We start from the raw sequence: 70,990 nt of genomic DNA, 5'->3' as shown, positions 1-70,990 counted from the left end.
CACGCCAAGCTCTTGTAAGTTGTGCTTTTTGCATCTGGATGATATCTTCCTTCACAACCACCAGAAACTCTTCGTCTGCAAGAATGTTTTTCTTTTCAGATGAAAGCCATTTGCTGCCAGCGTGCGGTTAGCATGTGGCGATTTCCATCTTCAGCTACGCCTTTTGCAGGAAAGAGTCAGCACAAACTTAACAGAGCTGAATAACGCTTCGTAAGCCAGATCACACTCCGTCAGAAGAAACCCAAACAAACACGAGAAAACCGATGCCGATATTGTCGTTCCTTCGCATCATATATGCCTCCAGCTACGCCAACATTATTCAGCGTCCACCCTGCGTCTGATAATCGGTAGGTTCCGTCAGAAGAGAGCGGAACTGGATCCCCATCCGCAGCGGCCGTCTGAAAATTCTGTAGATGTCGTTTGCAGCTAACCACCATGCCAAAAGAAGACGTACGTTTTTTGCTCCCTTGTTTGCCCACGTCCAAGCTAGAGCTACAAGCTCGCGCCCACCAACATAATTTGAGATTAGCTTTCGTTTTGCACATTCTTAAAGCCGCCCACTCAAGCACTTCATCTTGGTGAGAGAGCTGTTTCCATTTGTCTTCGATCTGATTGGCTTTCTACGTTGCCTTGCGATTGTAAACGTGGCCTATATTCGGTAGCTGTACCTTATTTTCGCTATCGCTCTCGTATTTTCGTGTCTGATAGTCCAGTGCCTCGAGGAGGGGTTTGGCCACTAGCAACCATCAGGTCTAAGTCCTCGTGAAACCATTTAGGAATCCTTCGACTTGCTGGGACTTTCTCGCCCCTCCAAATGGTTTCCGGCGTGTTCACGCAAGAATCCAAGCGAATTGGGTCTGATGCGAACCCTAACGGGGAAAATTTTGTGACTACTGCACTTGTACGTCTTAGATTTACCATGTATGGTTTGAGAATGGCCAGATATGACAAAATGAAACTCCATCTGCTTGCGAAATAGGTTGGCCTCGTCAAATGAGTCGAATATTTTAACCTGTTCCCACACCCGATTTGGGATACTACGACGCGACCGCTTCCGCTGATCGCCTTGCCCCCCCCGCTCATTAACTCCATTGCCGTCATTGACGCTAGCGTCTTGTGACCCCGCTATGCCACTACGACTTTCGTTTAATTAAGCAAGAGCAATATCAGCAATATCGTCGTGTCTTTCTCCTCGCTGGTATTGGTCCATTGGCAGAGAGCGTTTCTGTGCGCCACACAAGACGTCGCCAGCTCCGGCCGCTATGTCACTACGGCTCTCGTGCACTTGAGCAAGGGCAATACCAGCGATATTGGCATGTCTTTCTCCTTGCAGATGCTGCGCCATTGGTGAGGGGTCATTCTGTCCACCACACCATATGCCACTACTATCGCTAGCTTCGTAGTCTTCATGTCCTCGTGCTTTGCTTCGTTAGCAGAGAGTGCAAAACGGGAGCGCTTCCTTCGACGCTCTATTGTGTGCTGTCCTGTCTTCTCGTGAAATGAAAGAACAGCAAAGCCAAAAAAAAAAAGGAGGGCGACACAAATGAAATCACATAATAAACGCGTTGAAGCAGGACGACACTGACAAAATGCGGGCGAGAGCGGTGGTAAGCTAAAGTACGCATTCACTACTACGACCTTTGTGATACATCGCGCTTTCTTGTGTAAGTAAGCACAAACTAAATACCCAAGACTACAGTTCATGAATATGTAGCAATCAGTAGAACACTTTCGCATAGGCTCTCGTCTGCGGGCTTAGAGACGGCGCTGTAGACTACCGTTTATGAATATGTAGCAGCCAGTAGGACACTCTTGCTTGCGTTTCGGGGGGGGGGGGGATACCGCTTCGCGACCTGCCCCATCCCCTTGCGTCTTACGCTAAGTCCACGAGACGGCCAGGCTCGGTGTCTGGATTAGATTGTAAGTTCTTTCTTGGTATAACTGTTGGAATATGTTTCCAGTACGTTGAAGCAGCTGCGGAGCAGCCTTACCTTAATACCAAGTATAGGTCGTTTCATATCTACCAGCTACAGGCACTGGGTGTCTTGAAACCATTCACTAGGAAGAGACGCCGTCAAGAAAACCACCGTAGTACCAGCTAGCTCAAACACATCAGCTCTCTTTTTCCTTTCAACTTGCCAAGTGTCCTTCCTCATCCATATCTGCAGTAAACCACCTTTCAACAGTGTTATGAACCCAAGCGAGCTCGCGCGGGAAGGGTAACAAGATGAATAACGAATCGAAGACTGAAGGGCTTCCATATGGCTGGAATGGCAAGGATTGGAGGCGGTATAAGTGGACGGTGCGGACGATCTTTCGGGAGCACGACCTACTAGATATCGCTGAAGGAAAGCTCAAGCGAGATGGACTGATCAGTGAAAAATCCGAGGCTCGTTTCGACAACCAGCAATTCAAGATTATGCGCATGATCGGTACCACACTACCGCCCGACAGGCTGCAACAAGCTGACCAGTACGAGGCTGGCACAAAAATGTGGGCAGCCCTATGTGAAATCTACAAGAAGAGACACAATGCAACGATTTGTGAGAGCACTATCCTCTGTCTTTCTGAAGAACTGAAGTCGATGAAGTGTTTGGTAACCGAAGATGTACAAGCGCACGTGACGCAGATGTTTCGGTTGAGAACCTACTTGAAAAGATACGGTTAAAAGGTGAATATCATAAATATGAAGTCGATGCTGTTGGATAGTTTACCAGACAAAAATGAATTTGAGCAGCTTCGTGGTGCTGTCAAATATGGCGGAATGGGCGGTACACTAACTTCCGAGGAGCTTCGTGTGCTTATTGAAGAAGCAGCTAAGCGGCAGGCAAGACGTAAAGGAAGCAGCGGAAATAGTGCATCAGGACGCAGGTCAGCCAGTGGAAAGTACAAACACGGAGGAGACCAAAGTAGTAGCCAACAATCCGGGCGCAGGATTGTGGATCGTCGCGGAAATAGTGGGGGGATGCAGCAGAACGAAGGCTCTGGTAGTCGGCCAAACACCAAAGGGTCTTGTATTTGTGGTGATCTAAGGCACTTCACGATAAATTGTCCCGAGCGTGGAGACGAGCAGGCCAATAATACTGGAGGTAACGCTCGACAGGATGGTCGACGTCAAAAAATATCCAACTATATCCAACGAAATGTCGTGGGGCAGCCTCAAATCGTTCCTCAAGAACCTGGAATAATCGCTACTGCGCTCGAGGAAGCGAAACTAGTCAAACCAAGCACGCGGGCAGCCGACGAAGTGCCAAGCGAGATTAAGGGTATGTCGGCATCATTTGGCTCCTCGTGGTGGTGCTTCGATACTGGATCTAACGTTCATATCATTGGTGAACCTGACACATTTGTTCACTTGGAAGAAATTACCTCTGAGAACCTATCAGTAGATGTAACCGGTGTGGCCCAGTCAATGGTTGTGCAGGCATCGGGTATTGTCACTGTGAAAATTGTGTCCATTGTAGGTGGAGAAGAGGTGGAACTTTTCATAGATGGTGTGCTTTACGTCCCTGGAGCCACGCACGGGCTGTTCTCTATGGGCCTTGCGTTGGAGCAAGGTTTCGAAGTGGACTACGATCGGGTGACCAGAGTATACAGCGTCTATAAGGACGACAAGAAAGTTATTTCTGCCCACCCGTCACAAGCTATCTGGATCTCCAACACGAAGTCAGGCAGTGAATACCCTGAACGAGAGCAGCAAGATCGCGCAATTGTAAATTCCACCGTGACGGATGGTGTCGGTAGTCTGCAGGTGCGACTGGCTCACACTTGCGCACAATATCTGAAATCATGGTGGAACGTGGCTTGGTGAAAGGAATGATGTTATCCCAGCGCCAAGCCAAAGTGTGCGATGCATACCACGTCGGAAAGCAGAAGCAGAAGAGGCGCCGGAAGAGCCTTAACCTCGGGATCTCCAAACGAGATAGTGTATGCAGATTTACTGTTTTTTTAGGACAAGGAAACGGTACTCGGTACAGGCCGTCTTAGTGATAATGGATGGATGGAGACGATTTCTGGCGATTCATTTACTTACTGATAAGGCTTTGTCTACAGCGAACGAGCCAATGCAGCAAAATGTTGTATGCGCGGAACGACAAACCGGTAGAGGCGTAAAGAAGATCGTTCAACAGAGCCCGAACCACTAGAGAGCGCACGGTTTCCTGTGAAGCAGATCCTGATCGACAAGGGAGGCGAATTCGTGAACAGAGACATCGAAAATTGGTATTTGTCACGAGGAATCGAACATATTAGGTCGGACCAAAGAGCTCTCATTGGAGTCCTTGCGAACGCGCGCATCAATCGCTAATGGAAATGGTTAAGGCGCAGATGCACACTTCCCCCGTTCATTTTGGCCTTATGCTCTCAAGAATGCAGCCTACATCAAGAACAGAGTATACGCCAAGCCGGTAGAAGGTGTACCTTATGAGCGGATGTTTGGCGTAAAACCGGACATATACCATATACAAAAATTCGGGTCTCTTGCCTACGTCCACGTCCCCTTGTTTACGGACAGCAAGAAGCAAGACGCTTACGCGTATGTGTCGTTCGCGGTCGGCTATGCTGAGGACACCGTAGGATGTCAAGTCTATATTCCGCGTGAAAGGACAGTGAAGTTTGTCGCAGAAGTTTTGCGTCCAAGGAGAGGTAGCCTATCGAGATCGTCACGATGTGGAACCTGTAGACGAAAATGTGGCTGAAGCTTCATTTTTATACCAGAAAAGATAATATCGGGGAGAACGCAAGTTACACAGGCTATTCGGTAGATGAAAGCATTGTGGAAGAGTCGAACTAATCCATGGGTGGTGATTCTAATGCTGGTTGCAGTGAAATCAACGCGTCGGTATCGTACGAGGGAAGCGAGTTTAAATCCACGACACTGTCGATTCTTCTCCAGGAAGGCGAAGACGAAGATAGTTCAGACACCGACTCTGTCGTGGGGACGCTTAGCGAGAAACAAGACACCGGGAGTGAAGTCCCAGACGAAAACAGAATCATTTATGCATTTACCAATCAACACGACAAGCAGCAGGCAGCCCAAAATGACAACAAAGCCGCACTTGCTTCTGGAGACGATGAAATTGACACTGATTCAGTTGGATTAGCTTGCGGGACTGAAGTTGGATCAATTGCAGACGAAAGTGAAGGGTCGGTCGTGTATAACGATAAACCCGAGCCATTAGCAGTGATGGGTGACAACAATAGAGAAAATATCAACTACATCTAGAGCAGAATTCAATCTTCAAACAACGCGAAATAATTGTCCTCCCACCAGGACTAAGCAAGCGCGCCGAACAGGATAATACTCCATCGGAAGTGGAAAACTCAACTGGGAGAGGCTACCAATACTAGACGAACAGGCCTGCGCGATACCACCAAGCGGCGCCCAAACTCCCGCTACAAGGACTACGTTTGCTTCTTAAACTTGGCGATTCGTGTACTTGGAAAATATAGAAAAGCAAATCATTTGAATCAGATGAAAGTTTCTAAGAATCGGAGGGAGGCGCTAAGGTCCAAGCACGCAAATGTGTGGTTGATGGCTGAGCTACAAGAAATGGCTGCGCTAAAATAGAAAGGGGTTCTGGAAGAAGTTAATCAGGGCGAAATGCTAGCGGGAGGACGAGCTATTAAAACGATGTGAGCTTACGCCTTCAAGACTGATCATCATGGTTATATTATGAGTGAAGGCCAGACTTGTCGCTCTTGGGAACTGGCAACGTTCTGGAATCGACTTTGTGGAGACCTTTGCTCGTGCTTATTTGAACGCGTCACTGGAGATCCCTCAGTATATCAAGTCAATAGAAGGTTTCCCGCGTGAAATCGACGGCAACATGTATGCGGTACGCAAGGCACTGTTTAGCCTCCGCCAATCAGGGCGAGAATGGAACAGCGAGCTTAACTCGTGGTTAATGGCTCACGGATTTCAGCGGTGTGCCACGGAACCATGCTTGTATTCAAGTATGAAGGAGATACTATCGCTCTAGTACTCGTGTAAGTCGATGACGTACTTTGTGCGACGAATAGCTTCCACTTTAGGTCTGCACTGTTCGAGGAGTTGAATAAGGCCTATGGGCTAAAGGACCAAGGAGAGCTCGCACAGTATCTCGGTGTTGAAGTGGAGCAAATCGGTGACGAGATCTTCATAACTCAACGAAAATATACAAAGGAAAACCTGGTTAAATACGGGTATGATGCGGCATATAAGTGTGGAAATCCAATGGAAACTAAAGCCCGACTCGCTCCCGCAACTGATGGCGACGAACAAGATTCGAGCTTTGACTACAGAGGTGCACCGGTAAAGCTTTTGTACCTAGCTACATGCACGCGACCTGACCTAGCGTACACGTTGGGTCAACTGAGCCGGTTTATTTCGAAACCTACTGCAAACTACGTTGGTGCTTTGAGCGAGTCTTCCGCTACTTAGTTGGAGCTACTGAGTATGGGATCCGCTTCACAAGGGGAAGCGCACCGGGGTAAGATCGTTTATCACTTACCCTCTGCAGGTTCTGCGACAGTGACTGGGGCAGCGATTCCGAGACCAGGAAGAGCCCAAGTGGACTTGCTTTCACGTTAGCTGAAAGGGCAGTAGCCTGGAAGTCTCGACGCCAGCCCATTATTGCATTATCGACGGCGGAAGCAGAATACGTCGCAGCCTGTAAGGCTAGTATGGAAGCGAGGGCGGAATGCAATATTCTCTCTGAAGTACTTCCGCAGTATAAAAGTATTAAGGGGTACCGGTTTCAGGCGGTAAGCACCCATAAACCGGTAACCAAACCGGTCCAACACGATCCCACGATGACTACGGTACGTTAATTACGCTATCGATGATTAGACGAGTAGGATGATTGGACGAGTGTTGGTGATTGGATGCACCAATTGATTGGATGGCCTAGGTAGTGATACCGGGGAAGCTAAGATAAATCAATCACTTCGGAATCTTCCGTCTTCCCCTCATGTGTCTTCGCTCCGGTCTACTGACTCTTCCCTTCGCTCCGTTCAAGCCTAACGTTGCCTAAAACCCGTGACCTCTATCAAAAAGCAAGCCAATAATTGGGATAGATAGCAGCGCGGCTCACGTTATAGCGACTAGCCCAACATACGGTCGGAGGACGCGCCACATAGAGTTACGCTGGTATTATGGGAGAGAGCAGGTCCAGCGAGGCTCAATCAAGTTGGTGAAGGTGCACGGTCAATCAAATCCTGCCGATGCATTCACCAAACCGCTCGACAAACCTCGGCTACAGAAGCTGTGTGTCATGATGGGAATCATGGCAATGCGTTAGCATTTTCAAGCTTTCAGCTTGAGGGAGACGTGTTGAAATTCGTTTCCAGGACGTTGAAGCAGCTGCTGAGCAGCCTTACCTTAAGACCAAGTATAGGTCGTTTCATATCTATCCGCTACAGGCTCTGTGTGTCTTGAGACCATCCACTAGGAAGAGACGCCGTCAAGGAAACCACCGTAGTACCAGCTAGCTCAAATACATCAGTTCTCTTTTTCCTTTCAACTTGCCATGTGACGGGGTCACACAGTACCTTGCGCTAAAAGGAAGTTGGCTTCCGAGAGTATACAAACTCTCAGTGAACGGCAGTTCACAGGTCCCCTTATATAAAAAGGGCGCGAAGTGACCAATTTAAGGTAGAATGTAAACTGAGTATATTTATAGGTAGATAAAGCTTGAGCTTAATACAAACTATAAGTCACCTTTAGAAAAGCAATGTCATCAGCCAATGAACGACCTTGGTACCTTGTACCAAATATCCCGAAGTATGACGTGTCACACTTCATGTAACTAGGGGTATACTTAAGGCTACGTACCCCGTTACATGCCAAGTGTCCTTCCTCATCCATATCTGCAGTAAATCACCTTTCAACAAGAACTGCTTCAGGCTACGCGCCGACCATTGCAGTAGGTTTTGTAGTCTTTAGTCAACCGTATTGAGGGTGAGGCGAAAAAATGGAGGAGTTTGAGTAGAGGAGAGAAAAAAGAGATGTGATTGAATTTTATAAGTCTGTCTTCAGAGAGTTTCCTGGGCACCATTGATTTACCTATCCTGTAAAAGGTGATGTATCGACGTATGGTACAGAACATATTTTGTATGGTAAGACATTTTGTACAATAACTTGTACGCTGTGTCACCAATTAGGACACATCATTGACAAACCGTAACCGATCAAGCGTATACTGTATTTGGAAATCTTAAATCTATTGCGCAGCGAACCGCGGGGGCGCCGAAGGGGCGCCCGGCCAAGCGAAGCGCGGCTGGTCCCTTTTCTGCTGTGACCTCTAATCGTCGATTATGTCTTATTGCGACACTTAGAAGGTCAAACGTTTACAGAAGTCAAGACAAATGATTTGCTGTGTGCTGAAACAGCATTGCAGCAACCTGTGGGAGAATCTAACGAGGGCCCTCATCCGGAGGGCCCTCGCATAAAAAAGAGCAGTAAGAAAAACTACAGTTTACCGGTATCTGTACTTGTAAATACCAGTATAAATCGTTCCCGTTGCAGAGACCGTTCCCGTTGCAAATCGTTCCCGTCCCAACGACCGTTCCCGTTGCAAAAACAAAAACGTTTTACTTTCAGATTCTAAGCAAACTCATGAACTCGGTCACCGGGCCCTTGCTGCCGAATGGATATCTGGCCGTGGGCCTCGTCCTACCGGATCGCGTTATACCTACACTACTAGCCGAAGCTAAGGCCCGTACGTACACTGGAGTTTTCAATCGTGTCGGAGGTGGCGACGACTCCTACCGCCAACAGTCTCGCGTGGATAGTGCTGCGTTGTCGCCAGCTCTCTTGGAGCTGCGTAAGGCGCTGGCTGTAGTCATTGGAATGCTGCACCTGGGTTGGAAGCCAGGCGTATTCTCGCTCATGCGCTCGAAGCCAGGCGGAACAGAGCAGGAGGCCCACCAGGACTACCAAGGCGACGACATAGTTCGTGCCCGCGCAGCCCATCCCGGCGGAGTTCCAGCAAGCATGGTGCTAGCTTTGCAGCCCAATACGAGGCTTCGAGTCTTCGACGGATGCTTCGCTGCCAGGGACGACAGCAAAGAGCGCATTGTGGAAATTCCCGTGGGATTTTGCCTAATCTTTAGAGGAGATCTCATTCACAGCGGTGTTGCTTTCATCAAAACTAACTACCGTGTACACTGCTATCTAAGCTACGACGACGTGCACTAGACACCTGATGTGGTCCAAAATGTTCTTCCGAGCCATGGTGTGTGTGTTTCTGCGGTGTCAAGATGCTAAAAGGGCCTGGGCTGCGCAAACATCGGTATTTGTGTGAGCAGAATCCCGATGGAGCTTCGAACCGGTTGAAGCGAAAGCGCGAGGGCAAGGAGGGTGTCTTCAAATGCGAGTTGTGCCCCAACGTCGACTACCCCGTGGCGAGTAGTTTGCGTTCGCACAAGAGCAGAGTCCACGGTAGCGGCCAGTAGGTGGAGTAAATCTCATTACATCGCATTTGAAGGTTCATATTGCAAATTTCCTTTTTTTTAATTATTGGAAGTTGAAGTAAAATTTAAAGTTGAAGTTGCAAGAAAACATATATTTAGACGTATAGCTTCTGCCTGGTCTACTGCTTCTCGTTTGGCTGCTGGTCAGTAAAGGGGATACGGCCGGCAAAACCCCATGAACGCGGTGGTAGGAAATCGTCTTCGAAACTCAAAATTACGTCTCCTTCGTGGATGCCGAACTGTTGCATATCAATCGGGGGCAGACCTACCATTGTAGGTGGAGTAGCAGGATGACTCAAATCCATGCGCTCACTGAAAGTTGGCTCGCGTCCAGTTCCTCTTTTGCCTTGATTCGTTCGATGCTGGGCTTGTCGTTTTCCCTTTCGAATCGTGCGGATTGTAGCTGGTTCTTGAATTCTGGGCACAGTGTGCTTATCTTGATCCCTATAAATCCACCAATGCTTGTCGAAACCATGAGGAGCTAAGAGCCGTTGCCCGTTGGACTCGACGATCGAAATTAACTCGTGCAGACATGGTCTGCCGTGTACGACACGGAAAACACCTGAGCACTTGCTACGCTGAACCCCGCTGTTTACTATCTTCTCCGCATGTTTCCACAGCCTCTCTGTTTCTCCAAGAGCTACTTGTTTGTCTTGTAGGTACAGTCAGCTACCAGAACGTCGAAGTGAAACTTGAACAGCGCAGTAGTCGCTGGGTGGGCCCAAAAGAGATGAGTGACTTCGTTTGTCTCGAGGTTAAGGCGAAACTTGTAGAAGAATTTGTGCTTAACGAGTTCCTGAAACAGGGCCTCAGTTGCCGTTCTAGATGCCAAGTCGTGTCGACGGCTTGCATCCTTGGCGTTAGAAATGTCCTTGGCAACGATGAGAAAGCGTGGGTCTGCGCTTAGAACTGTTGCATGAATCGTCGAAGGCGTGGCCCCGGCTGCTGTCTAAAGCTCAACCAAATCCAGAGTGTGTGAGGCCAGTGGTTGTGATGTTGCTTGGATGGCCCGACGCCTATGCTGCGCATGTACGCGAACATCCCGCGAAGGTTGATGGTTATGATGCGTGCTTCGAGCAGTATGAACAATCTTCCACTGGCCGGCAGTGTCATCTTTATCTACAGCCCTAATCCCTATCCGCATCGGGCAAGCCGAGCGCTTCGATCCCCGTAGCGTACGCTTCCGATCATGCTCGGTCAGGTGTTGAGTGTTCTTAGGGGCCCCTGCACGGTCACACTCGTAGTTACGAGCCCAAATTTCACGTTCGGGGCCACCCTTGTACCGAACACGTCGGCGAGAGACGTTGAAGCCGTGATCTAGCGTCCACTGGTGCAGCGCGACTTCAGCGGCATCGTGAGAGCTGTAAGTGGTCTCTGGGGGCGGCTGAATAGCATGAAGGGGGAGGTTGTTGCCGCTCATGGCTAATCAAATTGTTATTTGGTGACCTTTCGTTCGTCTATAATCTTCGTCTACAGCTTACAGCCATTCGTCTACACGAAAGTACCGGTTTATACCGGTAGGTACATCACAATCACACATGGACCTTTTGTGCGAGGGCCCTCCGGATGAGGGCCCTCGTTAGATTCTCCCGCAACCTGTCTGTCCGTCACACTAAATTGTCGTGCCAGTCACGCTTTTCCGGACAAATCATTGGATAAAATAATTTAAATATTCCTACTGGCTGCCGAGCGCAGCGAAGGTGGCCCCGATTGGCCTAAAAGCTGCCGAGCGCAGCGAGGCGGCCCAAATCGGCAGGCGGAACGGAGGCAAAACACAAGGAGCGATATTCATTCTTACCCGCCGCGTAGCGGCGGCATTCGGCTAGTATACATGTATTACCCCAAGTCACCGATCCATAACGATCTCCCCCTGTTCATGATCATTCTACTGCTGAGTATCATCCACAATGTGCGTTCCCGTGTGTCCATACAATTACATGTAGCAGGTACCAGCAGCGCCTGTCTGGTGCCGCACCACTGGTGCAATATTTGGCATCCCTGCGCCAAGTGGTAGCATCAATGGATGATCGTCATCACACATGCAGCGATTGTGCTGCAAAAAGTTGTTCAGGTGACAGCCTCGTGGCACCGCTATTAATAGCGAGCTCGAGCTTGACAAGTGTCCGACAGTCTGAGCTGACCAATACTCACCATTTTGGCGTAAGAACAGCACCATTTCTAATGTAATAGGTTGCAAGCTGTGGCGCTCTTGCCCGTACGTCGTCCTGGTGTCGCTAAAGAACCTCTCAACAAGGTTAGAAGTAGGTGGAATGGACCATAGTAGCTTAGCGAGGGGCTTTGTTCGAGTTGCTCAAATAAAAAAGTGAGGACGTGGGCAAGCTATGTCCTTAGAGAAGTAAGAATTTAAGTACAGTAGTGATAAGTCATGGTTGGTTGTGAGAGGTACATAATGATAAAGAGGTTTTGCTCATAAATTATGTCGGATGATTCCTTAAGTAAAAAAATATTAATAACATCCAGGTAATCGAAGAAATAAATAATTTTATGATTTCATAAGAAATAATTGAAAAGACCATGCCATAATCGGGAGCCCTGCAGACCAATCTCGAAGTCTTTCGCGGCTATCCAGACTCCCCCGCTGTTCTTGTATTGTGATAATAGCCAGCACTAATATGTTAGAGCGTCAACGTCGTTGACATCGACGAACAGATCTAGTGTCATCAGGGAGAATCTGGTACGTACTACTCGTTGGCCCACTGTGTCAAGTGGACACAGGTCACAGTGCGATGAACACGGGCGACAGAGTGGCTCCAGCACTAGCGACATCAATGGGAGCGACGTGGGTATTTCGACGTGAGCGATGAGAAGGCTTGAGCAGGCGGCTCGGTCAAAGGGGACTCCGTCTGCATGTAGTGTCAGTTAGTTTTGCATTTTAAAGACCCACCAGCTCAATCACTTTCCAAAACACCACGACGAGTACAAGCGCCTTTCCGCCTCTCCGCAACCCTCCTTCCTCCAAGTGTCAACTTCCGACAGGTTATGACGTCCGCAACTACGGCCACGGCGTTCGCGACGAAGCTGAAGCAGTTCAACGGTACTGGGTTCCCAGCGTGGGGCGCCCAGGTGAAGCTGGTCCTCGAGATCAAGGGACTCTAAGCTGACGTCGAGAAGGATGCGCCACCGGCTGACGGGCTTGCAGCGGAGGCTGAAGCGCTGAAGGTGTACGATGCGGCTGTCGCCGCTGGAACGTCCGGGACGGTGGCTCCGAGAACACCACTACATGAACAAGTCATGCGGCTGAAGATGGCGTCATCGATCATCCTGTCGGCGCTGACGGAGAAACTGGCAGCGGAGGTGTATCTGTTTGATCACCCGCTGGCCATGCTGCGCCACCTGCGGCTGACCTACAACGTGAAGTGTAGTGCCAGCGTCGGTGCTGCAAAACGAGAGTACATGAGTCTGTACCTCGCTGATGGTGACTCCATGACGGAGCACATCAAGACCACCAAGAGGGGATTGGGGACCTCCAAGAGCAGCGTGTGTACTTGGCGGACGAAGAGAAGCGCCAGAGCTTCATGCAGAGTCTGGGACCTGCGTGGAACGATTTTGTCGGCGTTCTCGAGATGTGCCCGACATTCGAGGCGATGGTGACGCGGTGCCAAGCTGAGGTAATTCGTCGAGACCAGCAGAAGAATCGTCGCTCGACGAATGGCAGTGGTAAGTCGAATGCATCGAATGGAGCCTTCTCTGCTGAACAAGTGGCTGGCAAGAAGGGGAAGAATAAACGTGACATGACCAAGGTCAAGTGTTACAGCTGCCAAGAAATGGGGCACTTCGCGCGAGACTGCTCGAAGGAGCGAGTGCCACCAAAGGGCAAGGGCGGCGAGGCCGCTAGTGTGGCGTTTTCGGTCCACGATGTGACCGACGAGTGCAAGCGAGAGTGGATCGTGGACAGCGGGGCCACGAGCCACATGACAGGACATGCTGACAACTTGGTGGGGGCGCGTGAGCTGGCAGAGCCTCGTGTGCCCACAGTTGCGTCCGGTGACAGCTTGGTGGCAACCGCCATGGGGCAAGCACCACTGTACAAAAACGGGAAAGAGGTATGCGTCCTCCAAGATGTCCTATTTGTGAAGGGACTAGCCCGCAACCTCGTGTCTGTTGAGGCGGCATCGCGTCGCGGGATGACGGTGGAGTTTAAGGGAGTTGGTTGCGCTATTCGCGCGTCGAATGGAGTGACCATACAAGCAGCGTGAGCGCACAACCAAATGTACGTGCTGGATGCTGCCAGCAAGTCCTGGCGTCCATGGCTGCGGCCACAGGCAACGCACCTAGTGTTGCATCATCATCATCTGTATCTTCAGCTTTAACGCCCAGGTGTAAAAAGCGCCCGTCGAAGATGTCGCGATGATGACGAGCGAAGCGCCTCATGTGGAGACGTGGCATCGCCGCTTTGGACACTTAAATGTGAAAAGTGTTCAACAGCTACTGGGAGAGCTGAGGGTACCATGGAAAGGTGCTGTGAAGCAAGCGTGCCCAACGTGCGTGAGTGGCAAGCTGTCACAGAAGCCATTTGCCGCAAAGGACAAGCGCGTCCTCAAGAAAAACCAGATCCTGCTCGCAATCGACTACGTGGGGCCAATGCAGGTGACGTCTCGTGAAGGTTTTACTGGTATGGCGAACGTTGTTGTGGAGCCATTTCATCTAGATATGGTGTATCCACTTCGTGTGAAGAGCTCTCAAGCTCAACTGGATGCTATCAAGGACTGCATCGCGAAGATGAAGGCGTATGCTCCGACGTATCGTGTGGCGTTCGTCAAGTCAGACAACGCTGCAGAGTACACAGGTGGTGTGTTTGCTGCCTATTGTGAGAAGAACGACATTGTACAGGAGTTCTCGACTCCGTACAGTCCACAGCAGAATGGGAAGGTCGAGCGTGGCAATCGCGTAATTGTCGAGATGGCTCGGTCCATGATGCTTGGAGCCAACTTGCCAGCTGTGTACTGGGCTGACGCAGTCGTGGACGCTGGGTACAGTATGTGCGGAATAGCCGCCCAACGAAGGTGCTTGATGGGAAGACGCCGATGGAGGCCTTGTTTGGGAAAGCTCCTGACATCAGCAACTTGAGAGTCTTTGGATGTAAGGCGCAAGCACTGGTTCCGAAGGAGCACCGTAAGAATCTGGACTCCAAGACACGCAACGGCATCTTCATCGGGTATGCTACAGGTGGTGCGTACTTGGTGTACATTCCGCACCATGGGACTGGTGAAGCAATCACGGCGCGCACCGTTGTATTCTACGAATACCAGTTCCTTCCTGCCGAAGATGGAGACGAGATCACGATAAGCTCGCAGCTGGATCTCTTGCAGTTGGATGCGGTTACAGCACGCTTTTATCACGTCTCGAGACAGTAGAAGAAGAAAAGCAAGATGTGTCCATGGCCACACCCGGTGAGGAGGACGTGGCAATGGCGCCGACACCGAGCGCAGTAAGCAGCAATTTGGAAACACCGGGTCAACCAACGAGTGGGAGTTCTCAACCAGTAGGAGCCGCTCGTAGGCAAGCCCGGCTTCGAGGTGATCCACGTCTAGAGAAGGCAAAGAATCCTGTTCGCAAGTCCAGCAGGATCCCGAGGCCAAGTCAGCGCAAGCTGAACTACGACGAGTCGCACTTGTCCATGGAGGAGGTCTGCGCGATGGTTGAAGAGCGTGTTTTTCCTGCAGCAGTTGATGGTAGGAGTGTTCGAGACGGCTACATCTACAGCAAGCTAACACCAAGTGACATTACGAATTGGGCTCTGGGTGTTGAGCCGCTCAACATTGAAGAAGTCGACGCGTCTGATGATCGAAGCGAGTGGGAGCGTGCAATGGACGACGAGATCCAGAGTCTTCTGGACAATGGGACGTTCGAAGAAGTACCATTGCCTCCAGGCCGCACTGCTGTGAAGTCAAAATGGGTGTTCAAAACGAAAACTCTTGCGGATGGCAGCTTGGACAAGAACAAAGCACGTGTCGTCGCTAAGGGGTACAGCCAGCGGTTCGGAGTGGACTACACTGACACGTTCAGCCCGGTCGTGCGCCACAGCACTCTTCGTCTTGTGCTGGTCATTGTGGTGGCGAGACGCATGAAGCGCATGCAGTTGGATGTGAAGGCCGCGTTTCTCAACTCAGCCTTGGACGAAGAGATCTACCTGGAACCAGCTGAAGGCTACAAGAATGCTGATGAACACGTATGGCGTCTGCGCAAGGCACTCTACGGGCTAAAGCAAGCGTCAAGATCCTGGTACGAGAACCTGCGTCTCTTTCTGGAGAGTCAAGGCTTCTATCAAGGAGAAGCCGACTACTGCCTGTTCTCGAAGGGCAGCGCGGATGACGACAATCTGATGATAATACTCGTTTACGTTGACGACATGTTGGTGTTCGCAACGCACGATGAGGACCTGGCCTCGTTCAAGGCTGCTATGGAAACGACATACGACGTGAACGACTTCGAGGATGCCACCTACTTCCTTGGATTGGAGCTGCAGTGGTCACCAAGTGGTGAAGAAGTGACTATCGGGCAGCAGAAGTATGCGAAGTCGATCCTCGAGCGGTTCAACATGGATAAAACGATGCCAGCACGCACTCCGATGGAGGAACGTTTTCGTGATCAACTCGTCAAGGCGCAGGAGGTGATCAACTTTCGTCCCCGTCCTGCCATCGGAGCGCTGCTATATCTGACGGTAAACACGAGACCGGATATGGCTACTGCGGTGCGGATTCTTGCTCAAGAGATCGAGACTCCGACCGACTGCCTCAAGCACGGTGTGGAGCACGTCTTTCGGTACCTGCGCAACACTCAAGATTTTGGGCTGGTATACAAGAGCAGTGCTGTAAAAAGACTCGTTGTATACTGCGACGCTGCATTCGCAGTGGAGCGCAATGCTAAGTCGGCGACGGGGTACGCTATCTTCTACGACGGCTGCCCGATCGAGTGGGGATCGAAGAAGCAGTCGATGGTGACGCTGTCCGCCACCGAGGCTGAGTACATTGCGATGGGGAGCGGTGTCCAGGAGTGTATTGGGATCAACTTGGCCTTAAAGGATTTGGGACTGGAAGTTGACCAGATCACTGTGTTCGAAGACAACCAAGGGGCCCAACACCTGGCGGAGAGCAAGGTCGTGACGCAACGCTCGCGCCACATCGACACGAAGTATCACTGGCTTCGTGAGAAGGTGAAGGAGGACCACATTCGTATCGAGTACTGCCCCACTGCGGAGACCACTTCACCAAGGCTCTGGGAGCAACCAAGTTCCAGTACTTTCGTGACCGTCTCGCCGTTCGTCGAGTGGGAGTGTTGGAGCGTCAACGTCGTTGACATCGACGAACAGATCTAGTGTCATCAGGGAGAATCTGGTACGTACTACTCGTTGGCCCACTGTGTCAAGTGGACACAGGTCACAGTGCGATGAACACGGGCGACAGAGTGGCTCCAGCACTAGCGACATCAATGGGAGCGACGTGGGTATTTCGACGTGAGCGATGAGAAGGCTTGGGCATGCGGCTCGGTCAAAGGGGACTCCGTCTGCATGTAGTGTCAGTTAGTTTTGCATTTTAAAGACCCACCAGCTCAATCACTTTCCAAAACACCACGACGAGTACAAGCGCCTTTCCGCCTCTCCGCAACCCTCCTTCCTCCAAGTGTCAAGTTCCGACATAATAGAAGCGTGAAGTGCTTCCATAGCATTTAATGTCGTGGCCTACGTGTACCTGTACATGTAGTCTAAATACATGTATCGCTGTGTACTTGAAATTTGCGGTGCTGCTTGTTGATGCTACATGTATACAAACACATGGTCCTTTTCGTTAAGCCGTGTTAACGACAGCTGTGGGGCAAGTACAGGTGTACAGAAGTCACCCTCAATAAGCGTAGGGTCCGTCTAATAAATTTTCATGCGTAAATGACAGAGATCTTGTGGTTTGTTTGAGTTTTCTTCTTTCAATGTAATCCGATATAAAGGGGCATATGAGATGCAAGCTACGCGTATTCAGGACAACTTCTGAACGACTTTGGTCCTCAACGTAAACAACCTGACTTGACACCTCTGTCGTCTCATCGAAACATGCTTCGGCCAAATTGCACCATTCCACAATGTAGAACTTACTCAACCTAAAAAAGTATTGGAGACTGAGGACGTGTTTGTATTGTACTTCAGAATTGGGAGCCCCTCTCTCGTCGTACGGCGCTCCTCTACCACACACGGGCAAAGCGGCAATTGCTGCCTGGTTGCTACGGCAAGTCCTGAATACTTTCTTAGGCGTCCAATTTATTTGTTGGCACAGCGCAGGATTATGACGATATAGCGCGAATTACCTACCTGTACAGTCTCATTTTAAATGGCATCGGCTCATTTTAAAACTTCAGCGCATTCTTAGCTATACTGTAGGTAAGCCGATACGACTTGAAGTAGTTACAATACAGTACATGTACCAGAAGTTCTCTGAGTTGTTCTACCTTAGTTATTTTCTGGTTCTCCTCCTACTACAAAATAGCTTCCAGGAAACCAGTATGCATGTGCGTCAATGGCCATTGGTCTATAATAAGGACCTCTCAAGTAAGGGTTTGGTAAACAAGGTCTTAGGCGGTCATATTATTACAAGTACACTACCTACAGTACATGTAATTGAGAGTATTTTGTGTATTGATTGGCTAGGACTATTTATGAGCTCAAACACAGTGTGCAGTGCAACCAAAAAGGAAATTGCCACCTCCAAGGGTCGGGTAGTCCGCAGCTGTTCAGTGAGAACGGTCTCGTTCAGTGGCCGGAGCGGTAGGCAAGAACACCGAATCCATATATAAATTTCTTTATTGGCTTGGCTTCCACTTGAGTAGAAGGTGGGAAATATAACTAAACGGAAGAGAGGACTAACACTTTCCCTTCCTCACATACCTAACACCGCTTCTTTCACACTTAAAGGACGAGTTCGCTTCATCTGACATCCGCCCTGGTAGGACAGCAGGGAGTTCTGGGAAGGGACCAGATTGCACGAGGCACGTCGAACAGGCCCCAGCGTTTCGGGACCACTCTAGAGGGCAGCTCGAACAGTCTCGACAGGGGGTACGCGAGTCGCCGAGTCTAGCGGCTACCAGCCTGACGGGACGGCGTGACGAGGAGTGGTCACAGGTCCTCGGGTTATCCTTGCCTGCTGTATAACGCCTGAAATGATCCCCTCGTTTCCGGGTACGGGACACCCTCCCCGACTAGGCGTTTGCCGACCTCGGCGAACGGGGTCACCATGCTGCCTCATCAGGTTAACCACTGTAGCTTCGCCGCTAGTCAACTCGACAGATCGGCTGGACGGAAATGTTTCAGGATAGACCTAGGTACAGCTGCCCTGTAAGTCGGGTTCGACTGCTTGAAAGTCGTGTAGCACTTCAACGTCGTAGTGACCCGTAGACGTTCTATGTTCCGAGCTTCAGCTCGACGGCACTCAGAAGCATTCCGGCGGGCACAGGAAAGAGCTAGGCCTTTAGGAAAGACAGTCCGTAGCGGACTCCCTTCGTCGTACTGGCGGCGCCAGCGTGTGAAATCACCCCAGTAATTACCACGATAAGTGTGTCGGCGAGGATCCAGCCAATCCACTTGAGACAATAGTTAGAAGCCAACAGGAATAGCATTACGGCGTCGACACCCACAGGTCCCAAGCGAACGAGCTCCACTAGGTTCAACACGTTGATCGGTACGTACAGTAACAGGGAGTCGCACAGTAGTACTAATCAGCAGACAGCTACACCCACGGCGTAAAGACGCATCCAGGTAGCTTTGCAAGCGTCACAGAAAGCGTACCAGTATCGTACGCTCGAATCCCTAGTGCGAAGGAGGGCATCAGGGATGTAGTCGGAGAACGTTACCTTGCCGACGACCACACCTAGTTCACTGTGTGGGGGTCAGGGAGCGCTTGGCTCTCATCCACGTGTCTTGCGAGACACTGGCTTCTCATCCAGAAGTGATGGCGCTGCTGCACCCGGTGGGGGTGATGGAGATGTCGCCACAGCGCCATCATCCGGCCGGGCGCGGTCGCGGAGGGAGAGAAAAAGAAGACGCGTGGCGTCTGTGACGTCTGTGACGTCTTTGACGTCGGACGAGGTGTCCAACATGACGAGCGGTGAGGCTCCACGTGATTACTGTGAGAAGCGGTTACATACTCGTAAATGGAGCGACGGGGGAGGTCGAAGGCGATATCATCCTTGATGCTCTGTTAAAGCTAGACGAGATGTCCGTTGCCGAGTTTAGCGAAGCCTTGAAGGCAGGCGAGCTAGCGGCGGCAGTCTTGCTGAGACCTGAGAAGGTGTTGGACCCCTCATCCGTCGTGTATGACGCGGTCCTGGAGGACACCTAGAAGGTGTGAGCTCAAGAAGTGGGTCGGCGATCCTAAAATGTCCCTCGAATCCATTCTATATTAGGACCGCTTAACACCTTGGCTTCGAACGTCGTAAGATACGCCATTGGTTTTTTTATGTCGTAACTGACGACATAGCGCGATTTATATTAGAAAATGGCTCAGAAATGATTTTCACATACTTTAATCAAGTTTTTTTTTCAGCATCCGCTACATTTCAGCTGCGAGAGGTCTCTGCGACAAGTTCACGTAACCGGGTCAGATGGATGACGGGTTCCAGTCTGGTCCAGACCACTCATCCGAGAATTTGCTAGCTGGCAGGAATGCGGTCCAGTCGCCGCGAAAAACCCTCCACCCCCGTCGCGGCTGCACATGACGTTGACTTCGGACACTTGTGGCGACAGCTCCCGTCGGCGGGGTGGACGTCCAAGCGGTCAACCGGTATCCAGACTAAGTGGACGTATAGCAGTCCAAAAGGCGGGAATGTGTTGGTAGGAGCAAACGCGGTGGTGGAGCATGCCCTTCAGTCGGGCTTGCTGGTCGAGGACGAGGATGATTCGGCAGATGCAGTAGATGGTGGTGGAGGCGAGAATGTAGAAAAGGAGGGCGGAGGCGAGGAGCATGTTGGAGTGGAGGGCGGCGAAGGTGGCGGTGACGACGCCTCCATTAGACCCTCTTAAATTGACAATAGCGTTCTGCTGTCGTAGAGCACCATCGAGCAGTTGTTTGGCGCCTCCGGTGACTCAGAGTCTGAACTCTCGCAAACCGCCGTAGCGAGAACATTTAACCTCTCCCTGGCAGACCGGGAGGAGGACGAGGAGCAGCGAGACGCGGCAGCCAGCTTGCGCCTAATGTTGGACGCATCGGGGCTGAAGAGTGAGGGGGAGGACGAACGTGCTGTCACTTCTCCCACTGTCCCCCCCACGGCGAGATCGAATTCCGCTGAAACCCCGCGCTGACGACAATGTGTTGCAGGACGGAGAGAGTAACCGTCAGTACGAGGACTTCAGCTCTGATGACAGCGATGGGGTTGGCATCTGCGATGAGGACGGCGACTTTGAAGGCAGCGAATTCGACGAGGATGATAAGGAACTCTCTGACAGTGAGGCGGCGATGATGCATTGAGAAGAGCTGCTGTCGAGGAACGAACCAGAGCTATGCTGGCGATGCAGTGGACCACAGTCTCGACAGAGCTTAAGACCGATTCTCCTTCGTACCCTGGGATCGGTGCGGAGGCGTCAAGGCCTGTCGGGAAGTTGCTTGATGTCTGGATGTCTCCTCTTCTAACACTATTCTACTTTGTGCCGAAACCAGTGTGGGTGTCGATCACCAAGGAGACCAACCGGTACGGCTTGCAACAAGTGCATAGGTGAGCCGAAAGGATGGCTGCGCGACAGCGTGGATGCAATCGTGAGACTGCCGCACAAATTGCTCGGCGGTTGAAAGCAACGCAAGCGTACGGTACTCACAAGATTCGTCATGTGGTTGGGCTGCTAGTGGCGCGCATGCTGTGTCCCCAGAAGAGGCGCTTCAGTGCGCATTAACCCCTAGCCGAGGACGGCGTTATATCAGCTGGACTCTTTGGGTGGTACATGACGCGTGACCGCTGCCAAAACATCCTGCGCTACCTTCACTTCGTGGATAGCACTGCTGAGCACGGCCGCGATAAACTATGAAAACTGCGTCCTGTCGTGGACAAGATCCAAGAACGCTTCTTGGCAGGGAGGACTCTACCAGTCATCTTTTCATTTGATGAAGGCGTGCTTCCTGGCACGTCGAAACGCAACACCACTCGAATGTTTATGAAGGACAAGCCGCATCGATGCGGCTCCAAGCTATTTATGTTGTGTGATGCAAAGACCGCGTACTATCACAGTTTTTTTTAACCGTTTTTGCTATGTCGTAGCTTACCGTATAAGTTTTCAGCAGGTTTCTTGGCCAATGTCGTAAGTGAAACGGCATTGTGATAACACACTCGCCGCTAAATGTCGTAACAGACTCCACTTGTAGTCAACAGATGGATTGAAGGGTTCACTATTTTGCAACTCCTTTCAGAAAATACGTCCAAAAAAGGTTCGTTGGCTCAACAATCGTTGCATTCATACACACGAGCTCATCAAGTGAAACGCAGCCTATACGCTTACTCACCATCGTTGTCATTGTCAGCGTCGCTACCATCGCTTCCCTCCTCGCGGGGAAGCTGTAGTTCCCGCTGTGTCTTCTTGCGCTTTCCTGCATTCTTGCCAGGCCGGCGCAGCACGACGCGCTTCCCCAGGTTAGCCGGAAAGTCCTGCCCGGCGCCGAAGTCGTCGTGCCAGATCTCGAAACGGGTCTTGGCGACGCCTTTTTACTCGCGGCGGATCTTGTTGCAGAACCAGCATTTTGCGGCGTCAATGGAACAACGCTCGCAGTAGTAAGTCGTCGCATAATATTTTTTTCTTTTCGGTGCGCAGAAGCGCACAGACCTTGCACGACCGTTGAAGGCGCTTCTGAACGCCACTGACGGTAACCCAGTCCTTGGACTGCTGGAGTCCGTGTGTCAGGCGGACTGGTGTTCTCGCCTACGTTTCTGGCTGGACCGAGGTGGCGTAGCTTGGACCCCCGCAAAATCCTCGATTTTGAGTTGCAGGAGCTGGTTCTGAAGGACCGCAAACCACTCGGAGCGTTTCATAGCGACTGCTCCATTGATTTTGGCCGCCTATTTGTGGGTCGAGTACGCGTTTACTAGGGCCAGGTCCTGGAACCCCAAGAACAACCCCTTGTAGTACTTAGTGAACCGCGTGGACATTTGGAGGGAGTAACGCTGGAGACGGAGTTGATCATGGCGATCAACTCCGCTCATCTAGTTCTGGTAGTCCTTCACAGATTGAGGGCACCCTACTTAAATTGCGCCCACCCGCTTAAGCTTCCTCTCGAGAATGGTCGGCGTCATGTCAGAGCCCGTGCAGAGGTAGTAGTCCGGCTTCCGGTCCCAGCAGAGGCATCATAGTGGGGACCGCGACAGAGCGCGAGAAGACAAAGGAGCCACGCGGGACGCTTGATGGGCGGGTCTTGCTCACTGACGTGGTGCTCTTGTCGAACCCCAAGCGGTTCGTCATGATCGTTCCAACCACATAAATGTTCATCTTCAGCAGTTCGACAGTGACGAGAATGGAGGATTAATATATGTCAATGACGACAGCATCCCAGTTGAGTCGCGATTGAGGAGTGAGCGCCGTCTTCAGATTCCGTAAGACGGCTGCTGCTCCAGTCTTGTAATCAATTTCCGGTATCACCGTTCTTACACTTGCCCACATAAATTTCAAATCTACGACAGTTACGACATCAGAAATGTTAGCACCCGCTCTAGCCACCTATCCCGACATGAAACACATGGCCTTTACAGAATATAAGTGATTGTGTAAGCCGTAACTCACGACATGCGCTTACGCGTCTGAGGCGAGTACCGTTCTGTTATAAGGTGCTAAGATAGTGACCAGGAAGGGCCTAACGTATACGCTCAATCTGCTGAAGAAAATGCGCACGCATCCGGGCTTCTATGTTGGCTTGCTTACGCCATATCAAGACTCTGTTCAGGTGCGCGCGGGGGCGTTGGCGCCAACGGTGGCTGGGCCGCGGACAGCCGCAGGGCAGCAGGTGCTAGAACCACGGGAGATGGATCTACAGCAAGTGGTAGAGCCACAGGTCGCGGAGCGAAGTGCTCGATGTAATGGGCCCAACTCCAATTACATAAGTAGGTAGATATTTCTTTAGTTATTACATAAGTTGGTAAAGTGGCACACGGTAGCGTGTGCTAAGGTGTCATCATCTGATTGGTTGATAGTGTGCCGCATAGCACGGCGTCTCATGGACTAGCCGTAACCTGATCAGCCTCGGAGCTGCTTCAGGCGCACTTGCGCCAGCTAATTACGCACCCAAGCAAGTCCAGCGACCAATCATACCACAACGCCAACCGGCCACCCGCTATGTTAGAGACGTACTACAGGACGCAGTGGACAAGCAGAAAGAGAACGCAGATAAGACTGGCGCAAGAGCACGGCCACGTTTACGACAGCTGACAAGTGCCCTTGTCAGCAGATGATATCAGATACTTGGCGGTCACCATCCTCGGCGCGAACAAACTCGCGCCGCGCTTTATTGGGCCGTTTACGGTAACCAAGGTTTTTTTATGACGCCTATACGATTGGCATTCCTTCGACACTACGGCTGCGTTTGACGTAGAATGTCGGACGTTTAAGGAACTACCATTCGTTTGAGATCCCGGACGATGCTTCGCCTTCAAACAACGCGGCAGCTTTCCAACGAGATGATCCTTCTCCTTTGATCGATTCTTCGGGTGCTCAGCGCTGGATCGTTGAGCGAATCGTCGTCAATGACCTTCGCCAGTGCCGTGGTACTCGCGACAGACAATCCGAGGAGTCACCACAGGGTCACGCCCAGCGGAACAAGGAACGACACTATCGCGTGCGTTGGTTGGGTCTCTCCCCGACGGAGGTCAATTAGGAGCCGCACAGCTGCTTGATGAAAGACGACTAAGATGCGGTGAGCGTGTACGAGAAGACACTCATGTCCCAAAGCGTGAGTGGAAAAAGTGAGCCATCTCTGCGTGTGCGTAGAGATGCTCACCGCAGTAAGTAAAAAGGAAGTTGGAGTCGACTTTGGGCTCGAACCATATTTACGGTCATAGTACCTAGTGCTCGGGCTTCGTGATCCTCGCGTTTGTTTGAACATCGTGGGCGTCCCACGACTGGTAACTTCCCAAGCACTGAGACGTCTCCAGTCGGCTATCGGTCTTTGCGTCTGTGGTGATCATCATGCCAGCGTTTCCTTGCAAAACGACTTGCACGTGCGCTTGTCGCGGAATTTGATATCCGCAGGAATCGAACTCACGCGTACTGCGCGTGAGCAGGCTTCGTTATCCGCTCGAACACGACGTAGCAGGTTTCCTGGTGTATCTCAAGTCTTGTGCAATGATTCAAGCTCTACTCCACCAGAATTCAGACGCGCCTAGCCTGCCATCTCGAAGCCCACGTGTGTCCACATCGGCGCCAGCGCCGTTGTCCTCCAAGCTGTTGTCTTAGATGCCTTCTCGTTCTACACGCTCGCCGCCGAGCGTGAGTGTCTCTTCTTGATACGTCAATGGCTTGGTGTCACAAGTGCCGTCACTGCGTCTCCGCCGTCCGAGCAGTCTTCGCCCATGTTCTTTATCAGCGCATATGTTGCGGAAGTGTAATTTAAGTGGGGTAATGTAATAGGTCCCTCCATTACATAAGTACGTAGATTTCTTTACCGACGTATGTGCATCAGCACACGACTAGCGTGTCTCTAAAATACCATCATCCTATTGGATGATGCTTTGGGAGACAGACCTATTATAAGCCAATTAGTCGATGACGCGTATTTGAGCGGTCAGGGCTTCAGCCCTGGTCTTAAGATAAAGCTAAAGTTGATTTTTCCTTAAACCAAAGACTCAGTCGTCCGATAGCGATCTTCCTCAAAACTATAGAGTAATCAAGTAACGGAGTAAATACCTGGCCCGTTACAAGCTCCTTATCCGGGGCAGCGCAGATATCAGTCCTCGTGTCGCAAAAGCACATTTCTAAAAGCTCAGCTGCATTGCGAGGGCCTTCACCACTCGCATTGTTCTCGGATGCGAGACGCGATTCGAGCAGCATTGATTGCATTTGTTTTACATGATTTTGCTGGGGAAAAATCATGTTTTCTAAGCTATCAGCTTAAGCAACTGTCCATTTGCAGCGGTGTAGCCGTAGCTTTAGCGTCAGAGGAAGACGTTCGACGTAAAGAGTCCGTAATAAAAAGCTTCGTATCTTAAGGAACTTAAGAGCAGCCCTAAAATCAGGGCTCATGATTAATTAAGCTGAAAAAAAAACCTTCTGCTTCAAAATCCGAAGTATTCTTTTTACTATTATTGCGGCCCCAAGTGGTAAATCTATCCGTTTAACTATATAGCATTGTAAACCTAATCCGTTGCATAGCGTGTGGCTTTCAAGCAACGTACTGTGATACCCGGCTAGCTCTCCAGCTTATGTATTGAGAGTTTCCTAACGCTTCGCGTACTCTGTACCCTGTATGTCCCACACCGTGTAGCCCCGTTACACCATTGTTAGAGCAACTCGTCTGATGAAATATTTTGGAATAAATGACTCCCATTTTGTTCTTCTGGGTATCATCGTTTACAAACCTATTTACTCAGTAACGGTACGTACTAACAACATACGGTACGGCTACGGTACTCCGATGACAGTACCGTTTTGAAAGAAATCTCGCCGTGGCTCGTCTTTGTAATACATGCTAAAATCCTTTAAAGGGGAGACGATATCTATTTTTTGAGATATCCGTACATTAACGTTTTCGTTTTTTGCGCTGTTCGTCTTCGCATTACCTTGTTCACACGTTCAAAACCAAATTGAAGTGGCAGCGAAGAATTCACAACAATGTCGAGTGTCTCGTCGTAAAACTTGTGATTTTCTCCGGCTTCGTACCACCGTCAAACACTCGATGGTAACGATCGAATTCATAAACGGGGTTAAGCAAACCCGTGTACTTGATTTGTCGTGCGTACGCGGTGTAATGGGCCTATGCTGGGCCCGCTACCTCGGCTTACAGGTTTGCGCACGTGTGAAGAAGCATAAGAAACGCTTCACTTAGACTAACTATAATTTCGTTCAAAAGTATAGATTGACTTGAATAAGAAAAGCAAAGCCGCTTCACTGTTAATTGAGAGCCGTCTATTTGTGTGTTTTTATCTCGAGTTCTCAAACTTCCTTAGCAGCAGCAAGCTTTAGCATCACATTAATTTCCTCGGTGAATGGTAGAGGAATTGCTCTGTGATTCGCAACAGTGTGACAGGGGACGCAATTAGCGTTGAAACGCCATTTGCCATCCACAGATGTTTTACACGTGGACCGAAATCTCGTGTTGAACCGAGCGTATGAAAAAGGCCGTTCTTGCCTTCCACCTGTCGATGCGTAGTTTTTTCTTTATCGATAGCCGCCCTTGAACATTATGGACTCCCATACCCATGTCGCAGAGCCTGTACATGTAATTTTTGTCGCTCCATTCAACAAGATATGCAACGTACGGCTTTCCATAGTTCGCTCGGTCCAGAATTGCCAGAAATTCCATACAAACGTAGAGTCGTATCTCTCATTCGGCAGTGCGATAATGAACGTCTTTGGACTGGAACGATGGCGTCTCTGGCAGGGTTGGCCTAATCGGTCTAGCTCCTTGATTTCGACAACATCCCCCATTTCGTCAGTTATGCTATGGTAGACGCGGAGGCGCCCATGGCAAGCAGAATTGCTGGACGATCCGATCCCAATCATCTCAATGCGCTCATTCCCACGGGTAGCTTGAATAGTACATGCCTCTCATCACTTCGCTACTTCTCCGACGATGTGTGTAGTAGCCGCGCCAGCTGCAACTTGCAGAGAATTCGTGATTAGCTCGCTCACTGCACCAATATTTGATGGCCGCAACACCTACCCCTGGCTGGCAATCAGCTCTTCTGCGAAGGGGCATGATACAAGCGACTAGCTGTCTTCGATTGGTTAGATTATTACCTCTGGTGCAGAGATCAGTCGCCCTACAACTCCGTTCCTGAGCTCAAGGTCATCCAATTTCTCGAAGTCACTCCGTAGCGCAAGCCACTTCGAGACCGCTTCAGCAGCGCAAGTGAATCGCCGGGTATAGGGTCAAGGGGACTGTGACATGGGGTTTCTTCAAAACGAAGCGAGTCCAGAAATGGTCCGGTAGCAATATCATCAAAGTATGGGACCCGTGTACTTGTGGCACTGCCCTATTCCACGACTGTTTGTTTCTGTTTTGTTGTCCTATGGAATTGTAGTTAGTGTCTGTTTGTCTGATTCCCTCTTGAAATTTTGGACTGATAGGTTGGTCAGTCGAAGGACAGCGTCAGCGCCACCATAACAAAAGACGACGACCAATATTGGCCTAGATGAAACCATTTCGACCTAGTTATCGGTGCGCTCAGCGTAATGTTGGTCCACTTTCCCGCGAATTCTGCCTCGTTATTCTCCTGTATCGAGGTCATGACCTGGTCGCTTCGTTGAGAGGCCCGTTGCAATTTGAGGTGAGAATCTCACTGTGAAGGGCGCTGGGACGGGGACTGGGAGGCTCGAGGGCGGTCTAAGGCGATCCTAACGTGTAGGATTAGAGATATTATGCTGGGGTATGTAAAATGGGCACGATTTAATTAAACACTTCACATTGATTTGAATCGGCATCTACAGTACGGAAAGATAGTCGATGCTATTTGAGACTGCCTTATTGTTAATTAGGAATTGATCATCGTGTCTATACGGTAGATGCCTACAAGATGTGGCAGATACATAGACAGTCCGTTCTTTCTAATTGGTCAATAAACAGCATATTTTATTCCCAGGCAGCAACTGCTCAACCAATTGGTGGAATGTGCACCGCTTTATCGATAACGTTAGACTTGTTCTTGGTCCGTATACGGGTAGGATCGGATTAATAGGTCGGGCTTGCAGGGATGGTCTTGACTACTGTAGGCACTGAAACAATATCTTATTCCAGCAAATCCGCGCTTGGGGCAAATGGTAATTCTGTCATTCTGCCTCCCTTAGAAGGGAGAGCCACACCACACAGAGCGGCGACGCGTCTCGTCCTGAGTCGGTGTTAGCACATGAGCCTTGATAGATAGCGGTGCATTGGGCCGTCAAGACGGGGTAGTCCTCGAACGCGTTTGATATCCAACGGCCCATTAGTTATATGACTAATCGATCAGTCCCAGCGTTTGATAGCGTAGTTGCTCTGCCGACTCGAACTGATTTGTCGAGAACCGCGCTGGATCGTGACCGCACTCTGTCACCGTGCTCTTGATCAGCCTTGATACATCTTCTGATGTGATTCCTCCGCGCTGCATTGAAAGTGCTGGGTCATCTGGTATCGCCTTTAGCGTAGCGCCCGTCATGTGAGCCCAGCGAACGGCTCGTACTGGGCAGATCAGATGGTCTCCGGCATTGTACTGATATCGCACCTCTTTGCATCCAAATTGGTTGTTTTAGCGCCTTTGAGCGTGATACCGACAATTTGGTTTTTTTCGGTGAGACGGCCTGCTCGTCACGACCGAAAATCTGGATTGCCGACAGACGTAGTACATAGCTGTGAGCCTTGGTACCGACAAACATATATTCGGACCGTCACAACAAGAAAAAGTAGACCAGCAGCGGACCGCCCACAGAAGTTAATCGCGTGGTCTCGAAAGATTAGGTTTCGTGATAAAAGCCTTGCGGACAAGAGCTGCCGTTTTAAAATGGGTTTTGTGAGCTGCCGAAATCCTCGTAGTAAGCTAGCGTGACTAGCGCTGACCCCAGTATCATATTCAGCCGTATTGCGATGGTATCACCGAATTGTGCACAGCTTTGCGCAGATCGCGGAATTCGTGTTGCCGATGTGTCTCCTGTTCAGGCCATATTTCCACAGGTAGACAGAGATTCCTCCCAGCTGCTCTGCGCTCTTGTCAACGTTTGCAAGATCTAACCATGGGCCATAAGTCATCATGGAGCACCAGACAGATCACTGAGCTCAAGCTCGTGAATAATGTTTCCGTGAAAAGTGGACTAAAGCCCCCTCTCGGAGCCGATGACGCGATAGATCTCAACTGTCGCACGGGATCAGTACATGCGTCCATCCAGTACATAAGTTAGAAAAAGAGCGTGTCATAGACGGCGATTTTCACACCCTGCTACCAGCGTCCGCCATTTGATCGTCGATTCCCGTGACGTGAGAAGCCGTAGTGTAGAACCCATATCGAACTTCACAAATACCGAGAATGCACAGCAGCATTTGCGCGTAGCTGTTCCGGCTCGCTTTGTGGTTGATCCACGCAGCAGCGGACGTATTGTCTATCCGGAACCGGACATGCACGTCCGAGCCGTCGGAGGGGTGTTGAAACTGGCGACTCCACATGAGTGAGGCAAAAATGGCGCTCATTAAATCTGCACTTGCAAGTACTCTTTTCGCTCGGGGAACAAGGCACATAGGCCTTGGTCGCTGACATCCATGTGAATGTGGATGTCAGGCTCCTGACGCCGTGCAAACCGGGCCAAAGGGACAGAATTCAGCTTTCCAATGCGCGTGATCACTTCAAACCAATACAGAACATCCTTCACAGCTGCCGATACAGACACAGACCCATACCGTGGTTCTTACCGCGCTGCCACAGCATTTCGCTGCAATAATGGTGCTGACCTTATACAGGTAACAACATGACGGAGATTTCCAAGCAGCTTTGGAGGCTCTGTTCGCGTTGTTTTAGCGCAGCCCACAAGCTGACGAAGCGCTCAACTGCTTTCGTCACTTTCCCAGGCGGCATCGAGATAGTTTGAGCACTATGATCCCTATCTAAATCTAAAGCGCGACCTTGCTTAAACCATCTAGAGAACGTTTTCCCTTTGCATGCGTCTTGACCGAGGATGCAATAATAGCAGATCGTAGAACGAGTTGCGATTCTAAGCGTCTGGAGCCTGTATCACGCTCGATAGCTACATGGTCATCACACCACGTCTTCTCATCGAGCTCGCCACTCGCCAGCCTTGGTTTCAGCAGTCATTCCGGTGCTGAGTGAGAATACGGGTGGCCGATAGTTGCCCCCGCAACCCAGTATGACGATGGCGAGTTTGTCCACCCAAAGGGACAACAAAGATCAATGACGAGAATGCCGAGCTTCGGTATCGTGCCCTCAAAGCGTACAACGTGATCAGCTGATATAGAAACATTTTGGAAGGCTCCGTTCACGTCGCCTATCAGCATGCGTTGAAGAGTGGGGAATGTTTCAGCCACATCTAAGACACGACATGCAAGTGACTCGGGTCCGTCATAGGCGACATCCACCTCATGATCCGATTATCTGCTGTCATTTATGGAGGCGCCGGGTGAAAAAATAAATCGTGGATAATACGAGCATTTATCGACAGATCGACACCTCCTTTTTGCTCGGCGCCGAATGAAGTGCATGCGATATCTTGTAAGAACAGCAGCAAGTCGAGATCCAAAATGAGGTACCGGTTAGATTCTTGACCTGCACGCGGATGCTTGACATAGCTCGGGTAGCCGATCCGTGATTTGGAGGCGCCGTGGCTTGTGATTTAATTCCTGCCTTCCAGGCTGGTTGAACACTGTGATTGCGTCTCCGTGCTGATAGAGTGTCAGGTTCTTTGAGAGCCTTGTTTAGCCTCGAGTCCTGAAGCGATTTGCCTCGCAGCAGGCTTACATAGCTGCATTCCGGAAAACGACTGAAGTCGCTGTAAACGCTTTGCTTGTTCCGATCCAACAAGTACACTGTGCGCTCATTCTTCGATATCGAAGCTTCCGACGGCCCTGGGGGTCGAAGGCCGTGTTTTAGCAGTGCTTAATTATAGTCCAAGTGAGCAGCATTCTGAAGGAATTGAAGTATTTGTCGTCAAAATAGAGTAGATTGCTCAAAACGATGCTGTGCGGCTTGTATGACGATTCGAGGATAGCTTGTCGACTTGCGACGATCTAGATTGGACGGGCTTGTCGACACGAATCGACCATGCGGTTCAAGGATTGACGGACCCATATGCTTGATCCCATCGAATAATCTGTTGGTGAGCGGGTTTGTCGGTTTGAACCTCCGAAGCGGCTCATCTTTAGGGGCTGTAAGTTTAGACATTTCGAGAGATCCAACGCATTTAACTTCTGGTGAACGACAGGTGTTTAGTGTGTGATCATAGACCATTGGAGTTATCGGATCATTAATCATAGCGCCATCACTTCATATCGGTTGCCAGACCACCATATTTTTAGCGATAAACTCGCTCATATTTTTAGGTAGCGTGGCAGGTTTGAAGTGACAGAGATTTATTATGTTTTTAGTGTCATCACCATCTACATCGCAGCAGCCTTTGTTGCTGTCGATCTGTCCCTGAGATTGCAAAATGCAACTTGAATTGGTTCATTAGCTTATTACGCAATTGCCGTTCTTGCCTCGGCACCCTTGCGTAGACAGAAACCTAAGGCAGATTAGCTTTGCTCCATGAGTTAGGAGCACCCGGCGGATCTACATGGGAATAGGAGTTCATCTTTCTGAATTGGAAGTAAGCTCAGCTCGCGTGGGGTGTGGAGCTCGTGTAGGAACTACACCAGCCGCTTTCAGAGCTGCAGTCACATCCCGTCAAAGAATCAGCGGATGAAATATTCATGTGAGGCACCTTTATCAACTCGACTTCCCGCCACTTTTCCTCGACAACAATGTGGTGTAGGGATTTCCAGATTCGGCCATACGTCAACCTACTTTAGGCCAAGAATCGGCTCGGTCTGATAAGCCAGCGCTTAGGAGAAAAGGGCCACGGTAAGTACTCAGCGATCTGTCCGGATGATGTTATCCGGGTGGCCGTTGAGCTCAATGGTCGCCTGAACCCAGCGAGGTCGGTAGAGATCCGAAACGACTACATTTCACAAGATCTTTGTATGAGAAGCATAGGATTAAATGGGTGGCGAAAAGGCTCCCTGAATATAATAGAGCAGAATTTTCCTAGTCCAAGACACGTGGGCACTCTTCCGGTAAGTATCTGCATAGGGCTGGATTATGCCTGCCGCTGATACTCGAGAGGCATAGCCTGTAGGGTATTGACAGGTAGCGCCAAGAGATTAAGTCGGTCCGGGGGGGGACAAATATCTCGCTACGCGCGAAAGACGAGCTTAGCGGGCCGCTACGTCGGATAGCCCGGGTGCCGTGACATTTCTAGCTGAGCAGCCTCTGCGCTCGGTGACCTGTAAAAGCGCTCGCGCGCCGTCGTTCATCCTTTGGGGGGGGGCACAGGGTTTGTGAGCGAGCTCTGCCGAGTCAAACTCAGCGGAGCCTCGGAAGTGCTCTGACTTGGTTAGTCGGAACTCAGTGGAAGCGAGCCACTCGTCTGTCCCGGCTGGGCCGAACCGAGAGGGGACCACCCTCTGCGCAGGCCATACAAGCGCCGATCTAACCCGGCGATTTGTTGTGGTATGTGTACGGAATCCACATCTGACTGTATTTGTGTGCTCTACTACACCACAACCAGCAGGCGAAACAGCTCGCGTCGTCTATCCACGCTGCAAATTCGGTCAGAACGTCTGGTGTCGTTGGTATCTTACTAACCCGGAGCTCCATCAAATCCTTTGATGGTGCAGACAGGGTTTCGTAGACAGCTGGCTTGTAAAGTTGTTGTGCTATAGAACACAGAATTTCTGTCGCTCCTAAGATCGCAGCAAAGGAGTCCGGTGCAGCAGGCGTTGGTAGCGCTATCTTCCTGGAAAAGTGCTCACGTCGTTTACGAGGAAATACCAGAAACACCAGCATTTTTTTTGGTCAGCACCTCATAATCAGCAGGAGCACCAGTGCAAAACATGAACCGTATTCTTCCCATCAACTCCCGCTGCTTTTCAGCCACACACATAGACCTACCGTATGGTACAAAATAATGTATAATGTGTTGTGTAGACGACTGTACTATGCTCTGTCCCAAATTCTATTCTCACAACAAGACCGTCCAAGCGCCAGCTACTCGCGCGGTTCCAGAAGGCCTCAAGAGGACGTCCAAGACCGCAGAGCGAGCACCGACACGCCCGGAGGTGGCGATTGCTTGACCCCTAGTCCACGATCTTCTAGGCTACGATAGTGTGCGGTGTTCTGGTAATAAAATGGTGGATTTTATCAACGAGTTGTGCGATCTTGCGAAATGTGGAGATTATGGGAACAGCAGAGTTATGATTCCGCGCATTGTAGCCGAGATTTCTGCTTCCGCTGACCGCTACGTTGACGGTGGGTTCTCATGGAGCGACGCGGTTAGCAGCGTTAGTCTTTCGAGGAGCCTGTAACGACGTGGCACGCTTTCGCAAACAGGAACGACTTCCCGAAGCGCCTACCCACTTCAATTACTTACTGCGCGTGATGGATATGCGTGCCTATGTTCAGCGTCGTGTTGAGAGCCTATGGGAAAAGAAGATTCCAACCCCTTGCGATCAACTCATAGTCAATCTTCCTGGATACTACTCTAAGCTGGTATTTCCTGCCGATGAGGCCTACGTGTACCCTGTGGAGTCATGGCTTCAAAGCGGGAATCGAATCTCGCCGATTCACGCAGACCATGGTCGTGTAGTGTCGTATATACCTCCAAGCCTCACGCACACCTTCAAGATTTGGGTGTTCTTCAGAATGCCTAAGTGTGCAGAATTGTTTAGTTTTGAAAACGGAAACGACACTTTCAATCGCATGATCGACACAACCAAATCGTGCGTACTAGTGCAGCGCCCGGGTGATGTGGTTTATTTGAAGATGCTGGTATATCATTCTGTTCTACTTGGATTTATCCCCGGTACGCCGGATCACCTAAGGTGGGGGGCCATTTCTGGCAACGTGATTATCAGCGCTAAGGACAGATTGGCATCTTTTCGCTACGCTACTCGCGTTACCTCGGGCGCTCGGCGTGGCTCACTGAAAGCATGGGAGTCGACGTTGTCAGCGTATTGCGCCATGGAGAAAAGAGAATGGAAAATGAAAGAGTGTAAGGACGAGAAGGCGCGACAGATATACTTCGAGCGTGAGCGCGCCCATTTTCTTTCCCAACTTCCTACGCCAGCTGCGTCGAATTACGCGCGCAATGCAGCGACTACTCGGTCATTGAAAAGGCGCACGAAGAAGAGCATCACACTGGACAAAATGAAGAACATGCGACCAGCGAAGAGGACAAACGCTGACACGAGCGATTCGGTGGAGCAACAGTAAGAACGTACTAGATAATCTAAATTTAGGTGTGATCTTTTCGTTTTTTATTGTTGGGAACTCGTTGAAGTGGTAAAGTATGCAACTTCAACGTCTTAATTTCTTGACGTGGCAGCCCCGTCAAAACATCCACGACTCCGCTGCATATAGATGTGCTATAATATATGTAAGTTTCTTGTCAACTAAATATAAAGACACCTTCACGTAAGACGTTAGAGTCATCTTTACATTTCGTAACGTGTCCAATTAGTTCACTTCATGAATGTATTCACATAACTAGCAGCCCAAACAAGTATTGTTATCATTGATGTGATGGGTTTGCTGGATTACTTTGTAGGTATGTGGAAGCGGGTTTTGTAAAGAGCAAAATTGAAGAAAGAGTAAAAGAAGTCATTGCGTAGTTTGCGTTTAGCGTCAATATTATCACTTGAATTTTTATTTAGCTAGTAGCCCCGATAACGCATGATACGTTTAGCGTTCAGCAAAGGGTGCCTGTATTTGACGGAATGTTTGGCTGTATTTTTAAAAGAGTGAAGTAGGTGAAAGATGAGGTGGGCTCACGTGATGACCAGTCTTACGTAATAAAGACGCGGTAGTGACAATTGGTAAGTTATTCCACATCCCTGACTAAGCTAAACCATTAAAGATTATTGAGAGAACACGGGAGCTCGTATCGCTGCAATGACTAAATATCGTGAGCCGGTAGCACCCCGGCATTTCTGCGAGACATGGCATTTAAGAGCAACGCAAAAGGAAATTTCTGAACGAACTCAATAATGGAGGAAATTAAGTGAATACAAGTATGACATGATATAAGCATACGTAAACTGACTTGAGCACCGTCGAGATTTATGAAGCAAAGACGTTAGACATTTAAAATCTCCTTCAATCTAGATCCTACTCCATCTCTAGTGCCGCACCACTATTGCGTGGGCGCCCGCGGGAGCTCTGTCCCTTTTTGCGACCGGATAATCCTCGATTGACAAGTGTCTGACGTCCAGTGAGATCCATAGTTCCACAGCATTCCATCGCGTAGAGTGTGTGCACACAATAGCCGTGCTTCATCGAAAAGGGACAAGGGCACTTACCCGAATTCATGTCAATCAGCCACCCCTTCGAAGGCATACCAAGCGTTTCCATTTCGGCAGTCAGTTTGCTCAGCTGGGCTGTAACGGGTAAGTCCTCAACGTTGCGTCGGCGAATCTCATCCTGTACACGCGGGCACGGCTTGCTAATAACACGGACTGTATCCAAAGGCTCGGCCTCAGTCGTAATAGCTAGCAAAAATGCGATACTGTTCCGAGACTGGTGGTGTAGCTCAAGCAAGCCCGCCCGCGACATCGCCCGAGCTCGACGAACCAACCGAGAATCTGGCTCCGGGGACACGGCAAATGGTCTTGCGGTGACAGCTTCACTTCGGCAAAGAGTAAGTAGCTGGGGCAGTAGGGCGCCGACCTTCAGCTTTCTGCGGAGCGTGACATCTCTCTTAATCGCTGCATTGTACGTCTCGCATGGATTGTTCGCTGTCGCAAAACCAGTCGGTGTATGGAAACATTGCCAACGCCACACCCTCTCGTTCAGCCAGACCTTTGAGAAATAGGAAGCAAATTTCGCCAGTTCCGGAGTTTTTGACCATCTCGCTTGAGCTTCTCCTAGCTACGAGTTGTAGGCCGCCTCATCCGTCGAGAAATGGAGCTCATGAATGTATTTCATGACAGAGGAGGCCGCAACAGACCCCACCGAGCGAGTTTTCTCGTATACCTTCTTTGCCACATGAAAGTAGCACATCAGAAATACAAATTCCCCCCCCCCTGCCCAAACACGTCGTTCACCGCGTTCCATTGGGCTGCGTCAGCATCTCCCATCACATAGCGTACCCTGAGAAATTTACCAACTATAGTTTGGTACATCTTACACACGAGCGCAAGCACCTCGGTGTAGTGTAGTTGCTGCTGTTGCGAGACAATAAATATTGCCAACAAATGAAATCGTCTTGCCCTGTCCGAGATCCCGACAACGATAACTGGATACCCGACCTGCGTGAGCTTGTAGGTCGCGTCCAAGTGAAAGATGAAAGACTCTGGATCACGGTCGGCACGGCGTAGGAGTTTCTTCGAGCTAACACCGACCACAAACGGATCAGCGTCACTGCCATTGCCAGTGATTGGCTTGCCGTCTGTATCACTGCGGCTTGTGAATGTGAACGGAGCTGCTTCATCTTCGTGTCCCGTAAACCCTGAGGCCTTGATTTTTCTGCGTACGGAGTCCAGAAGGTCACTTCCCCCAAGCCGTCCCGTAACATGGTGATGCGCAAAACGCTGCACAGTTGATAGAGAGGGCGCAGTCGCCTCGGTCAGGTTGAAACGCTGAAGAAGTGCATTATAGATGCGCTTGGGCTTCAGTCCCTGGGCTGCCCAGTCCTTCACCACCTCCTTCATTGGTGGGGTCAGCACCAGCTTGCGTGGCGAGCGTGCTGGAGTGGCATGGGTGTATGCCTCCTCGACCGTCACTAAGCCTTTCTCTTGACAGGACATGACCCGGGCTCGCCACGGACACTCTTGTGCCGACGTTACGTCAGCGCAAGCCTTGCACGCGCAAAACAGGCGCTGAATTCTCATGGGATGCGGGGCAGGGGCCATGCATACGGAGCACGGGGCCAGCTCACTCTTCGCCACTTGAAACCATCCAGAAGGTTCGCTGCCTGGACGCATGGCATTGCTGAGGCGAGAAGCTGGTAGGGGTGTCGAATGGTCATTTCAAAATGAAGGAGCTGGAAGAATGAGCTTGATGCGGCTGGTTGGAAAATGATCTTGCCTTAACCCCCCCCCCTCGCCGGGGAACTGCGCTCGTTGGACGATATTTCTGTGACGATCAGGCTGGGGATTGGGCAAAATTAGCGATTGAATTATGGTTGGTGCAGGACGTACTATTGCGGTGGTCAGTCTTAAAAATTGGTGATGCTCGTGATATTACTGTGCTAGCCGTGCTTTAGCGGTGCCGATAGTATAGTTTTGGTGTTTTCGTGTTTTTATTGGTGTAAACAGTACGTCCTCCGTCGTTTACTTGGACCCGTGTACATTTCTCGAGCTGAGTGATGCGGTAAAAATGCAAAATTGACAAGCCTCTTATGCCAAAATCCCATCTAAAGAGTGAACGCAAGACAGCAGGGCGTGGAAAGAAACCAAAATTTCTACAGTAAATCTGCACAAACTCACAAAGCGTTGTCCGCGCATCGTAGCGTACTTACCGCTGACCAGTCCAACGTGGATCGATGTCTGCATCCCAGTGAGGTGAAATTGCTGTCGGTCGGCTGGTCCATCATCATGGCTCCCTATTACTTACCGAGCATCACCCGCTAATGCAGAATCTCGTTGCAGAGCGATCAGTTAGTCGACGTCTTGTCCGACGTCCACCAGCGCTGGAGGCCTGCGTCACCTAGCTAGCTATTGTGCTGGGGGCTGTTGTTGTACGTCGGCGTTTGACGGCCGGTTGCTGTTCGGTACTAGGTATCGTCTTCAGAGTCACTAAGGCCATCACTAAGCATTTGCTCCGCCCCATTTGAGACAGGTGAAACACCCTGGCCTGATCCTCCCTCAGCATTATCGAATAACGTATCACCAAAGGTCGCCCCACCGAATGCTGCCGCCCCTCCCCCTTCTTTGTAGTATACAAAATCGAGAATGTGGCGAACCGTTTCTTGAAACACCCCAAAGCTGGAAATATCTTAAAGAGGTGTCATCTTGGCCTCGTATATCTCCTTTCCATTGACCATAGAGAGAAGTACCTTGGAGTCTTGAGTCGTGGCTTGTTCAATGCCATTAAATGATTGTACACTCGGGTGTGTGTTTGCTCCATCTCAGCCGTCATAAGTAGGCTGGTGCTTTTTCCATCACCAGATCGTAAAGCATATACCTCAACAGCCACATCTGAGCTGCTCCCGAGTCGTATTTAACGAAGATCTCGCCATCGCAAAAATTCACGTCCAGCCTACCTTGTAACGGGCTTGTGTCCCATTTGTATCCAGGAACAAGGCCATAGTCCCAGACGCGCGCTCTTCCTGGTTTGAAGTTCAAACTTTGAACTTTGCGGTGCAGATCACACTTTCTACGAACGTGCCCGCCCCGTGCAGCGCTTCCTCCGCAGACACGATTCGCACAGTGGGCTCGTCCTGATGCAGCTCGACCACTTGTTCCTTCTCATCCACCCAGCGTCCACTACGGAAACGTTTCACTTTTACTTTGCCTTCTCGAGGGGCTGTGCTCTCGGCCTTTCCGTACGCGAAGCCGACGACGTTGAAAGCACCTGGACAAAGATAATAGTAGCTTGGAGCTATTGTCGACTGCTGTACTTGTCCGAGAAGGTGGGCCTTGGAGGTTTTAACTGCGACGGAGGAAGTTTGAGAATGAGCACCCGTCTCAAATTCTTGACGGACCTACTTATAGTGCATTTTGCAGATTCAAGAAGCTACACCTTCGCCAGCAGCTGTTACTCCTACGCTATATCTGTCGCTTTCGCAACCTTTAACTGTTCAGATACCCCGAAAAGGTGAACCCTCTTTACTTACTCCGCTGCATTTCGCTCGAAAAGCATCCACTGGGTGAAAGGAGCTAAAGTATGCCACACATATTCTCGAAAAAGATAGCAGTAGGGCTCCAGAGTCAGCTCTGCTCGGTCGCACGAATTGGGTGATCTCGTCCATCCTGAGTGGTTCGCCAAATAACATGACCTGGTTTTTCTGGCGATTGTATTCATACAGTATTCCGCGTGAATAGCGAACGAGTCACGAACGTTTATACTACCACAGCGTACCACTCTATCAGCATACCAAGAAGGTGATGTGCAAAGGTATTGAGCTAAGATTGAATCCACCGGAGGTACTAAGCAATAAAATCCAGTACATTTCAACATTTGAAATTGGCGCGCTTTTGGCGATCTTTTTTCGCCTTGCACACGTATGCACAAGTTGTTTAACGGACCTTCACATTTAAACTTACCCCGCCGTTGCTCAGCTACCAAATCCGCCATACCCCACAATCCTACGAAGCGGCTACGCCTTACCTGGGTCGAGAAGGTGGCCATTATCAAGAAACAAGCACTCTCCCCTACTATGTCCTACGAGGCAATCGCTGAATGGGCCGTAAATGAGTTCTGTCTCCCAATTACTCCCGGCAAAGCCACCATGTAAGGTGTTTTCAAGTCGTCAGCTACACTACTAAAGCAACCAGTTAAGCCTTATAAAGTGGATTTACTTACTGCATTAGGTGAGCGCGACAACCATTCAACACTGCTGGCAACATTCGGACTTAACAAAGGGAGCATCAATTATTCGCTTTGTTAACTTATACCAATACGGGCTGTTTTTCGCTCGTCGTTTTATACACTACGACTGGCATATACATGTGTATATCAGGCGTTCGCTATTCACGCAGAATACTGTACATGAATCCGAATTCGTATACGACCCGAGAAAAATTCTACTGATCAATCACGAAACGAATAAATTTGCCCTCCATTTCGCGACCTTTCAACTCTTAAGCTCCAAAACGAACCGCCGAGGTTTTTCCACCGAATCTGCTTCCAGACTGATGAGTAACCTGTAAAAAATGACGTTTAAAAACAGGGAAGACGCCTTTTGAGTCGTTGCAGTAGATCTTTCACATAGAAAAGCATGTCTGAGGTGGAGGAAACATTAGAACGCATCAAGAACCACAAGGGCGTGGAAGGCTACGTGATCGCCGATCGCAATGGCAATGTGCTGAGACGTCACCCGCAGATGCAAGTGGCCGAGGCCGAAAAGTACGCGCAGTACATGAAGGAGCTTACCACAAAGGCGCGTGGCGTGGTACGGGACTTGAACCCCAAGAACGATCTGCAGTATATGCGCATCCGCGTCAAGAAACTCGAGCTTCTCATCGCTCATGGTAAGCTGAAGTCTCCACTTCTCCGGTCTCAGATTCTTAACGCTGTATCGTCATAATTGTTTAGAAAAAGACTTTTTAGTCGTGGTCATCCAGAAGTGGACGCCTACAAACGGATAAAGCAGACAGCTACGTGGTGGCATAGTGCAGTAAGCACCAACCACACGAGTCGTAGACCCTCAAAAATGCGACGTGTTATCTTTCATTATCTCTTTTGGCTCATGCAGTCTTGTTATCGTTAGGAAGACGAGCAAGTCGTCCAGTTTCCAGTGTCAACATCGTGTCCCAACACTCCTTGGAGATTTGTCCTTCCCCACGACTGAGCGCTACCAGACGAGCGAGTCGCAGCCAGCGATGAAGATCTTCCAGCTGCATTTTGCATTGACTCAGTCAGACTATACACTTTCTGCAAGTATACGTATACGTATACAACTCACCGCCACTTTCTGCTCGGACTTGCGGCACTCTACGTAGTGTTTCTCGGCCATTTCTGCTTCCTCGTTGCCGATCGTGACGACAAACGAGCGCAAGACGCTGAGATAGAGACGGAAACACTCTAAAACCTGTTGCGTCGGCTGCTCGTGGGTTGTATCACTGTCAGTAGCGACGACAGGCACAGCAACCGTCACAGGCAGAATACTTTTTCCCTCGGATACTGTGACTACTGCCACATCCTGAGGGAAATCCATGTTGTAATAGTGGAAGTCGTAGGGCAACAGCATCTTGTCGACCAGCGACTGCAACGCCGCCATGTTCTTGACGCCCTGGTCGTTCAGTTGGCCCGCCGACAAGGCCGTCTCATTGACCAGCATCGTCGTCCCATTGGCCACCTGCAACACGCCACTCAGCAGCAGCTCTCGCTCGTAATCTTTGTGCGGCATAAACTTAGTCGAGTTGAGCTCCTTGAGCGACAGATCCACGCGCGCCACCATCGGCATCAGGGACGTCAAAGTCTTCTCCACGTCCGCAATAAAAGCAATTTTCAGCTCTTCAGTACAGGATTTGCCTAGAGCCAAGTTGAGAGATAAATTGCCCAATGGCGTCGACGGATCGGCGCGTGAGTACACGTGCGATAGTAACCCCAAGAGCAAGTACTCGGCAGCCAGGGTGTCTCCACACAAGGTGTGTGCCAAATACTGTACAATCTGTGCGCGCATCGCGGCAACATGCGCTTGTTGCCCCAGCTTACGCCACTCGTTCTGGCAGAACTTTGTCCGCGACTCGTTGCTCTCCTGGATCTGGTCATAGAACTCGCTCGACTCGTGAGGACGCACGTGGTGTACACTCTGCAAGCGGCTGACGTGACAGCAGTGCAAGACGACGCCCGATCGCCCTTTGCGATGCACCTCGTCGATGCAGTCGGAGATCTGCAGCTCCTCGAGTTGCTTGGCGCTTAGACCGGCCTCACTATCGCTCTTCTGGCTGTCTGTTCCAGGCACCATGAGGTCCAAAATTCCCACGAACTCGAAAGCTTCGTTTACCTTGAAGGCGTCTAATGGCGTGTCCTTGTACTGGCCTTCGTAGACGTAGATATTGACGGCTTGAGGCAGTAATAACCCCTCATTGCCGTCCTCCTGCTTCTCTATCGCCTTGGGTTTCTTTACGTGCGAATCGTCCTGTGTTTGCTCAGATGCGTCATCCATTTGCTCGTCCACGGCTGCGCTGGAGCGCTTGGTGCCCTTGGAAGATGAGAGACGTTCATTCGCACTACAGCGACCATCACTCTGTATTAAGTTTTCGACCACTGAAACGTTTCGATACGCGATGGTGGACCAGTCACTCGCATGAGGGGAAAGAGTGACTGTTAGGGGTACACGCTCCACCAACTGTTGGCGCACGGCGTCTCCATCCGTCAGTGCGGGAGCCTCGCCGTCCAGCAACACCAACTCCGGATCCTGCACACCCCGAACCACACCGCGGAACTTGAGTACGCTTTCGTCGCGATATCTTCCCTGGTGGAAGTCCGATTCCTCCAATACGGGCACGGCAGATAAGTCGCGGGCTGCAGACAGAAGTTCTGTCAGGTCCAACATTCCTATCCACCAAATGACATGTGGTTTTATGATGTGTGTAAGTTACACTGTAACCGGTTACGATCACAGGGTTACGTTGAAGCCGACCATCAGTTTACAATCCGTCGTCGGAAGATGGGATTTGTCATGTCTATAAATACGGAACCGGATTGCCGCCAGGGCATGATGCGACTCGACAGCAAGCGAGTCGCCATCAACTGTAGGTCATCACAAGCTGTACATGTACAAAGGTGCTGACTAAGTGTGTTGACGTGCACTGAATGACAACCCGAACATACACCAAGACGTGTAGGTTTACCATGTATTTCATTGCACGATTCCTGCAAACCGAACAGAGTGAAACTCGGTACTCAATATTCTATGAGAGTATTACTCTTGCTGTACAACAAGCAGACAGCCGTGAACTTCCCCTCACGATCCTCATGCCGTGCTGTTGAATCAACAGTGTTGATCGAGCATCATGATGGCCCGGTATACAGTCCAGAAAGGTATGCTAAAGTATTAAAAATGATCCTGTGCGTGTTGAGTGTTTGCAGTGAAGGTAGATAGATGGGTAATTCGTCTATTTTAGAATGACGTGACGTTGAGATGGAAAGCCTCTCAATACTTGTCAGCTCAAGTCCAAAGTGTTGTTCGTGACATACACTGAGCAATATCATCAAAACCTCGTTAAGCAACAGTAATGTAGAGCAGTACTGTTGGGCTACTATTTTTTAGGAGTATGCATATGTTGTCTGGCGAAGATCGCAATAGCTGTTCTAAGTGCTTTTTAAATAGATTCGAAAATATCGTTTAACGCGATAAATTGAAGCACGTGCAGAATACAACACGACGAGTACAACACCGATGCATCCTCCTCGATGTTGATACATACATGTAGCACGAGTTGATTTCGCTTGTAACGGTACATGTACTTGCACAACCCTTTTCGCCGAAACCGAAAATTTCGGTGCCCTTCTTGCAAGTTCGCTCATATCTCATCGCCTTTCGGGCTGGGCATCAGATGAGCCTCTGGTGTATAGCCAAAAAGAATGCAGCAAACGAAAGTTTAAAGATGGTTGGTGTTTTGTACCTACACACGTAGGTAGAAACACACTGTTTTGCATGATAGTATTTGCTCTCTGGCTGTATCATCTCCTCTCGGAGATTTGAATTAACATTACAGCAGAAGTAAACATGTCAGATGCACGATTAATAATGAAAGATCCTATGTATCCCCTTTGTAAAAATACAGCTTGACAAAGCAAACGGACTTGGTAAGAATGCCGAGTGGGTGTTGCTGTGAGAGACTCTGTAAAAACATTAATTTGGCTCGTAAACGTGCCAATTTATCAAGCAAATCTTTGTCAACACCATCAAGTTTTGTATTATGTTTTCGAAAACGCATACCCTATCTTCGTTAGTTTCTTTCAGATCTTCTAATTACTCATAACGTTATTTTTAATTTAATAAACTAGAATAATATATAATAATGGCGAGTTTGCACATTCTTGATTTGTTAGCTAATCCTTTAAGAGCGTGGTGTTTCGCGCAGGTCACCACTTTTCGTCTTGACACTCGCAATGCGCGGGTCAATTGGTGTGCAGGTTATGAGTCTTATTTTGCTTTTACCAACGTCGATTACACTTGGTACTTTTGAGACTTGATCCAAGTCATCCCAGATGATTCGTTCGAGGTTGGCACTCGCGTGGTTAGTTGTGATGGCAAGTGTTACCGGGACGATGAGTATTGACTGGACCTTCTTGAAGGACGACAGTGGTTCAACGTCAAGTTCCTCGTCACATGATACGGAGGCGAAGACCCCGGCGGCAACTGCAAGACCAAGTGTTTCAAGAAGACCCTCGTTACCTGACACACCTCCAAGCGCACTGATTTTGGCGGCTGGGTCGGCTTCGTTTGACAGTGAAGCTCTCCTCGAGAAGTATGCCACCCCCTCCACAGCCGTAAGTACCGTCCGATCAACTTACCGCAACTGGGTGGGGCCGTGGAGTATCTCGTCGGACACGTCGTGCTACCGTGAAGCCCACATCATGGACGTTTGTCCTCGTAACTTTGACCGGAACGAACTGACAAACACTTGTTGGACTGAATGTCCGTTGGAGTTTCCTCTCGAGTGCGGCATGGAATGTGCCCGCCAGAACAGTGACTGTGGCCTCGAAGTCGCTAGCAAGGTTTCAGCTTTGGCTATGGCTGTGCTGGGTACCGCCACGTTTGGTGTGATTGGCGAAATGGTCAAACTGGGTAAGAAATTAACGTGGGCCGTGAAGTGTACGAACCAATTGCTGCTGGTGATGAGAGGTATCATCAGGTACGTCCGTAATGTCAAGACTGAAGACCCGCAGACTTCCCAACAGAAGCTGCTGCTGATGCTGTACCAGACCAACAATGTTGTGACCGACTTGCCAATGGTCATTTACGCGTGTATGGGGAAGAACATCCCTTCAACCCTTCGCCTCACGCAGATCGTATTAGCGACTGCCCAGTGGATGCTACTACAGGCGCTTGCCTACGACGATGATATTATCTCGAGCTGGCAAAGATTCCGAGCCTTCATGAAAGGCGCAAACTTCACGGAAGCAGCGGAAGAGATTACGGAGGGCGAGATTGCGTCACTGGAGACAGCCATGCAACAAAACTCGAGTTGCGCGGGCGACCTGAAATCGTTGACAGACCGTGTGTGGATGACGGTTAACGAGTACCGTGAAGACAATCCAGCCATCTCAGACGACGAGCTTCGTCTGAAGATCAGCGAGTCGGACCTTGTACTCTATGACGTCGCCATAGTCACCAACAACTGCATGCGCCAACTCACCTCCGAGTCTAGCGTCGAAACGGCCTACAAGACTCGCGAGGCGCTTCGCAAAACTTTCGGCGTCATCATCAACGACTTGATCAAGTCTGGTAAGAGTGACAATGGCACGTCGCTAGACGAGAAAGCGGCCGCCTACAAGTGGATCGATATGGGTCTATCTACTATTTCCGCGTCGATGATCGACCCGACGGATATCGCGACGCTGCTGTCTGAGTATATTCAGACCATTTGTGGCCCCACGCAGTTCATGGGCGAGATCGATGACGGCACGGAAGACGCGACATTGGGTTTGAATGCCCTGCAGAGAGCTTTCAAGGGCAGTTCGAGCTCGTGGACAAAAGTGGGTGACGGTGCAGTAATAGTCAACTTCACTAGTACTGACACGGAAGATGTGTCGGTGAATATCATGTCTGGAGGAGATAAGATCGAAGAGGTGGATGTAAAAGCTGGAGGCACTGCCCAGTGGACATCGAACATCACGTTTCTTGGTGGAAAAACACTGTACTTGGACCGCTGGCGTCCTGGTTTCCTCGGCTTTCCAAGCACTGGAGGTGGATCACTGGTCTTGTGGGTACCCAGAGCATCTCGAGGGGGTCATCTGGAGCTAGAAGTAAAACTCAACGTTAGCTAGGAAGTAACAAACATAGAATTATGTCGAACATTATCTTTAAAAACGCTCCAACTCTAATAGCTATTACGTCGTACTTCGAAGCAGGGAAGGAAATAAATCAATTGGTCTATCCGCCGGAAATGTATTGCAACCAAAAGGAGAGCACTGCATGAACGCTAGAAATTGCAATGCCCAATTGGAGTTGAATCTGTAATACTTAACTGCAGTTAAGAAATTGTTGCTATCCTCTCTCATCAGCGTGTGCCTCTCCGATGGCCCTAGCTACAAGTTTTAAATTCCAGAAGCTCGGTTTGTCTTCAGGATCATGACCCCCAATACATGTAGTAGCGAAGAAGTCTTTGTGCAAGAACAGCGAGTATGAATGGTGTAAGACTTGGTTTTCGTATTCCGAGTGAGCAGATTGGAAAACGAAGTAAATAGAGTGTAGATGCCGCGAGAATGCTACTGTATATCGCGGCTGCTCTGCCAACACTTTAGTAAAGTGACTTTACTGCACTCAGTACCAGGGGTTCCGAAAATGTTATTTTTATTAAATATATATTTTATTTTGCAGTAAAATAATTTATTTTCGAGCTCCCATTTCAAAATCAAATAATTTATTCTGCGGTCTCTCCAGGCAATAACCTTTAACCGGGCTGATGGAGCCCTACGGACCAGCGGTCCAGCTAAACCGCAATCTACGATCGATCTGCCACGCTCTTGTCCTCTCATTTTGATGGTTGCTCGCTGAACTGAGCCTACTGGAACGCTGCCACAGGTTGTGCGTGGTGAGGCTCCCACCAACTAGACGAGTATCAGCCCACTGTATATTGCATGCAATAACACCAATAATTTGTGCACCCGTGGTGCTCCAAGCACTTAAAATTATTTTTATTGCTGTTTTGCCAGTCTCAATAAAAATAACATTTCTGCTCAGTACAGTACAATGTACTGTAGCTGCTTAATTTGGTCGTGTTAAAGGCCCTGGCTCAGGTAGATGCGGTATGACATAGAAAAAAAGCCCGGTGCTAATAGTGAAGTAGTGCAATAATATTTTGCAATGCCCAATTCCGCCGATTGCAATACTCTATTGCACTCGAGAAGCTAACTGCAATGTCAACTGCAAAATGCAGTTTTTCCGTACTTAGGGGGAATGGTAGCCAAATACCGGTATCATATGAGAATTTTTGATAATAATAGTACAATTATCGATTGTAAATATTAATAGTAGCTAAGCTTTTCAAGTGCTAACATAATATGTTAATATTAGCTTAGAGATTTGAAAAAAGTTAGATACTAACTTTGACACCTTACCCTCTGCTGAGTAAACCGAGGGCTCACCAATAACCTCTTTCGACCAGGTTCTAAAGTAGCAGTAGTCATGGCAGCTGACGAGTATTTGCTCTAGTAGACACACACAAAGCCGATCGAGATGGAGAACTGCAAACGGCTGCAGCTGTTTGAAGTTGATAGAGCCAAATCAAGGTATTTGTTCTTGTTCTCTGCCGATAGCCTCGTCCACATCGCGCGTCTCATAAACCTGTAACCTGTGACGCTAGATTAAATGCGCTCAGCAGTGTCAACACACCAACCTTGCCGTCACTCTCACAATTGTCCTGCTCCGTTCACTCATTAGACGTATTTAAGTGGGGAAATTCATAAATATCTTCTAGAAACGTACTTAAGTGAAATATAATTTAAAGTACTATCTAATAATTTTTATCTCTGAGTCAATATTATAATATTGTTAACTTTTGGAAACTGAGCTACTATTAATGTTTGATATCGAAACTAGTGCTATTACTTTAAAAATATCATATGATATTTGGTTACCATTAGCCCCTGCCTGCACAGTTCCAGTGCATGTATCATAATCGGCTGAAGACGAGTAATCATGACGGGTTCTTGGATCACACTACCGGTAGCATTTGTTTCATTTCTGAATCGACTCAGCCCCCAACACGCTCAAACGGACTCACTCAACCTATCGGCTGCCAGTAAAAATGAGCAACTCTGTGCTATGCCCACCGAACAAGCACCTGCTGAGTGACGGTGTTATTCGTGAGGTTCAGCAACGGACAGCTAGAACAGCCTTCTACCGAGATATTGCCACCAGCAGTTGGCCTGAACAACAACAAGACCGACCTCAAAGATCGAGTCACTTTCCCATGCAGCTCTCGACGAACCGTCACTCATTTCCTGCTCGAACCCCAGACACCGTTTCACTCGAGGGAAAGAGAGCGAGGTTTGAGCAACCGGAATGTCTAGATATGGAGCTCGAGGAGTCAGATCGTATAATTCATCGGAAGAAGATCAGAGCAATCGGTACCACTGAACAACAAGCAAAGATATTGGAGTTGTTGAAGCTGGGAAGAGATAGTGAACGAAAGCGTCGTCGGGACAACCAGAGGCGATACAGAAAGAAACAGCAAGACGTCATCGACGGTCTTGAAGTGAGTAGCGAGCGCCTACGCGATGAAATCCACCAATTGCAGCAACGAAGAAGCTATGTATCGACAAACGGCAGCGTTTGGGACGTGGCGATCCATTACTTTCGTGTTTGTCACCTAAGCCTCTGTCTTGGCGAGAGGCAATTGTCCTCTCTTGAATCATCCCAGCTCAGTTATTTGCTACATTTCATGCAAACTACGATGGCTGCCGACGTCGTCTACAATGCAGACCATGGGACAAAAGCAATTTTGAGCAATTGGAGCATATTGCAGTGGTTTGATGGGGTGATGATCGAGGTTGAAGGTTTGGAAAGGAATGGTCGAGAAACGCTGGTTGCTAGGACGACAACGCGTGTGACGATTGTTGAAACAACACTGCAAAAAGTGTTTCCTCACCTCTGCGACGTGGAGAGAGGCACAATGACCCCGCTCGCGAATAAGTTGTTAAACAAGCGCTTTGTGCTGAGGGGATCGACCCGATTTGAGTGGGATAGTCGTCGCAGCTGTGTGACTAATGTGGCAAGCCAGTCGGACTTTTTGACGCCGATGTTGCAGCTCCTCGGTAGCCTGGAATTGGTAGCCCAGGTGTTTGAACAGTCTCTCGTTACCCCAGATTTACAACATAGGTGAGGCCAGTCCACATCGACAGTTTTCAGTACATATGGATATTGTTCACAATGTAAGTAAAACAGCATTGCATGTAATCAGTGTTGTTTCTCGTTTTAATGTTTAATTGTAGTAGCAGTCAAGATAGAAATATATAAGCTCACTGGAGCTCAAACGAGCGCTTGCTTTGACGCAAAAGCACTCCAAACCATTAAATTACAGTCAACTTTCCTGTACCCACAGTAAACGGTAATACTAATTGTCTAGAGAGTAACGTTAGACGAAAAAAAAGTTAAAAATACGAAGTCGTTTTGAGCTGCACGCCCGCTTTCTAAATTAATAAACTTACGTACAAACAAAAAAGTCTTAGCACAATTTAGAGAAGTGTATAATCCTGCTCCTAACACAAAAGCTCAGTGCTTTTTCCTAAATACTAGCAAGTTTTATGAAGCTGGCACATCAACATAGGAATTTAAGAACCCACAAAATAACTTCCTTCCCTAAAAAAGTAAATTTTAGAAAATAATTTTATTTCGCTCATAAGAAGTTAATGTTTGAGTCCATTTTCGCTGATCTGATTGGTTTAAACAATTCCCCGATTGGACACATCCGTTTTTCTACAATGCCGCGCCTAGGTCTACCTGCTGTGCTGCTGCTGGGCACATGCGTACGGGTCTTCCTGTACGCCGTGCCATGTATACACTGTTGAAGCCCTGTCCTCGGACGGGCTGCACTTCTGGCGCACTTGTGGTTAACTACGCAAAAGAGAGAGTGAGATTAGATTCCTTATCCTACTAACCTATGTCTTGCCTTTCAGGTGATTACGCTGCTCGGCGCCTATCGTCCGCAGATCTCTGGTTCGGACCTTCCCTACTTCAGCACTCCTCCTCGCCGGCAACGTCAAGCATCCCTACCAGCGCTCTCATTTTCCACCTTCGCTACATTTGCCTCTCGAGGCCTAATGCAGCCCCACTTCGACTCGCAAGTCGGCCACCCTCGACGCACTCAGTGCCTTCGTCATCAAGTCGGCGGGCATGTGCTCGCTCTCACGATACTCGGGGCCCAGAATGCCCCTCTTCGTGTAGGAGCCTACGAACTTTATGCGCACATCAATGTGTTTTGCCTTCGCACTCGCGCCCTCACCGCCTAACTGCTTCAACGCTGCCTGATTGTCCACTCGCAGCGGCATCGGCTGTACGTACTCGACGGCGAGTTCGCCTAGAAGTTCTCGAACCCCTAGTAACTCGGCGGCCATCACCGAGGCCGCGGTGTACTCCGCCTCCATCGTGGACAGCGATACACCGCCCTGCTTCTTGCAGATCCAGCTGACAGGCATCCCATCCACAGTAACGAGTCCTCCGGTCACGGACTTCCTGTCCTGCTTGTCGGCCGCGAAGTCCGCGTCACTGTACGCGACGACCTCCAGCGGCTCCTCCGAACTCCTGTGTCCCTTCATCTGCAGACGCAGGCCCTTCGTTCCCGACAGGTACCTGACTATGCGCTTTGCCAGTCTCCAGTCTGCCATCGTCGGGTTGTGCGTCCGGCGTGACGCCTTGTGCACAGCGAACGCAATGTCGGGCCGCGTGCAACGCGCCACCCACATCAAACTTCCGACCAAAGACTGAAACTTCGCAACAGTCACTGCGCTACCGTCTCCTGACAACGGCAAGGTCTCGCCTGCATCCAATGGCAGGTCATTCCACTCCAAGCCAATAGGCGTGCGCACCGGCCGCGCCGCCTCCATCTGGTACTCATTCAGGATGTCAGTGATCGCAACCTCCTGATCTAGATCGTATCCATTCTCGTCATCATACGTGACGCGCGTCCCCAAGAACTTGCTCACCACTCCCAGGTCCTTCACAGACAGATCCGATAGCTCACCAAAAAAAGCGTTCACCGCGTCTTGGTCCGTGCCGGTGACTAGCAGGTCGTCCACATAGACGCCTACGACGACCAGCACTCCTTGCTTCCGTCGATAGTAGACGCACATGTCCGTCAGGCTCTGTTCGAATCCCGAGTCTACCAGCTTCTGGTGGAGCAGTTTGCTCCAGAGTCGCCCAGCCTGCTTTAGTCCATACAGCGCTTTCTTCAGCTCGAGGACCAGCTCGTCGTCACTCGTGGCGCTCAGCTGCTTCTTAATTTCTTCCGATATGACCATTCCCTGCGGCAACCGAATGTAGATGTCCAGTTCCGGCTCCTTCTCCGCCTTGACGTAGGCGTTTGGTACATCCCCGTGTCCTGCTGGGACTCTCCACTTCCTGGCCAAGCACAGGATGAGCTTCACACTGCACATGTCGATCACCGCGGCAAAGGTGATCCCATAGTTCACACCGAACTCTTGCTCGTTCCCGCAGGCCACGAGCCGCGCCTTCAGCCGTTCAATGAATCCTGCAACATCTCTTTTCGTCTTGAAAACCCATTTTGTATGCAATGCACGCGCCCCATTGGGTAGCCGCGTGACCTTCCACACTCCGTTTTCCTCGAGTGCTTCGAGCTCCTCTTTCATAGCTTTCATTTATTTCTCACGCCACTGGCTGCGCATTGCCTCTCGGTAGCTCCTCGGATCTACCTCCATCACATTGTTTACCACTCTGGTTTCTTGCTCCTCCCGCTGCACGGACTCGTCCGTGTTCTCCGCAGCCTTTCTTGCGACCGAACGTGTCTCGTGACGTTCTCGCTGCCAGGTTTTCTTCTGCTTGGATCGCTTCTTTCCCTTTTTCCCGCGTCTGCTCCTGGCCGACGCACTCTCAGTGGTGGCCGCCTCAGCGGCGCTCGCAGATCCACTCGTGGACTCATCCACGACAGCACTGTCATCATCTTGCAGGTACAGCCGCTGCACTTGCTCGTTCTGGGTCTTGTTAAGCGTCTCAATGTTCTTCACGTGTTGTGTTGTGACCACCACGCGGTCCTTTGGTAGGTAAACTCTGTACCCTTTCGTTTCTTCTCCAATCCCGACGATCATGCCGTGCTGGGCACGCTGCGAGAAATTCTTGTTCCGCGGGTCTCTATACACAGTACACGGGGAGCCAAAAACGACGATCTCGCCTAGTGCCGGTGTCTGCTTCGTTAGTATCTTCAGCGGCGAAGCTCTCCCCGGGTTCGAGTTAGTCGGCGACCTGTTCAGAATGTAGGCCGCGTACTGTTCAGCATCCCCCCAAAAGTTTAATGGCAGTCCACAGGCGAAGATCATGCACCGTGCCATGCTCATTATGGTCCGATGCATGCGCTCAGCCTTCCCGTTGCTGGCTTGATTTCTGGCCTCGCTCCGCTGACGCACTACCCCGGTCTTCTTGCAGAATAAGTCTACGTTTTGGTACTCTTCACCCGAGTCCGTTATCAGTACATGAATCCTGCAGTCGAAACGCTTTGAGGAAGTGCTCGAACTGCTTGGCGGCAGCATCTTTCGTTCGCCCCGGGAACACTCTGCAGTAATTGCTCTTATGATCGACGAAGTTTATCATGTAGCGGTTATTGAGACGATCTCGCGGCGTCATCGGACCCTTCAAGTCCGAGCAGATTACTCCACCAACTCGATCGATCGGCGAGTGGTCCCCAGTATCTTTCTGCGACTGCCGGTTCTTCGTCTGTTTCCCCTGCGCGCAGGTTAAGCAGTTGACGCGGCGGTGGTCCGTGATGACGATGCCCGAGCTCGGGTCCCGTGCAAGTTTCTCAACCGCGTCGTAGCTTAAGTGTCCAAACCTCTTGTGGAACTCCACCAACGTGTCCTTCTGCACGTCACCCGACCCCATTTCGGCCTCAGCCTGATCAAGAGCCGCCATGATTACTCCCGATGGGGCTCCTCCTTTCCGCTCTACGACGGCAGGCACGACTAGCACGCCATGCCGCAGATCCACGTCAAATGCTACTCGCCCTCCGTCTACACCGGCAACGACTCGTCGTCCGTTTCTGTATGTCCGCGTATACCCCTTCTTGTCAAGTTCGCCGTAGGAGATTAAGTTGTGCACAACGTTCTCGGCGTAATACACGTCCATGAGCTTCACGATCTGCTCCGTCCCGCTCGCCATGACGCGCAGCGTGAGAGTTACTTTCTTACTGATCTTGAGTGGATTTCCGTCTGGCTGTACACACTCGTCCAAGTACTCCTCGACGTCATCCAGCCACGACGCATCGCTCACGAAGTGCCGACTGGACCCGCTGTCCAAGATCCACATCGCGTCGGACTCGTCCGACGTCTCTCCTACAGACAGCGTGAGGTCGGGCTTCCTGCCGCCCCCTCGCGTCCGTTCAGGACATGCTGCGCGCAGATGTCCAACTTTCCCGCACTCATGGCAGGTGCGTGTCTCCTTGCCGCGGCGCTCAGCCACGGCGCCCACGACTTCTCTGCCGAGATTCTTGTGCTTGGCAGGTTCTAATTCCCAGGCTTGCGCGAAGTGCGCCAACTCCTCAGCCTGCTGCAAGTAGTCCGCTCTTGCCCCATCTACCTTGGCCATTAGCACTGTACGCAAGTCCGCGGACGCGTACTGCACGATGTTGTTCAGTCTGCCCCGCCACCGCATGCCTCTGATACGGCGACCAAGTACATATAGTGTTCGGGCCACGATCTATTGCCTTCCTTCGGCGCAGTGAGCAACTTCATTGCTTGCGCGGGGGTGATGTTGGTCTTGAACGTCTCGAGCATCCTCTCCATGACGTATTGCAGTGTGGGCAGTTGTGTCCACCAGGCATCTACTTGCTTGTTATAGTACCTTTCTGCAGTCCCCGCTAGGTAATGCCCCAGCAGATCCACCTTGACATCTTCCGGCCGCGCGAACCCACATGCCGACTGCGCCAACGCAACTTGTCTCTCAAAGCGTCGACCCCACTCGAGGAATCCAGATCCGAGTCCTACGTACAACTCCTTTCCGTCGAATGGCCGAATCGCTAGCTTCTTCTGTCGCGCGTCCGGGTAGCGGACTCCTTGGTTCTGCTGCTGGAAATGCTCGCCTCCAGCCTGTGCCCGACCATCTCGTGGTGGCGCTGGTGCTGGCGCTGGTGCTGCCGGCTGCGCTCCGTGCGCTGCGGCGTACAGGCGCTGTAACTCAGACATTGGCATGCCGTAGCCAGGCTGCTGGTGTCCGAAGTACTGTGGTGCAGCTGCTGGCCTACGCGGCGTCACTGTGAGTGGCGTCTGTGGCGACCCACCTAACGAGTCGATATGCATTCTTGTCCCGCGGCCGAGTCCAGACGCAAACAGACTGGAGTTCATGGGTGGTGTCGAAGGGCGATTCAGGCGCGCACGCCTTGCATCTTGATCGTCCAACTGCTTCTCAAGCGTCTCATGCGACTCTTTCAGCTTGGTCTGCGACTCCTCAAGCTGCTCCAGCTGTCCCGCTACGCCCCGCAAGAGCGTCATCAGCTCTGCGGCGGTTCCCCCGGTCGCCGGCGCATTAGCGTCGGCGTTGTTGCCGCTACCCCTTTCGTGGGCCACGGCGGTGCTCATCTCTTCTGTGTCGTCGGCCATGCCGGTCCTTTCGCGACTGGCAACGGGCACTGTCGACGTTGGCGCTGGCGCGCCATCGCCGATGGCCTCATCTGTGGCTCTGGTCATTTGGGCTCAAGACCTGTTGAAGCCCTGTCCTCGGACGGGCTGCACTTCTGGCGCACTTGTGGTTAACTACGCAAAAGAGAGAGTGAGATTAGATTCCTTATCCTACTAACCTATGTCTTGCCTTTCAGGTGATTACGCTGCTCGGCGCCTATCGTCCGCAGACGGACCTTCCCTACTTCAACATACCGGTATCATATGAGATTTTTTTGATAATAATAGTACAATTATCGATTGTAAATATTAATAGTAGCTAAGCTTTTCAAGTGCTAACATAATATGTTAATATTAGCTTAGAGATTTAAAAAAAGTTAGATACTAACTTTGACACCTTACCCTCTGCTGAGTAAACCGAGGGCTCACCAATAACCTCTTTCGACCAGGTTCTAAAGTAGCAGTAGTCATGGCAGCTGACGAGTATTTGCTCTAGTAGACACACACAAAGCCGATCGAGATGGAGAACTGCAAACGGTTGCAACTGTTTGAAGTTGATAGAGCCAAATCAAGGTATTTGCTCTTGTTCTCTGCCGATAGCCTCGTCCACATCGCGCGTCTCATAAACCTGTAACCTGTGACGCTAGATTAAATGCGCTCAGCAGTGTCAACACACCAACCTTGCCGTCACTCTCACAATTGTCCTGCTCCGTTCACTCATTAGACGTATTTAAGTGGGGAAATTCATAAATATCTTCTAGAAACGTACTTAAGTGAAAAATAATTTAAAGTACTATCTAATAATTTTTATCTCTGAGTCAACATTATAATATTGTTAACTTTTGGAAACTGAGCTACTATTAATGTTTGATATCGAAACTAGTGCTATTACTTTAAAAATATCATATGATATTTGGTTACCATTAGCCCCTGCCTGTACCGGTACAGTTCCAGCAGGCAGATGCATGTATCATAATCGGCTAAAGACGAGTAATCATGACGGGTTCTTGGATCACACTAGCATTTGTTTCATTTCTGAATCGACTCAGCCCCCAATATGCTCAAACGGACTCACTCAACCTATCGGCTGCCAGTAAAAATGAGCAACTCTGTGCTATGCCCACCGAACAAGCACCTGCTGAGTGACGGTGTTATTCGTGAAGCTCAGCAACGGACAACTAGAACAGCCTTCTACCGAGATATTGCCACCAGCAGTTGGCCTGAACAACAACAAGACCGACCTCAAAGATCGAGTCACTTTCCCATGCAGCTCTCGACGAACCGTCACTCATTTCCTGCTCGAACCCCAGACACCGTTTCACTCGAGGGAAAGAGAGCGAGATTTGAGCAACCGGAATGTCTAGATATGGAGCTCGAGGAGTCAGATCGTATAATTCATCGGAAGAAGATCAGAGCAATCGGTACCACTGAACAACAAGCAAAGATATTGGAGTTGTTGAAGCTGGGAAGAGATAGTGAACGAAAGCGTCGTCGGGACAACCAGAGGCGATACAGAAAGAAACAGCAAGACGTCATCGACGGTCTTGAAGTGAGTAGCGAGCGCCTACGCGATGAAATCCACCAATTGCAGCAACGAAGAAGCTATGTATCGATGCTCCTAACACAAAAGCTCAGTGCTTTTTCCTAAATACTAGCAAGTTTTATGAAGCTGGCACATCAACATAGGAATTTAAGAACCCACAAAATAACTTCCTTCCCTAAAAAAGTAAATTTTAGAAAATAATTTTATTTCGCTCATAAGAAGTTAATGTTTGAGTCCATTTTCGCTGATCTGATTGGTTTAAACAATTCCCCGATTGGACACATCCGTTTTTCTACAATGCCGCGCCTAGGTCTACCTGCTGTGCTGCTGCTGGGCACATGCGTACGGGTCTTCCTGTACGCCGTGCCATGTATACACGCGACACTATCGACCCGTCCCGAGTTGGCGACATCCGTCTCGTCCTTTCGCCGCCTACAGGAGGGAGTTTTTCTCTTCCAGTCCACAGGCTCGCCCTACTCTGGGGACGTGTATCATCAGCCCCCGCTGCTCTTCGCTCTACTGTATCCAGTGCTGCAGATAACCCCAGCGTCTCTCCAATACTTTATGTCATGTGCTGTATTTGTTATCGTGGATCTATTACTCGCAATGGGCTTCGCTCGCCTCTGTGAAAAAAATTTGAAGCTGGAGGAGGGACGTCGCTGCGTATTTGAGGATAAGGAGATCTGGCTCACTCAAATCCCCGTTTCGCCACTGTTTAAGCCTCAAAATCTGTCAACGACAGTGGCTTTTATTGCATTGATGAATCCATATTCCCTGGCCTCAAGTGTAGCCATGTCCACAGTTGGGTTTACTCATTTGGCGGTGCTCTACAGTTTGGTCTTCGCCTCAGAAGGTAGGAGACGATTTTTATACCATATTCTGAATAGTATTTAATATTGTGTATGACTTTGTGTAGGCGCTATGGCTGCGTCTATGATGTGTGTGGCGGTGGGCGCGTATCTGTCCGTGTACCCATGTTTCCTGATTGTACCCATCTTGCTGCTGCTACGCTCAGTAAAAAAAATATCTTTGGCGTCTCTAGTAGCTCAATGCCTCCTGGTGTTTAGTGTCTGGCTGTGTCTGCTGCTCTACTTGTCGTGGAGTTTAACCGGAGGGTGGAAGTTTCTGGAGGTGCGACATACTCCACTACTTAAAGTAGGTAACACTCGTCACTAATGTCTTGTATTTGTGCTCCCCTTGACAGGAAACGTACGTGTGGGTGGCGAAATACTCGGATTTGACCCCGAACGTTGGCATTTTCTGGTACTTCTTTATGGAAGTCTTCGACCGCTTCATCCCGTACTTTCTCTTCGTGCTGCACTTGCATCCAGCCATTTACGTCGTCCCGATCTACCTCCGACTAGCGTACGCCTCTCTCTCTCTTCTCTCTTTGGTCACAATGTACTGCTAATGTTTGACTTCCGTAGACATCGTCCCCAAGCCTACGCCTGTGCGTTGATCGGTATCTTTTCTCTCTTCCAGGCGTATCCTAGCTTCGGTGACTTTGGCTTTTTTCTCTCGATGCTGGCGTTGCATCCGAAGACGATAATGAGTACGTGTGACTGGCCATTAACGAACTCGATGACCGCTGGCTCATGTGACGTTTATTGTGGACAGCGATCGAGAACCGATTCGTCTACGTGCTCGGCCTGGGTGTGGCTACATGTATGTTGCCCGTGATGTGGTTCTTGTGGCTCTTTCCGGCCTCTGGCAACGCGAATTTCTTCTACAACCAGACGTTGGTGTACCAGATCTTCAATACTCAAATCATCACAGCGTTCGTAGGAGCGACCATGAAGCGCGACAAGGAAGTTGACAAGTACCGGGTTAGCCGCTTGAAAGAGCTGGAAAAATCCAAGACCGTCGAAGCAAGTGAATAAAATATCTGTGTGTTTTTTTTCAACTGGAAGGGTAATATTTTATTTGCGGTGAACTGGTATAAGTGACGGGGTGGCCAATTTCCAGTCATTTCCCTGTGTTACGGGCTGAAAGTGGTGAATGCTCCCTGCTGGCGCTTTCGGAAATTCACGTACATACTTGACATCGCGTAGGTTTTTGGGAAATGGATGTTGCTGCTTTTTTTATTAAAGTTAGTACAAAAACTCAAATATGCCTTCAGTCAGAAAATGTAAACTAACCTCGTGGAGTGAAAACAGGGTTCCTGCATCTCCATCGCTGCCCATGAACGACGGCGTCTTGTGTGACAGTCGATTCGGACATGCTGGAGTTCGAATCCGCAAGTTCTGTAACTGTTTCTCATCGTTATGCTGTCAAAAGGTTGATGTGGTCAGAACCCAGTTCATAATAAAATATTACACTGATCAACGTACGACATGCTTCGGTAGTACTTGTACAGGACTTCCAACACTGCGCTCCAGTTTTAGAGTACGAGAAGATTGAACACTTGCAACCAATGAGACGTCAGTCGGTCTAGTGTTCTGTGCCTGAAGACTCGAGTCACCCAGCAATGCACTCTTGTTGCCACCTGGTGCCTTGATTAACGGACTGAGATTAGTCTCAAGCTTGGTGGTCGGTAGACTTTCTGGTGTAAAATTCTTCTTCGGCGCCTTGGGCTGTGCTGCATTCTGGCCATTGGAAGGCTGCGTTAATGAAGCATCAGGAGGCTTCAACGCGACACCCTTAGCGAGAGGTACGCCCTGAAAGTTAAACATGGGACTTGCCGACGACTCAAAAGATCCGATCTGATCATTAAACCCACTGATGTTTGGGCCATGGTTAAGTAACGGTGAACGCAGTCGTGTAGGTGAGCGAATTTGCTTAGTAACCGCCGAGTGTTTCCCGATCTTGACGTCCTCTTCTGTCTTCGGTATTGCCGCAAGTTTGATACGTGGTTGAATCACTCCTCGGGTATGTAGATCGTACAGAAGTTCCTGGCGCAGTTTGTGCTCTACAACGAAGCAATTCTGAGAGACCAAAAGCTCACCACTATTTCCATAAAGTACGACGTCTGAAGAGAGCCCTTTGTAGTCTTCTGTTCGGAAAGTCATGGTCTCATTGGAGTCGAGTGGCGATAGGTTCGCTCCCTTCGTTCCCACACGTGTCCCGCTCAAAGGAGACAGCGTGGGTGGAGGAATTCCTGGGGCTTTACCTCGAGTTCCTTTTCGACTCTGCCGCAGACGTGAGCGCTGTGCTTCCGCTCCTAGTGCCGCTATCATGGCCTCCTCCTTTTCAAGAGAGATTGTTGGATCAGCTAGAGACCGCAGTTTTATTCGAACGTCGCTCTTGCGGTTGATCTCATCATTGGAGCGACGAACAGACTCACGAGTGCTCAAGTCCCGTTCGATGTCAGCTCTTCGTTGCATCTCAACATAATCGACAGCGCCTCTCGCGGTGTTGACCACTAGAGAAGACGAAGAGAGCCACGGAGAATTGTTGTTGGATTCGGGGCTTTCTATCCACGATGTATTCATAAAATCTCCGCTATTTGGACCAAAACCCAGCGACATCTTGTGCCCTTTACGAGCTGACGGTGAGACTTTTGATCCTCCGAGCCGTGAGCCAATACGAGACCCTGTACGCGACGACGCTCGGGATGCCGCGTAGGCCCCGTAGGTGGTCGTCTTCTCTGTTGAATAAAACTGCTTACGATGTTTTATTCGCCTTTTAATGAGTTTCGACGCATGGCGAACATTCGTCGGAGCCACTGGCTTAGCATCGCGTTGGAAGGATAAATCTCCGTCTTGAAGCACATGCTCTACACTTGTGAGTATCGGCATGAGCATTTGATCGACGAGTCCTTTTACAGAATATGCGAACTATAAGAAATAAATACCGAAACAATAACTTTTAAGACAATTTGAACTAGCTGATCAAGATGCAAACATACAATACGGCCAGCTTCGTTTGGATCTACTGGGTCATGCACATGTACTGCCTCGTTGAATGTCATGTGCAGGGCTAGCACAATGGCTGCATCGCGTGGGACCTGAATAGTAAAAAAAAACAATGAGCGTCGAGCAGTTACTTAAGACCCGAAAGAGGTGAAGTACCCCACCGCACGTCTAGCCCAGCGTCGATCGGGTTGCTTGACCTCATCAATCGACGTCTCGGAGACAGGTTGGATGTGTTTGGCCATACTGCGTAAAGCCACTTGGACGTAATAGCCTCCTTCCATTCACAAAAAAGAGCAAATGCTATTCCCAGGTGGCCAAAGTAGCTCAAAATAAGTGCCCTAAAGTAACATTTGGATGGCAAAAAAATACGAAGTGGTGTTTTCTCTCTCTCTTATCGCCTCCGCTCCCACGAACTTACATCCACGCAATCCTGTCTAGTAACCATCCCCCGCCCTCGTCGTAGTCTGTAGCAGTAGATCGTTTCGGGCGACTGGCGCCTCTATCCTCTACAGTTCGTTTGGCCACTCTCCACCGCTGCGTCGTGTAGCTCACTGCTGCTCCTGAGCACGTCGCGCGTTCCTGATAATATCGAGCAGGCCACCGACATTCTTCTTGTACAGCTGCAACTTGACGTCGATCTCCTTCCACTGCTCGGCACCGAAACGGCGCTCAAGCGACCGAGAGATGGTCACAGTACGGGCGAGCTGGTCGATCTTGGCGTTCACGACGCCGGCCGTGATGGCCCGCACGATCCACTCCTCCACGTCCTGTTCGGCCACGTCCACAGCGGCGGCCACGTCAGCGTACGGGATGGCCTGGAAGCCTGTGGGCAGAGTGCACAGTGTGAACAGCCGCATCGTGTCGGCCAGCTCGGCCTCGACCAGGCCATTGTCCTTATAGACAGCGGCTGCGTTCTTTTGGAAGGCCACATACTCCTTGAGTGTCTTGGTAGACACGATCTCCAGCAGCTCAAGAGCCTTGTCGCCCTTAAGCGAGGCCTGAACCACAGAGTTAGCCGCCAAGTCTACGCGGGCCAGGAAGCTGGCCACGGGGTTCTGCAACACGATCTGAGCGGCCCGCTTGGCCTGCTCCTTGGCCACCTGTCCCTGCTCGTATGTGGCCAGGTACTGCTCCAATACGGCCAGCACCTTGAGCTTGTCACCAGCCTGGTCTAGTACGTTGGCCACGGCCAATAGAAGCACGCGACGGTCCTCCACATTGAGTGTGTGTGTGACCAGCAGTGTATCCACTTGCGTCAAGTAAGGCGCCACGAGACCAATGTTGTTGGAGCTCCGGGCCAGGTCCAAAACGTTCAGTAGAGCTTGAAGCTGCACCTTAGGCAGCGTCCTGGCCTTATTGAAGAGGGCCGCGGTCACACGTAGACGCAGGACAGCGCTGGCCTTGGTGTCATCCTTAATAACCTGCAGGATCTTGAGCACCTCGCCCTGAGCGTTAGGAACTTGCAGGACCACGTCGAACAGAAGGGCGAAGGCGCCCTCCACGTCAGTCTCGGCCTCTAGAGCCAACAGCTGCGGCAGTTTGGGCTGTACGGCCACAACGACAGGAGCAAAGTCCTTCTTCTTAATGTCTGCGGACAGATCAGGCAGGGCCGAGCCCGGTAGCAGCTTCGAGACGTACGTGACGAGCTCCGTGGCCATGGTGAGGAGACTTGGGGGATTCTGATTGAGCACCTTTGATAGGAGAGCCAACAGTTTGATGGTTAGTGGCAGCAGAACACGATGGAAAAGGTTCTTACATTTTATGACACCATCCAGTGATATGGCTACATGTAGCCAAGCCCGTTAAGTTGTTCTACCCAGCATCAGCGAGAAATTCACTTTAGAGAATTCAAGCTAGGCAAAATGTGTCTAGCTTAACGCAATGCATTGGCTAGCATTGCATTTCACTGTGCTAAAAACATGAAGCACTCGCAATTCTTTATAGACCTTGTTCAACAAATTATTGCGTCATTGATTGTTAGACGAAGTTAACCCCTTCCCTCCCGACGTCGTAAGTTACGCCATACGAAAATATCAATGTCGTATCTTACGACGTGGCGTGCGACAATAGAAAATGGCTCGAGCAATAGTTTAATCAGTATATTTTCAAATTAAAAGATGCTAGAGGTCACAGGGAAAGTGAGCAGAGACACAACAGGGGTAGGGATGAGGAATAGATACGGGTCAAAGGGATACGGAAGGAACACAACTGCCAGTCATTCTAGAATTCGCAAGATGGCGCGCATCCGGGCCAGTGCCCGTGGAAAAACAGACGCCGTAGCCGCAGTGGCTCGAGACATCGACTTCAGCCATTTGTGGCGTCAGCTTCGCGGAGTCGGATGGACGTCCAAGCGACCCAGCGGCATGCAGACAGACTGAAGGTATGTGAGTCCTGATGGTGTTCAATCGTTTGTTGGCGAGGACGCGGTTGTCGTACATGCTATTGAATCTAGACTGCTGGAAGATGTTGATGCTGATGATGTTGAGAGCGCTATCGACGCGGTGGATGAAGATGTTGAAGCGGCTGAAGTTGTGGAGATTGGTGACGGTGGGAGGGTCGAAGATGATGCGGATGAAGACGTCCGCCCATCCCAGATTGACACTAGCGCCATACTCTCCCAAAACACGCTGAATGAACTCTTCGGATCTGAGAGCGACTCAGAGGTTGAGCTCTCGCAGGCCGCTGTGACCAGAGTATTTGACGTCTCGCCGGGCGAGCTACATGCAGCAGACTCCCAGCGAGATTCTGATGCCAACCTACAACTACTATCGGAGGTGTCAGGGGCTGAGAGCGACGGTGCCCAAGTAGATGTTGTCACTGCAGAACCGACTCGCGTGCTCCGACCGCATGCTCATGTAAAGAAGGACGTCAAATACGTCCCTGAGGACGAGAACCTGAGCGCCTACGAAAGCTTCAGTTCTGACGAAAGCGAGAGTGGCGAAATCGTGGATGATGACGACGACGCCAGCTTTATTGGTAACGAAAGCGATGACGTCGTTACAGAGAACGACGCTGTAGAGATGGACAACGCGTTCGTGCAGTCGCTTCAGATTGGAAACGGCACATTGCCGACGAGTGCAACGCAGCAGCGGTCTGCTGCTTTACGTGGGATGACCTGATCTCTAGCGTCGGAGTCGTATGAGGAAGACGTACGCCCCTACCCGGGGCTCAATATGCAAGACGCGGAACCAGTCCTTGAGTTGCGCAGCCAGTGTCATTCGCCGCTGCTGACGCTGTTTATTTCTTACCAAAAGCTTTGTGGGTTAGAATCACGGAGGAGACGAACCGATACTGCCAGCAAAACATCAAGAGACGCGCATAAGCCATCCTCGCCCAACATGGACCTCGTCAGAAAGAGACACTGGCGCAAGTACGCCGCCAATTGAAGGCAAAAGCTGGCTATCAGACACACGAAGTAATGCATGTCATTGGCCTTCTCGTCGCCCGAATGCTGTGCCCACAGAAGAGAAGTTTTGCAGATCACTGGTCCATGACGGAGGACGGTGCGGTACCAGCAGATAACTTCGGGCGATTCATGGGACGCAACAGGTGTCAGGAGATTCTCCGAGACTTACACTTCGTAGATAACGAGGCCGATCGCACACGCGACAAACTGTGGAAACTTCGGGCGGCTCATGGGACGCAACAGGTGTCAGGAGATTCTCCGAGACTTACACTTCGTAGATAACGAGGCCAATCGCACACGCGACAAACTGGGGAAACTTCGCCCAGTTATCGACAAGCTGCAGCAGCGGTTTCTGTCTGGATGGACTCTTTCTGCTGTTTTTTTCTTTGACGAAGGGGTGCTTCCATCCACTTCTAGGCGCAACACTACTCGCATGTCATGCCCGATAAGCCTCATCGGTACGGGTCGAAAATGTTTATGATGTGTGATTCGAGAACCGCCTACTGCCACAGGTTCGTCTGATGTTTTTGCTAATGTCGTAAGTGACGGGTTCGGTACTGATATCTGACTGCCTATGTCGTCACTTTCTAAATTTGAGATGTATGCTATAAAGCGCAACGCAGGAGACACTTCATTTGATCACAAGACAGGTGCTGCAGCAGTCGTCCGAAACATGAAGATGGTTCTGGAGTCAAAGCAGCGTCACCCGTGGCATCTTGTGGTTATGGATCGTTTCTATTCATCGATTCTGCTGGCCATCGAGCTGCTAAGTATGAGTGTCTACGTGGTTGGGACTATAATGTCCGATAGACTTGGATTTGACAAACAAGTAAGGGAGCATCGGAAAACTAGACCTGCGGCTATTCCTCGAGGCTCCTTCCTGTTCTCCCGTTCGACGGCAGTCCCAAGCATGGTAGCGTTTCACTGGTGGGATCGCAAACCCGTGCACTACTTGTGCACAGGCTCCGCAATGACGATCTTGTCGATCCAAAGAAATGTAAAGAGGGTTGGGCCGGAAACGGTCCCATGTCCGGCAGCCGTCAATGATTACCAGCGCTGGATGGGCGGAGTGGACGTCCATGACCAGCTCCGTCTCCAGAGATTATCATTGCAGACGTCTACAAGGTTGACCAAGTATTACAAGTGTTTGTTCTTCGCGTTTGTGGATCTAGCGCTAGTGAATGCGTATATTTCGCACAAGGAGACGGCACGACTGGCTGGCACACCTGCGATGTCTCGTGGCGACTGGTTTTGCATTCCGCATAAACAACTACTTCAGCTGAAGGCAGCAGACTTTGGTGGTGTGGATGTGACGCCGCCTCCAACTCCCGGAAGCGCAGAAGAACACCCGTTCGGCCTTCACATGCGCTCGAGCAATCAGAAGATTGGGTGACGGTGAGTGGCGTACAGAAGCGTCGCCAGCGATCCTGTAAGGTATGCGCGCTGCTGCGAAGCAACTCGAAGAAGAAGTCGTATGCAACCACGTTCTTCTGTGAGCGCTGCTCTGTTGACTCGGCGAAATGCTGGCTCTGCAACGAAATCGGTCATAGCTTCAAAGGTGAAGCCAAAACGGGCTTCGCGATCCGGTACGAAAACTTTGTTTGCGGCCAAAGCATTCCAGTAGCATTGGGTAAGAAAGTAGTGCTCCGCCGACCTGGACAAGTGGCTGGGGAGCGGAAGAAAACGCGCCGAGAACTGGAGCTCCACGAGGACGATGCAGAAGGTAAGGAATGTGAAACTGATGAGGTATAATTATGGCGCGTGCGCATCTGTAATGGTGTGATGAGCGGCGTCCAGGATGACTGCTTGTTCTAGGCAGGCCATAATGTATAGTTTCTTGCATTGATGTGCATTCTTTGTTGGTATGGCAGGATTCATGGTACAACTGTGTACGCCTTTCTTTTCTTGATCGGGGGCAAGTTACGACATAAAGAGTAGTAGGAGCTTACTTATGCTGTATAAGTGACGACATTGCTGAAGAAACCTGCTGAGAACTTATACGCCTTCCCGCATGCGGCTATGCACCTCATATTGAAAAGAAGTAAATAGCTACGGAGTAAGTTACGACATTAAAGTACCGTGAATAACGCGTTTGGTGTCTCAAAATTCGGGAGTGAAGGGGTTAAGGGACGGTTGCCAATAGCTACGGTGAACCGAAGGTTGCTTACCTGCCTTCTAATGCTACATGTACCTGTAACTCGGTCGACATTTTGAAAACGATATAATGTCTGTGGACTTCGCTTAAAAATGTCGGTACAAATATCCCGAAAGGTCTTAACAAGGAGAGTCAAACCTAAGCTACTGCCGTGTAGTGACGGCGCTCGGCTAGTAATTGTCAAGCGATAAGCAAGCTCCCAATGCTGTGACGATCCAGATAATCCTTCAGGTTTTACTTCACGATGGCAGCTCCACTGGTATATACTGTATCTGCGGATGTATTTCGCTGTTATTCGTTTCGTTGGATCTGAAAAATGTCAACGGCAACTTTAATCACTTCACTAAATAAATTTTGACTCGATTTTACAATTTAATTAACAACGTTGGATACACTTCTACAATATATTCATGTAGTTGACTGAATAAACCAATAAATCTGAGTTTGAAAGTAACTTAGAAGCCTCCAAATGATGAGCAAGTTTTTTTCGGGTGACCAGACAGACAACATCCAGATAGCCTTCCTCACTTTTGAATTAGAGAAAATCAAGATGCTTAGCACCGCAACCCAAGTCATTGAGCGCCTTCGTCGCCAGTAGCCCAAAGAGATCTCCAGTCTTGTTGCGAGCCACAAAAACTTCGTTGATATTGCCCGTCACGTCGAAGAAGAAGTGTCGGATTTGGACTCCCCTATCCTTGCCGAGTACACTGCTTCGGGTGGAGATGACACCATCTAGGCCATGGCCAATATTTCTGCCCCCGAGCTGGATGCTCTGTGGGCCCTGATTGAGCCTGCTGTAACGATTATGTGGACGCAAGGGCGAGAAAGTTAACCGTCGGTATCGGGGAAGGACGCAATGTTCATCACGCTGACCGTGCTAAAGCATTTCAGCACATGACAGAAGCATGCGATCGACTTCAACATCGGCATATCCACACTGGAGAGAATGGTTCATCGCATCATCCAGACGGTTGAGCCCGTCGTGTACGCCCAGCTCGTGAAGCGCGTCAAGACGTCTGAGCAGAAGGACGCTGGCAACACCTTCACCAACAACCCCCATGCCCTATACGTGACTGACGTCACGTTCCAACCAGTATATCGACCAAGCGGCCAATTTACGGAGCAGTAGGTCTACTTATCGGCCAAGCACAATCTGTATGACTGCAAGGTTGAGAGCTCTGTCGTCCCACCTGGTGTTGCTGTAACGTCTCATCTCACTCACCCGGGTCAACATCCGACCTTACGAAGATGCTCGACCGACTTTTCATCCATCACCAGATGCTACGCAAGGAAAATGACTCGGCTGCCGAAGTGGGGGCTGAGCCGAGACAGTTCCCTAAAATGTGGGCAGATTTGATGGTCAAAGGGTACCAGGGTGACGGTCGGGTGCTACGTAAGATTCACCCTAAGACGCAGTCTTGGGGTGGCCCCTCGATCGTGACAACATTGCACGCAATAGGGCTGTTTCGGTGGATCGCTTCTTTGGTCCCATGTGCATACTGTGGAAGGCAACTTACGCGACCTTCAAGTGGAACGAGAACCGATTCCACGGTGCTGCTCGACTTCGTGCAGCTTTAATCTACTTTTACGTGGTTTAATGCCATTGCGAGCCCATGAAACTGACCATTATAATATGGTTATTTCTAGGTACCAGTCAATGGGCGAGCGGGTCCGTACGCAACGAGCAACAGTCCAGCGTCAGTATCGAATGCGGCAGCTACTGCGATCCCGCCCTGCATGGTACAGTGCTCGTCGTTCTGCGTCTCAGCGCGAGACCCAGTATGATTCAGACGATTCGCCTTCTCTCACTTTGTAGACGGCTTCGCTCAGCCAATTATGCTTGCTGCTAGCTTATTAAGTCATAAGATATTAATTTTGGCTCTAACGCTATGATTGACGTTCCAACTTGGCGTCATAATGGATGTAATCAGACTCAGTGCAGCTAGTAAAAATTAGGCAGCCACTCCATTTGGGTTAATAATCACGGAAGTCGCTTATGCCAGTTGCCTACTAATACCACACCACGCTCCATCTTAAACTCCGCAGTGCACTACAGGGGTTGGAATGTAACGTTCTCAGTACTTCGGTCCGTCACCACCTTGACTAACTGATGGCAAGCTGAAAACTGAGGAGACGGCTGCCTGGGGCGGATGCTTTTGTAAGTTACCGGATTCTGAAAAGGCAGAACCGATGTGGTATTCCAACAGAGCTGCAACCCTTCGGAATTAAATGTTTCGGCCATAAATGTAGCCAACTGTTTTTTTTCAAAGGATCGTACTAACCCAAGAAGTACCACGCTGAGCCGAAATTTCTCACGCGATTTAAATTTATCAGAAAGAACAGTTGTACAGTAATGCGAGACGCTTGCTTTCTAAAAGAAGCACCTTGCTCGCAAAAAAGGATGAAATACGCATAAAAAGTTGTTTTATACGAAGTGGCGCACCATACGCTACGACAAACGTTTGAAACTGTTTTTACTAGTGGGTTTCAAAATAGGCACTATGGCATTTTCAAATCCTTCGGATTTGTGAGCCCCCCCCATACTTACAAATCCTGTATCAAATCACGACTGGTTTAATAATGCGCGGTCAAAGAGTACCGTGGTAGCACTGCAATTTTAATACTTGTAGAGTCAGCCACAGGAAGGAAGCATTGCTCGCGCTGATCTCTGTAGCTAGAACACCACCGATGGTCAGTGAGCCGCCCTTATATGTGATAGGCATTTCTCGGTGATGAGTGTAAACATTGGAGCGTTGGGTATATAGTCATACCTATGTAGTGTTCAAGAAAAGAAAGCTGGTCGAAGGCTTTATCTTAACGTTATGCTGCAGCGATGTGTCCGTCACCATGCGAGGAGGGAGCAAGCTGATAGAAGAAAGAGAGGGAGGAATGAGTGCTGGTAAAGCTGGCGTCGACAGCAGGGTCTTCCTCTTAGAGAGGCAAGGCATCGACTTCCTGCTGCTGACCCCCTTCACAGGGTCATTCGTCTCGATGCAGCCAAAATACCCAGAGTATATCTTGCATATCCGAAATCCTGATATAGGATTTGCAAGATTAAATGATTCCGATTGAGCTGAAATAAATGACCCTCGTTCCTGTCACACAAGTACAACATGACGTCAGCTCTTACCGCAGCACAAGCGCCACAAGGAGCGCCACAACACGCAATATAACCATGTGCTGTGAAGGATCAAATGTTATTTATTCTGAATAAATGACACCAATTATGAAAATTACACGATTGGTTTTGCCAAAAACTTGAAATTGACAGATTCCAAATACAACCAATATATTCACTGTAATTAAACCAGAAACACGGACAACGGGCGCTTGCACCAGGCCCAGACTCGAGTCTTTGCTTCGCCGCACCTACAGCCACCGCTTTGCTGCTCATAATTTGAAGCACACAGTACGGGTTTTCTCGAAAAATGGTTTGATTAAGGTTACAAGCTGTTAAATTAATGTAAAAGAAACCACAACGACTACCATATGTGCTGACGAAGGAGTAAGAGAAAGACGTGTGCCTTTCAGCAAATCATCTCGATGGCTGTGATACAGCACCGAACATTGCTTGGAAAACGCTGCATCAGTGTTTTCAGCACGCATTAGTACAACCGAGTGGAATAATCTACTTAGACAATACGATGATAAAGCAGACATTAATAATTACTTCAAAATGGTAGCAAATAATTTTTCATCCTTTGCTTTTACTGACCGAGACAGCTTATAAGCTCTGATTGCTACCTCTGGCTGCATGAGGATCACCCACGAAATTCGTAGGCGCATAACAGCAACATCGTCCTGTGTAATAGCGACCCTGGGCATTTGGAAAGTATTATTTTAGAACAGAGTAGGATTGCGCGATGCATAACACACCGCAAGACGTTCCATCAAGTTGCTTTGGGGAGCCGATCTACACTCCCCGCCCCTCATTTGGATATTCAGTCGTCGGCATTGTTTCGCATGTCACTTACAAGTAAATGTCATGACCGTTGTTTCGTAGATGTCCTCAACGGTTGCTTTGAAATGTTGCGCAACACAACGACTCGTAGAAATATGGGCATGTCCGCCTTGTGCGACAAGCTCACGATGATTTTTCCCCAATGACCGTCGCTCTTTAGATGGACGGGTAGCACAACGTACTGGAAGCTCTAAATTCGGGTGTCAGATAGGTTTGGGCATCCCATCAATGGGGCGAGCGAATATATAGCGTAACAGACACCGCGTGTGCTGCAAATGTAGCGAATGTAAAAGTCAGCGATAGCGTCATTGAGCATCCGATCTCGTGCCAGAGCTTCAACCAGCTGCTTCTCTTTACTAACCGCACTTTGCAAGTCAACAAAATAAAGACCCGAGACACGACTCCTTGAGAATCTTGACAACATAACGTGCAAGATCCTTGTGTTTCGCACTTGCTGCTGTAGGAAGCAAGTAGCCAGTTTCCTCACAATATCGCTTAGGTGTCGTCTTTATTTCCCCCACTTTGCTGATAGAAGCCACGAGTCGGCTATCCACGCTTTACACTCCTTACGGACGTTGTAGAAAAGCTTCATTCTATAGACAGCCTCTCTAGGCACACATAGCATGACAAAACAGTGGTAAATTCTAAAAAGCAGCACAACAAGCACCGTAACACTTGCAACACCGGTGCAACACCGGCATCACCAGCAACATAGGAGGCAACACTACCAGGTATCACAGCTCAACTAACCTGGTAAACGTCGGGGTACCTCCCGACAAGAAGACCACGATCTTCTTTGCAGTGCCTTCACGATGGTCAAACGCGGATTGGTTGGGCTCAGTACTACGGCACTTCACCTTCTCATCCTTCACGAAAGCGTCCAACTTTGTTACCAAATGTTGTGGAAATACAAAGATGTAGTCATAAGCCTTGGCATGGATGCACTCGTGGTGGCAGCGTGCAGTCCGGGCACTCCTGAAGGCATTCATAACCAGCGGGTAGCTCGAGAGTAGCTCGCTAACGCGATACACGTCCTTGGTATTGCGCGCCCACTCCAACAACCGGGATAGCGATGGCACAAGCTTGTTTGGCAGTGTGACAACCGCCAGTCGTTGTTTTTATAGCACCCTTGAACTGCGCTTGTCTCATTTTCTTTCGTCGGTTGTGCCGGGGTTTTGGCTGCGGGAAGCGTAACACCTCCACTTGAGTATTTTTCGCACAACAGGCTATGTCTTTACTGTGTTCGAATAAATTGTGGGCCTATGATTTGTGTCAGAGTTGCGACACTGGTGGATTGCTTATAACATGTACTGCGCGTCGGATCAGTAGGAGCGTTTAGCACACACACATCGGATACTTCCTCAGTGTCTAGAGAAGTAGCCTTATGCTGAAAGACACGCGGTGGTTTTTATTCAGCTGTGCCTGATTTCCCTTCTCATGTCGTTCCAATGCACGAATGTCCATAGTATCAATGAATCATGCGGGGGATATGTCGGACGAGGTTTCATAACCCCCTTCATCTTCAACGCAATCACTCTCATCACTGTCGCTTGAAGCCATTGCTCCATACGATTGATAGCCACTC

The 70,990-nt window shown here is 49.9% G+C and overlaps 8 protein-coding genes across 8 annotated transcripts; 3 read left to right on the top strand and 5 right to left on the bottom strand.

Annotated features, from left to right (window-relative positions):
* Positions 1-38,647: 38,647 nt before the first annotated feature.
* Positions 38,648-39,603, bottom strand: PITG_08353 (uncharacterized protein; the record flags this gene model as incomplete). Its single annotated transcript, XM_002903702.1, has 2 exons — positions 38,648-38,958; positions 39,573-39,603. 2 exons carry the CDS (start codon positions 39,601-39,603, stop codon positions 38,648-38,650), a joined length of 342 nt encoding a protein of 113 aa, XP_002903748.1.
* A 643-nt stretch (positions 39,604-40,246) lies between these two features.
* Positions 40,247-40,616, top strand: PITG_08352 (uncharacterized protein; the record flags this gene model as incomplete). Its single annotated transcript, XM_002903701.1, has 2 exons — positions 40,247-40,499; positions 40,564-40,616. 2 exons carry the CDS (start codon positions 40,247-40,249, stop codon positions 40,614-40,616), a joined length of 306 nt encoding a protein of 101 aa, XP_002903747.1.
* Positions 40,617-40,822: 206 nt separating this feature from the next.
* Positions 40,823-42,529, bottom strand: PITG_08351 (uncharacterized protein; the record flags this gene model as incomplete). The annotated part of the gene is made up of 2 exons (XM_002903700.1): positions 40,823-40,858; positions 40,934-42,529. 2 exons carry the CDS (start codon positions 42,527-42,529, stop codon positions 40,823-40,825), a joined length of 1,632 nt encoding a protein of 543 aa, XP_002903746.1.
* A 2,030-nt stretch (positions 42,530-44,559) lies between these two features.
* Positions 44,560-45,972, top strand: PITG_08350 (uncharacterized protein; the record flags this gene model as incomplete). Its single annotated transcript, XM_002903699.1, has 2 exons — positions 44,560-45,402; positions 45,481-45,972. The coding sequence occupies 2 exons, from the start codon at positions 44,560-44,562 to the stop codon at positions 45,970-45,972; spliced, it is 1,335 nt and encodes a 444-aa protein (XP_002903745.1).
* Positions 45,973-53,502: 7,530 nt separating this feature from the next.
* On the bottom strand, positions 53,503-54,054 carry PITG_08349 (uncharacterized protein; the record flags this gene model as incomplete). Its single annotated transcript, XM_002903698.1, has 1 exon — positions 53,503-54,054. One exon carries the CDS (start codon positions 54,052-54,054, stop codon positions 53,503-53,505), a length of 552 nt encoding a protein of 183 aa, XP_002903744.1.
* Positions 54,055-56,326: 2,272 nt separating this feature from the next.
* Positions 56,327-57,909, top strand: PITG_08348 (uncharacterized protein; the record flags this gene model as incomplete). Its single annotated transcript, XM_002903697.1, has 5 exons — positions 56,327-56,882; positions 56,946-57,043; positions 57,234-57,394; positions 57,457-57,581; positions 57,647-57,909. 5 exons carry the CDS (start codon positions 56,327-56,329, stop codon positions 57,907-57,909), a joined length of 1,203 nt encoding a protein of 400 aa, XP_002903743.1.
* A 441-nt stretch (positions 57,910-58,350) lies between these two features.
* On the bottom strand, positions 58,351-60,164 carry PITG_08347 (uncharacterized protein; the record flags this gene model as incomplete). The annotated part of the gene is made up of 2 exons (XM_002903696.1): positions 58,351-59,615; positions 60,050-60,164. 2 exons carry the CDS (start codon positions 60,162-60,164, stop codon positions 58,351-58,353), a joined length of 1,380 nt encoding a protein of 459 aa, XP_002903742.1.
* Positions 60,165-60,431: 267 nt separating this feature from the next.
* On the bottom strand, positions 60,432-63,520 carry PITG_08346 (carbohydrate-binding protein, putative; the record flags this gene model as incomplete). The annotated part of the gene is made up of 4 exons (XM_002903695.1): positions 60,432-61,574; positions 62,157-62,529; positions 63,037-63,126; positions 63,459-63,520. The coding sequence occupies 4 exons, from the start codon at positions 63,518-63,520 to the stop codon at positions 60,432-60,434; spliced, it is 1,668 nt and encodes a 555-aa protein (XP_002903741.1).
* Positions 63,521-70,990: the final 7,470 nt, after the last annotated feature.

The sequence above is a fragment of the Phytophthora infestans genome, genomic scaffold, assembly GCF_000142945.1.
Source record: "Phytophthora infestans T30-4 supercont1.13 genomic scaffold, whole genome shotgun sequence".
Classification (NCBI taxonomy): Eukaryota; Oomycota; class Peronosporomycetes; order Peronosporales; family Peronosporaceae; genus Phytophthora; species Phytophthora infestans.
The sequence above is the reverse complement of the archived record's forward strand: the minus strand, read 5'-3'. Positions and strand labels throughout refer to the sequence as shown.